At 39.3% G+C, this 70,619-nt stretch overlaps 5 protein-coding genes across 9 annotated transcripts in view; all 5 read right to left on the bottom strand.

The window, feature by feature from the left end:
- Nucleotides 1-2,024: 2,024 nt before the first annotated feature.
- On the bottom strand, nucleotides 2,025-12,334 carry tc2n (tandem C2 domains, nuclear; the record flags this gene model as incomplete). The annotated part of the gene is made up of 12 exons (XM_079261659.1): nucleotides 12,321-12,334; nucleotides 10,945-11,018; nucleotides 10,667-10,870; nucleotides 9,593-9,763; nucleotides 9,140-9,219; nucleotides 7,906-7,975; nucleotides 7,169-7,269; nucleotides 6,509-6,622; nucleotides 6,187-6,378; nucleotides 3,401-3,515; nucleotides 3,097-3,296; nucleotides 2,025-2,135 (listed from the first exon to the last, which is right to left on the bottom strand). The coding sequence occupies exons 2-12, from the start codon at nucleotides 11,009-11,011 to the stop codon at nucleotides 2,025-2,027; spliced, it is 1,425 nt and encodes a 474-aa protein (XP_079117785.1). The 5' UTR covers nucleotides 11,012-11,018; nucleotides 12,321-12,334.
- Nucleotides 12,335-16,359: 4,025 nt separating this feature from the next.
- fbln5 (fibulin 5) lies at nucleotides 16,360-30,737 on the bottom strand. 5 transcript variants are annotated; one of them, XM_079262480.1, is made up of 11 exons: nucleotides 30,440-30,737; nucleotides 29,583-29,637; nucleotides 29,335-29,383; nucleotides 28,906-29,187; nucleotides 22,210-22,332; nucleotides 21,530-21,646; nucleotides 21,293-21,409; nucleotides 19,767-19,889; nucleotides 19,402-19,528; nucleotides 19,094-19,289; nucleotides 16,360-17,010 (listed from the first exon to the last, which is right to left on the bottom strand). In XM_079262480.1, exons 2-11 carry the CDS (start codon nucleotides 29,634-29,636, stop codon nucleotides 16,849-16,851), a joined length of 1,350 nt encoding a protein of 449 aa, XP_079118606.1. In that variant the 5' UTR covers nucleotide 29,637; nucleotides 30,440-30,737; the 3' UTR covers nucleotides 16,360-16,848. The 5 variants fall into 5 exon arrangements, with proteins under 5 accessions (XP_079118606.1, XP_079118603.1, XP_079118605.1 ...); XM_079262477.1 differs by lacking the exon at nucleotides 30,440-30,737 and adding an exon at nucleotides 29,795-30,249 and having other exon boundaries at nucleotides 29,583-29,719; XM_079262479.1 differs by lacking the exon at nucleotides 30,440-30,737 and adding an exon at nucleotides 29,795-30,249.
- Nucleotides 30,738-30,922: 185 nt separating this feature from the next.
- Nucleotides 30,923-51,940, bottom strand: trip11 (thyroid hormone receptor interactor 11). The gene is made up of 21 exons (XM_079261748.1): nucleotides 51,368-51,940; nucleotides 47,079-47,155; nucleotides 45,720-45,830; nucleotides 45,188-45,490; nucleotides 44,663-44,731; nucleotides 44,373-44,538; nucleotides 43,857-44,183; nucleotides 43,640-43,680; nucleotides 43,080-43,178; nucleotides 42,697-42,900; nucleotides 39,537-42,575; nucleotides 38,844-38,984; nucleotides 37,784-37,977; nucleotides 37,499-37,662; nucleotides 37,259-37,362; nucleotides 37,078-37,177; nucleotides 36,251-36,332; nucleotides 35,631-35,745; nucleotides 32,560-32,682; nucleotides 32,220-32,361; nucleotides 30,923-32,069 (listed from the first exon to the last, which is right to left on the bottom strand). The coding sequence occupies exons 1-21, from the start codon at nucleotides 51,504-51,506 to the stop codon at nucleotides 31,855-31,857; spliced, it is 5,955 nt and encodes a 1,984-aa protein (XP_079117874.1). The 5' UTR covers nucleotides 51,507-51,940; the 3' UTR covers nucleotides 30,923-31,854.
- Nucleotides 51,941-54,740: 2,800 nt separating this feature from the next.
- Nucleotides 54,741-64,267, bottom strand: golga5 (golgin A5). The gene is made up of 13 exons (XM_079261866.1): nucleotides 64,148-64,267; nucleotides 61,313-61,963; nucleotides 59,534-59,734; nucleotides 59,222-59,441; nucleotides 59,011-59,134; nucleotides 58,720-58,923; nucleotides 58,452-58,622; nucleotides 58,081-58,209; nucleotides 57,887-57,985; nucleotides 57,562-57,784; nucleotides 57,347-57,446; nucleotides 55,153-55,216; nucleotides 54,741-55,076 (listed from the first exon to the last, which is right to left on the bottom strand). The coding sequence occupies exons 2-13, from the start codon at nucleotides 61,953-61,955 to the stop codon at nucleotides 54,999-55,001; spliced, it is 2,256 nt and encodes a 751-aa protein (XP_079117992.1). The 5' UTR covers nucleotides 61,956-61,963; nucleotides 64,148-64,267; the 3' UTR covers nucleotides 54,741-54,998.
- Nucleotides 64,268-65,188: 921 nt separating this feature from the next.
- The window catches only part of rtf1 (RTF1 homolog, Paf1/RNA polymerase II complex component), a 12,736-nt gene continuing 7,305 nt past the window's right edge, over nucleotides 65,189-70,619 (bottom strand). The window contains exons 14-18 of the mRNA XM_079262145.1: nucleotides 68,812-68,869; nucleotides 67,398-67,475; nucleotides 66,414-66,518; nucleotides 66,175-66,289; nucleotides 65,189-65,728 (exon numbers count right to left, since the gene is read on the bottom strand). Coding sequence (XP_079118271.1) covers nucleotides 65,622-65,728; nucleotides 66,175-66,289; nucleotides 66,414-66,518; nucleotides 67,398-67,475; nucleotides 68,812-68,869 — 463 coding nt within the window. The 3' untranslated portion in view covers nucleotides 65,189-65,621. The remainder of the gene's footprint in view (nucleotides 65,729-66,174; nucleotides 66,290-66,413; nucleotides 66,519-67,397; nucleotides 67,476-68,811; nucleotides 68,870-70,619) is intronic.

Genomic DNA, 70,619 nt, shown 5'->3' with positions numbered 1-70,619 from the left:
CCGCACTCTGTTGTCTTGGTCCACAGACTTATTGTTTGCTGGGTGTGTGTTTGCATGTCCACATCCACAGCTGGTTACACAGAACACGTCAGTCAATCTAATGGTTTATTAGACTGAAATGGAGAGAGCGTTCCCATTTCAGAAGATAACAGCGGGGTGCTTTATTCACACAAATTCATCTGTTAAAAATGTTCAATTACATGAAGAGCAAAGGGTTCGATCTTGAGGATACTTAGTTTCTTAGTTTGGATTTTTCTTCTTTGAGTAATTGAAATGAAACTCTACCTCCAGAGATGGGAAATTAGTTTCTCTACAGACCAAAAAAAAGTAATTTTCTGCAGAAACTCTTCAAATCAAGCGGATGAGATTGGCTGTGTACTGTAGTGACATTAAATTGCCTCGTAATAAATTGTGAAATGGGGGAAAAAAGAAGATTTTCAGACAGCAGGAGAAACACTGTAAAATTCAGTTTTCAGTCAATTTCAGGCTTCTGAATCAGCCGCTTGTTCAACACAAAATGACTCCACAGGTTATGAAGGATGACCTGTTTCACAATTTCAGCTGAGCTGAACAAAGTTTGAGTTTTCTGTTCTCGCCACGCCACTTTCCCACATAACAAAATACTCATGCGTCTTTATTTTTGCACTTCAATTTGAGCCATGTCTCACATCTAATTGGTTGTTCTTCTGGATTATCCTCTGTCCCTCCTTTAATTCTCCAATAAACACACTTCACAACCAAATGACAACTACTTTTTATTATGGTACCATTTTAAAATCAAAATATTAAATAAGAGAGAAAGTAAAGTGCTTGATTTACAAAATGTACAACTTAGCTTTGAGTTGTGTGCTGCTGTTCGTTTAGTAACATGACTTTCCATAATATTAAACAAGGGATCAGGGAGAAATCCTGTATTGCCCTTTTATCATTGAGTAGTTTTCTGTTTTTCTGCTCCAAGAATAAAAAAGTAACAATGAGCTAACAAGCAGTATCTGTGTGACTGAACCTGGTCTTGCCTCCTCCTGCTGCAATAAGACCCACTTTCAAGCTGTGTATGACATCTTTCTACATTTTTTTTTTTTCAAAAAAGAATAAATGTCTGTTAAAAGCTACAAATGTCCAGCTCTTTAAGAAGTTTTGTTGATAGTAAGACAAATGTGGAAAATCTCCAGGTGTGTTCTGTAAGGTGAACATTATCTACAGACCAACACAGTTTGTCTTAGTGTCAACTTTTCCTACTTTTAAACTTACAGGTATGAAAAAAAAGAAGACACTAGTATTCATATGAATAATAATCTTTCTAAAAAGCCAAATAAACAAATATTTAAGACGTCAGCTGGGGCTTGTATCGTCTGAGGTTTGTCTCTAGGGTGATTTTTGAGCGTTGCACTGAGGGGTGAACTTGCAGAGACATCCACTCCAGGAAAGATCAGCAGCTGTTATGAATGTTTGACTTTACAAAGAGTTTAAAAATTTTCCCAAAACCCTTCCAGACTGATGGACGGCAAATATTGCTACTGTAAGATCACAGCTGATGCTTTTCCTCCTTAACGTTTGTTAACACACCTGAATGATCAAGACCAGCAAACTGGCTAAAACCTGGTAAGGCCTGAAAAGGGACATCATTTCTTTTTTTGTATATTAGCAACTGAAAAGAAAGACAGTTTTCCCCAAAGGCAGTGATCCACACAAGGTCTGTAACTTACAAAGTAAATTACATAACTATATGATATGTTGTTAAATTGTTACAGAAATAAATGCTCTAAGGTTTTCAGCATTTTCTATTCAGTCTAGAGCACCTACACTTTGTTCAACACCCCTATTTACAGTCAAATAATGAACACATGAACTGTCTTCCCGGACATGCAGAGCACGTTCAGCACTTTACAGTCCGATCCTCAAGCATGGACTCAGTCAGCATACACGACTTTGGTAAGCCGACTGGAAAAGTAAGCAGGTACTGTTGGGCCTGCTGCACAAGGGCATGATGTCAGCAGTGTCTTCAAACACTGCAAAGAAGAGCGTTAGGGAGGGCTTAGCCTGTGCCATGCTTTCACCACTTTCTCTGGGTGAGACATTGTGTCCTTCCACTGCTCCACAGCCTCTGGTAGAGTGCTGTCAACCCCCAGATGAACCTGGCATGAACCAAGAAAAACAAGTTGTTGGTTTGTTAATCACATAATGCAGCCACACGATCAGCTGATAGGCGAAAAGATATACAGTTGTGCTCATATGCATTCATCCCCTTTCATTAAAGAAAAGGCTGAAATTACAACAGTCACTCAAATAACTGGAGACTTAAAAAGGAAACAATAACTAAAGATTTGCAAAAAAAAAAAAATTTAGTAATATAAGACGCTGTTTTTTTCATTTAATTGAGTTGAAGAAAGAAAAAAAAACAACAAATTGGTCCTGGACAAATTATAGCAATTTTCTGTTGAACAGTGGGACAAAATATCTGTCAACAGGTGCAGAAGTCTGACTGAGAGGAACAGAAAACACCTGACTGTAGCGGAAACATTAAAGGATTGTTCAACAAAATATTAGTTTATGAGTGATGTAATACGTAATAAATTATCTTTTTTGTTTGCTTTTTAAAAAAATATTTCTATTCAACCAGAATTAGAAAATAATGTCATGATTTTCATAAAATTTTTATTTATTACTTTAGTCAATTTCAGCTTATTTTACAGGCAGCTGTTTTTTCTTTATTTAATGAAAGGGTATGAATAAATATGAGCACAACTGTATGCAAATGATCTTTTTGTAATGTAAAAGTTCTGCAAGGAAATTTTGGGTCCTGGTATTTGTGTAGGATTACTTTGACACTTACTGCTGACTAAAAAGTTATTGCAGACCCAATAAACCCTCCTAATTCTACAGATCTGAAATGGCTCAAGTATTTGCATGACAGCACCAGAACGAGAGCAACCATAAAAAGTTCCACCTCTAAACAAAGCTGCCAGCAACCAATAACCAGGCAAAAAGTAGATTTTACTCCGTTTTAAGAGGCAGAATAAGAATTCTTTCTGCAGTGATTTGTTTTGTTGTCTGAGAGCAAAAAAGTTATCATAAATGCCCACAATCTGGACTCACCTGTCCAAGACACTGTTTCCGTCTGACAGAGCTGCAGCTGTAGAGCCTGACCGACAGCGAGCAGGCGTGCTCTAAGGAGGCCAGGATGAAGTGGAAAGTCTCTGCCCACTGACACCGACCCTTCGACGGTTTCAGCGCACGAGTCTTTTTCTTTATCACCTCCTGTCCCAACTGGTGCAGCTCCATTTTGATGAAAAATGCTTCACAGGAAGGACGGAGGTAAAATGAACAACAGTGATTTGTCACAAAAACTGACCAGTTACTCATCTTCACTTATAAATATTCACAGTACAGACATGCTTACATTGGGACAGAGGTGAGCAGGATGGAGGGAGGTTTTGGGCAGCAAGAATCTGGACCTGGATGCGTCCATTTACTGGCTGAAAGCAGGTGCTGAGGTGCAGCTCAGAGTGGCAAACCTATACGACAACATACAATTATTTCAACATAATCAGGTTTTTTCTTTTGCATTTTATGTCATGTATAAGCCAAGAATGTTTTAAGTTTTATTACTCATACATAAGATGCTGATTAATTTTACTGCCATCAAGTGAATATATTTTGTAATGAGGCAGAACTTTGCAGATACAGCCTTGCAAACATTTTTACATTTAGTTTCACCTGAACTGTCAGAGTCAGAAAACTGATAAACAGCAGGAAAAGCTCAAGTTCGGTCAAGGAAACATTTCCTCTGTCTCGCAGTGTCAATACTAAAGTTCTGAATCACTCTGGTAATGAAGGAAGTAACTTTTTTATCACTTATATTTCATCAGTTTTAACTTCTGGGAAGTTTCATTGAAGAACTAACCAGTTTTATATTCTGTTGGTCTACTTTTTGTTGGATCAGGAGTAACATTGACGCAGTTCGTGAATGCTAAATACATATTCATCATCCACAGAGGATGAAATGTAATTTCTATCTTTTCCCCTTAAATTTGTGGCCTGGACTAAAACACCTCGAAAGCTAATGAATGAGTCCTCCAGGTCCAACAACACTCAGTTATGATTGGTAATGACCAAATATCTATTACATCGCTAACAAACATGTCTTCAGCTTCAGAAATTCTGTCAGTTCTCTTTAACCTTAAAAAGCAAAGGCATCGTTTACATTATAATTTAAATGCCTAATTGTTCCCCCACAGAACTGCTGCTGTGGTATTATTTTCCCCTCCAGCCATCCTGTTTGGTTTTTTTCCCCAAAATGCTGTCTCTTTTCTTTGTTTTGTTTTTCTTTCAAGACTCCCTCAGATTAAGCCGTCTCAACACCTAAAAGCTTCCACTGATTGACAGTTATTTGGACAATTTGGGTCTTTTGTGTCCAGCAGATGGGTACTCGCTGACTGAATAAATTGTCCCTCTGAAAACCTGATGATGAGTCACTGTCTGATCCTCTAAGTACAGACTCAGTTCAGATTTTACAGTTACTGGCCAGACATACATCCATTTAGCAGCAAAACCACTCTCTGCTGGTAAAATAGTTTGAGGTTTGACCTATTTTTTCCATCTTTTTCATTTAGAGATACTGCACTCAGGTTGTGTCTGTCAAATAACGTCTGAGTCCTTATTTCCCTCATAAGTGACTCAACATTCAGTTTTGTCTGTAATTGTGCAAAAAACACTGTCTGTTTGGGCCAAGACTCAAGAGTACGGTACATGCCAGGCAGTAAGAATACAGCATGAGGACAGTTTTATGAGGCACAGCTAGTACCTTGTCCTTATGGCTGTACTAATGCAAAAAGGTGGTAAAATACAGGAGCACACAGAGGAAATCATGAACAATAAGTAGTAAAACGGACATTTCAAGACTGTTATTGCACTCAGGGAACAGAAAACACCGGTAGCTGACTGCACAAGTAAAAAAACAATTAGCTAAACTTGTCAAGGACACGCAGACTGTGAGCTAGTTAGCGTCAGCTATTTACCCTTTGACATTTAAAATCAGGTCACAAATATAAGTAAAAGGTAAAACATTTTAAATGTTTTTTTGTTTTTTGTTCTTTTTTACAAAATACAATATAGTATTTTGTGCAGTTTTTATAACTGAACTACAAAAATTGTCAATCCTTATGGTGATGGACAACATTAGCACAGTGTGCTAGGTATAGCAACAGCAGCTAGCATAGCTGTTCAGACTATTACAGCCTGAAATGTCCTGTATTTATTAAACTATCAAGATTTTTCAGCATCATGTTGTTTAAAAAGCACCATAGTCTCATTAAGGACTGTGGAACTCGGAGCTTTGGTCCTGCAATCAGTGACTTTAAGTTAGTTTGATTCCAGACTCCTGAATACCTGCATCTCAAATTTCTCATTGGGTATTATTCATAGCATTTCACGTCTTGATCACCAGTATAGGCTCTTTATTTCCTGACATCATATGTAGAAGCTGGATAGAAATAAATGGCACAAATTGTCCTAAAATAGGTCAATTTATTATACTATATTACCTAAATATAGGTCATTTATATCTATGGACAAAAAAGATCATTATATATACATAAATATATTCAAAGAATGTGTAACCTCTAATGGTCATGAGAACAACTGCATTTGATGTGTCAGAATCTTGTTCATTAACGTAACAGTGGCATAAAACTATGCATATTTTGTTTAATCCCAACTAAGTCAAGAAAGGGTTTTAGTATAGGGTTGTCACCTTGACTGAATAGAACTCTGAACTGAGAAAAAAACTGTGTTTTCTGTCCTATGGTTGGAAGCGCCATTTGAAATAGGCTTTGCAAAGTATTAATAAATGACAGTGATATTTCCACTGATGTGGACATGCTCACACTTAAGTCAAACTTAAGGGTATTATTACACTACATGTTTGGTCGCATAATTGGAAGACTTGTTGGTGACATTTGTAGAAATATTAATCTTTTGAAAATAACCACCTAAAAGTTTAAACAGAAGGACATCAGGAAAAAGATTGATGTCATTTTGCAACTTGTAAATCAATGTGATGATACATATGGTAACCTCTTACCTCGAAATTTTTCAGTAAATACTCTTAAAGCGTGCTACCATTTAATACACCAGCAACAAGACAACGCAGTGGAAGCAAAACTGGACCCAAAAAAACATACTTACAGAGGATTTAGATGGAGGGTTGAGTTCCAACCAGTGATCTGATTCCTGAGGACCGAGCTCTCTCAGGGAAAGCACACTTTCAGCCAATGTACGTTTCTTGGGGTTGTGTGTCTGCAGGCGCAGCACCAAGGCACTGCAGCGCAACTGCTGGAGACGCAGAGCAAATACAAAGGTCTCCATGAAGGATATATCCTAAAAGCAGAAAAAGTATTAGTAAGAATATTAAGTTCATCTAAAAAAATACATGCAGTTAATTCATGGTGTCTGTGTATGAAGGTTAAGTAATTAATCAAGCATGTATGAAGTTATATGTCACAAACACCTGACTGTATTCTTTGACTGTGCTCTTGAACTGTATGGGCTTCGGAGTGGTGATGATTGCTTTGAAACAAATTTGTTGTCCCGCTCCATCTGGATGAAGGTTGAGATCTGAACACTGGTCACAAAAAGGGTAAAGAGTCAAACATTAATGATCTTTAGGAAAATAACTCACAAAGTTATGATCTACAAAGTATTTGTGAAACCTTATTGGCTGGAAAATTCATCTAAATGTCCCAGTACATGACTCATGTACTGCACTGACATGAACTCAGGGACGAAAAAAAACACCTCGTCCAGTCCACTTACAAAATCTCAAGTGGAGCAGAGGTGCCCCCTTATTAGTTTTAGCCCCCTGCTCCTCAGGGAATATGCGCATACCTCAACATTAAACCTTGCAAACTGTAAACATGCATATTTCACACACAAGAGAACTGTAGCCCTGTAACTCCACACTCATTTCCTCTGTTTAACATCAATCAAGACAGTTTCACTCCTTAAAAAAACAAACCTTTTCCTTCTGAGTGTCGGAGCCAAAGTTAGTAGAGCATTGAGGAGAGCTAACAGAGACCTCTATTCTGGACGCACAGGGCTTCCTTTGAGAAACCCTACAACAGAGCCTTTTGTCCTGTGGCCCCCACCTCCTTACTGTATGTAACCTTACCTGAACCAGGGTGATCCACACCTGCTCCAGGGCCTCCTGATAGTTAAGCCGGACACACACTTTCCCCAGCTCATGCTCATCCCCAGACAAGGTAATGGAGTCTGAAAACAAAAGGACAAAGAAATAGTGTTTTTATATGAATGTTAGCTGGTGCAAAAGCATGATGCTGATAGATGTTTAAAAAAAATACTTGGGAATTTTCCAGATGCATTTACAGCAAATCTTTTCTCTTATCTGGAATTCAGTTCCGCAATTCCCTTGAAGTGGTTACGTAACCAGCCTATTCATCACTCTTAAAGCCCTACAGCTATGGAGAATATCTCCGATGGGGATGTCCAGAATCTTTATGTCATCGTTCTGGAAATAAAACCACGCTGAGAGCTCAAGTTTCATTTACTTCTACAGGATGAGCCCAGGCTGGCTCATCCAGTCGCAATGTTCATCTAAAAAGGTGTGGATTTAACACAATAGGAGTAAATGCATAACATGTCTTTGCTCTGAATAATCATGGCCTACGGGCATTTTCATCTTTAACATTTGAGAACATCTGAACAGAAACTAAAAATGACTTAAGACTAATTTGAGCTTGTGCATTTAGCTGATAGTACCAAGTCTAATAAAAACATTTTAAACTTTTCATTATTGCAATGAACTCATCCCTTTGAAGGGTTGGCAGCTCAAGAGGGTCTTTCTTTGGACAGAAAAGTAATAGAGAGTTTGATCTGAAACATAGTTACCCAGACTGCTGTCTATGGAGCCTATTGCAGACGATGTGCTGCTTAAGGTGCTGGACATGGAATCAATGCGCTGCAGGTGGAAAAAAAACACAGCCATGACTCCATTTTACACATCTGAGTCTTCAACCATCTTAATGTTAAATTAAATATGATAAAGACAAAAAATACCATAATCACTTTTTTCTCTTATTTATCTTCTTTTACTGTAGATTATAGCTGAACAAAAAGTAAGAACATTGTGCTTCATGTACATCATTATTTAGAAAGATGAAATGTTTACAGAGGTGTTACGTCAATCTTTGGATTGGCTGCTTGTAACAAAGCTGCATTCATGTAAAGTAACAAGTAGCTGGTGGAAGCATACATTATTAAACAAGGAGTTACACCCCATCTCGTCTTTTGCTTTCTGTTTAATATTACTGATTAAATATTGCATTATGTTACCATTCACAGGCTTGTTCAGTCACTGAAGGTGGAGCTGAATCAGAGGTGGCAAGTTCAGATTAGATTCACAGATAGCTTCTAAAATAATAAATTAATTGCAGAAGGGAACTATGGCTGGGATCCAGCTCACAATTTCACAAGCAAATATAGATTGGCCGCTGTTATTTATCTTCAAATAGACATGTAAAGTGTCAGGTATGAAAACCACGCTCGCATGTTCCAGTAAAACAGAGATGTAATCCAGACTCAATGTGAGGCTCTGCTGCTGTTTTGCAGCTTTTGTTCTGTTTTGTTGCAGGCGTTGGCTCTTTTAAACGCTGTATAAACTCTGCTAGGCTTCAACCAAGTTGGAGAATCAAATGATGCAAATACCATCCGAAATTTTCAGTTCATTTTTTTGTATGTCTTTTTTTAATTTGCTAATATTTTCGTGTATATTTAACCATGTCGACATTCGTTATTTTTTTTCTAAATTTTCATTTTGCTGTTTTTGCTACATTTATGACAATATATTTATTTCTACAAATTTGTGCCATATTTCTCTATGTAAAATGAACATTTAGAATGAGAAGCAACAACTTTTCAGGTGTCTATTTGGATCTGTTTTGACTCTTCAGCATAAAATGACCTTCTTACTCTGCTCTTTAGAAAAATGAAAGTGGCTTTTTCCCAATGTTATGCAATGCTGCTGACAAACAGTGGAAACTATCCAACTATATTTAGTTTTAGTTGACACAGCTTTTTAGAAAATCAAATAGTGTGAAAACCGATTAGATAAAAATGGTCTCACCTGTTTTTGGCTCTGAATGTTGGACAGATCAAACATGGAGCTGCTTAGTCGCCCATGGTAGTCCGGCTTTAGAGTCCAGCCTGAATGACAACATCATAAAATACTCAGGCGCTTTCTTATGTGCTAAGAGTTCATTTATATTCATTTATCAAGCTGAAAGAATCTCTTCTGAGTTGAAGTACAGACAAGGTATTTCCTTGCAAGTGCAAATGAATAAATTCACATTAGTTTTTCTTACGTAACATGCAACCTCTGTTACAGAAGGGCAACAACACTTTATAAAAGTTCGGTTTTTGAAAAGTAAGAAAATCCTATAATGACACATGTAATGTGCCTGTGACTAACTGAGTCAATGTATTAAACATAGTAATATTTGCAGATATGCATTTTCTTTCTTTGGCCATTTTGACTTGTTATCTGAAAGGTGCAGACAGAGTTTAAGGTGTACAGTACCTGGGCTTAGAGGACTGGAGTTCCTGTTCCTCCCTGTGTCTCGGCGGATCAAACCAGGCGAGATGTGAGCTGACAAGTGGCTCTGATGAAAGTATGATTCTGGGTTGTAGGCAAACGAACCAGTGCCCAACAGGTCTGCCTTCCTCTCTACATAGGTGGACCTGGCTGAACCTGCAAAGATGTTTCAGGATTTCATTTGCACCAAGATTCATATAAGAATCACTTAAACTAAGCCTGAGGATTATAGATACTAGAATGCAGAAATGCAGCCACAGTTAGAGGAGATGAAACAGAGGTTTGCTGGTCAAGCAGCAGATGCCTCTGTATTGCTTGTTAGATGACAGCAAAGTGAGAAGCGGCTTTACTTTCTATTGTCCCTCTTAATATGTTTCCCTTAACACGGGCGAATGTTACTGTCTCAAGTTTTCTAAGAAAGTTTTATCATTTCTGACCTTTTCTTACTAAGCTTTAGAGGACATGTTTGCCACTGCGCTTTAAGTTGACCAAACCATTCTCCTCAGTCATTTAACCAAAACGTCTCACCTTTTCATTTAGAAACAGGATATCCTGGTGCATTCCCTCTGTGCAATCATGTCACGGTAACTTCCAAGCTGACTTTTACTTAAATTTGTAAGGCAGTGGCGATCAGAGACTTGAATGCTGGCTAGAACTTAGAAGGGTGTGATTGCTTTAATCTCACTATAACCAAGCTATGTGCTGGGCCAAGATTAAATGTTATACAACCCCCACTTATCTGTCCTTCACTCTCTGCACCATTGACATTTTTGCTGTAACTTATAATTCCTGCTGTTTGAAATACAGGAGTAAGCAGTAAACCCAAACTTCAGATACGTCTTTGTCTATGCAAGGTATATAACTTGTTTTATCCAGTTTAATTAGAATTATTTAACTTATTTTCATGATCTTCACCTGCAGTTCCGTGAAGTCTAAATCAAACAGTCTGCATATGTTTACTGGATGAGCAAATCCTGACTTCACAGCTGACATGCAAACACTGTAAGCAACCTGGCAGAACCAAGGTGAAGAGGATGGTGAAAATAAAGCGGTACATACTCTGTAGACCGGGCTGCAAATTGGGGAACTGTGGACCTGTGGGTTGGACAAAGGACGCCTTGAAGGTAGGCAGGATGAATGGCACCTCTTTGCCGTCTGGTGGCAACTTGGAGAGGAGGTAATCTTCTGTAAAGCCCTTCCTCCCTTCATTTAGCTTGTCTCCTGATTCGGCTTCCTTGTTAGGAGGCATCTTCAGTGTGATCACTTTAAAGTAAAGAAATTATTCAGTAAGACACAAAAACAATCTGTCAGACCTGATGAGCAGGACATCGCCTTACCTTGGGTCTCCTGTTCCTTCTCTTTCTTCATCAGGAAGTTCTTGCAGCAGTTTTTGAGGCACTCCATGATGTAACTGGAAAACAGTGTGTGGAAGCAGATGTTTACATGGCAAACAGTGACAACACCAGGACTAGAATTCAGTCTTTCTAAGGTCCTAATCAGGAGATGATAAGTTTTCACCAAATATCCCACACATGTGAAGTTATTTATCATCTGTAAATCTATTACAAGGCCAATTTTAGTCTTCGGCTCCCGTGAAATGTGTTGCATAAACAATCTTGACAAAGAGTTTTGAAGTTATGAATGCTTTGTAGGCTACAGAGTACCAGAACTAGTTTCAGTTCAACTGAATGTTTTCCACACATAGCATTTCTTTTAATCAATATGTTTGTAGTTGCTAACATGTTTCGCTTTGTTAAAGCGCTCCCTATGTTTTAAGTTTCCCTAAAATCTAAACTTAGGATCACAACAGTGATACCAGCAAGACTGGAAAAAGGCTTTCAAGGTATACATCATCAGTGGGGGACAACACTCCAGACACTAACTCTAGTATAATAATAATAAAAAAAAGCTTGTTTAAAATGGCACACCAATGGTACTTTATCCCTAATAAGGTTATTAGGCATTTTGCAATCATATTATAATTGGTCTCAAATGGTATACTGCTCCGTGATGATGAGATGAGATGTGATGAGATGAGATGAGATGAGATGAGATGAGATGAGATGAGATGAGATGAGATGAGATGAGATGAGATGAGATGAGATGAGATGAGATGAGATGAGATAAGATGCTCCAGAAATTTATGGTAAACGATCCAAGATATTTGTCAACAGCTTGATCTTGTTTTTTTTTTTAAATTTTGTTTTGTTGTTGTTTTTGTATGTAGTGGGGTTGTTGCTAAAGTTCCAAAAGTGTGAAGATGTGACCAATATTATTTCACATCACTGCATTTATCAACTCTGATTTGGTGTATGTTTTTTCTTTTTAAATAGAAAATACAATCTGCTGTGTTACTACAACTGGCTAAATATTTACTAAATTGGCTTTAGAGGCCCAAAATGAACTGTTTTCTCTTAAATTTGGTTTGGTTCAGCAACACAACTGTTAGATTTGATATAGCCCATCTCGTTTTCTTTTTCACATAATCTAAACTAGAATAAGGAAAGGAAGAGATGAAAATGGATCCATTAGATTTTTGGCAGAATAAAACCAACAAAAAAAAAAGCTTCTTAACCGATTCAGCATAAAGGCGAGGATGTTCTGACACACTCCAGCATGGAGGAATTCATTGGTGCAAACTTGTCACACACATTATAGAAAATAATTAACCACAAATTCAACCTGGAACTAATAATCTGGGATGTTTACTCACCCACGCGGCGTGTTTCGTTGATAAAGGAGCAACTTGTGTGAACATCAGCGCTGTGCTGTCTTGCCTGCTGAGAAATGCATCAGATCTGACTACTTCAGTCTCAAGTCTCCTCCCTCCTCCTCCTCCTCCTCCTCCTCCTCCTCCTCCATCTCTCTGTGGGAGTTGCTGATTCCCGGACTGACAGCTGATATTTGCGCTTCCTTCCGCGAACAGCAGCACTTTCTGTTTTGACTTCTTTCAGTGCTCACCACTTAGCATCTGTTTTTCTCACTGTCAATGTCTTTTCCTCTTCCTCGATACACATCTCTATTTACCTCAGCCAAGCAGAAACTTGGCCACCACACTGCATCGATTTACCGACACAGCCGCTCCTCCAAGTCAGACAACAATGGTGCCAAAAAAAAAAAGACAAACAAAAGGAGCTGCACATTGTTGCTGCTGCTGTTTACAAGCCTCGTGTTTCGGACAGGTTTGCATTTTTTGTGGAAATGAGTAGCATGATCACAAATTAAGCATTATGGGGGAAAAAAAAGAAAAAAAAAGAAAAGTTTTGTATTTAATTTCAGGCTTTGCATTGATTCTCCCCACTGGCCAGAAGCTGGTCCAGTTCCACCAAATGTAATATCAACCCAAACTTTTGATATAATTTCCAAATTTGCACTGAAGTACTGCCTCAATTCCCCAAAAGTTTGGAGTTGTGGAAAATACATAAAAACTTTTTGCAATGCAACCTTTTTATTCCCAGCAGAATAAACTGAGACGTTTCACATGTCATGTAAAATATTAGCTCTTAATTTAATGTCAGCAGCAGATCTAAAAACTTCTAAACAGGGAGTTGTTTATCTTTGTATCTTCTCTTTACAACTGTCTGTAAACATCTTGGAAGTGACGAGGCCAGGGATGTTGTTCCGTTCCTGTCTGATCTCATTTCCAAATGTTTTCTATTGGTTAAAGGTCTGAACTGAAGGCACGGCAGTTCAGCTGAGACCATCTTCTGTGCAGTGTGTTGTTTGGCATTGTCCTGCTGAAATGTGCCAAACTTTCCCTGAGAGAGACGTTGTCTGGATGTTGATGTGAAACACTGATCAGCAACTCCGGTCTTTGAAGGCCAATGTCCTGCAGGCTTTAAATGTGCTCCTACTCCAACACACTTGATTCAGATAAATAGATAATTAACAAACTTGTGGAGAAGTTCACCAAATGCTGTTAGAGAACCATCTCACTTGAATTAAATATGTTGCAGCAGGGAAACATCTAAAATATTAAGAAAAGCCGTCCTCGAGGACGGGAGCTGTCTATCTCTGCTCTACTTTTCCAGCATTGATGGAGCCTTCACAGATGTGGAAGTTCCTTACAACATAGGTAGACATGCAACCACATACCACGTATCAGAGCTGCACTTTTGTTTTGTTTTTTTTGTTTTTTTACTGAGAACAAGCTGGATGTTCCTTCTCCTCAGTCCACCAATATTTACGTCCAAGAAGATCTCTGAACTGTTCACTTTGTACCTGGTCATGTTGTTGTCTTCTGGTCATATATTGTGCTTAGCTTTCATTTGCTACAAGGCTAACCAAATGAAAGTTTACCATGATATATGACTGAATTGTTACATTTTCAGTTCAGGGTCACAGGAGCCTATCCCCGCAATTAATTCAATTCAACTTTATTTGTATTGCGCCACTTCACAACAATGTTGTCACAGGGCACTTTACATACACGAATAAACATACACATCATTTCGAGCCAATTCATACCTATCCTATAATAGAAACTAACTGATTGCGTCAAATCAAGACTTCAATCCAATCCCCCATCCTGAGCATGCACTCGGCGACAGTGGGAAGGAAAAAACTCCCCTTTAACAGGAAGAAAACCTCCGGCAGAACCTGGCTCAGGGAGGGCAGCCATCTGCCTCGACTGGTTGGGGTGGAGACGACAGAAAAGACAGAACAACATGTACAACTACACTTAATCACAAAGACCTGCGGAAAAAAGGAGAAATAAGTTAGAGACGGCAATATTGGCATATATTTATACTTTAACATATTAGAGAAATAGAGCGAGGTACTTCTCAGTGCATCAGGTAACATCCCCATTGCTACATAAGTAATGGTTGGCTAGACTACCCATAACTATTAGAGCAATGAGCATAATCTGGACAGTTGGGTCCCGTACATGCAGACTCCAACTCAGGAGATGCTCATATCCTAACTATAAGAATCATAGAAAAGGAAGGTTTTCAGCTCCATCTTAAAGGTGTGGAGGGAGTCTGCCTCCCGAACCCACGGTGGGAGCTGGTTCCATAAGAGAGGAGCCTGATAGTTAAAGGCCCTTCCTCCCATAGTACTCTTTGAGACTCTGGGAACCACCAGTAAACCTGCAGTCTGAGAGTGAAGTGCTCTATTTGGAATATATGGAACTATAAGATCTTTTATGTACAATGGAGCCTGGTCATGGAGAGCTTTATATGTGAGGAGAAGAATTTTAAACTTTATCCTGGATTTAACAGGGAGCCAGTGTAGAGAGGCTAAAACTGGTGGAATATGATCTCTCCTGCTAGTCCTCATCAGAACCCTCACTGCAGCATTTTGGATCAGCTGGAGACTTTTCAGGGCATATATGGGACAACCCATGAATAATGAATAGCAGGAAACCAGTCTGGAAGTATAAAGGCATGGACTAATATTTTAACAGGCCAGAGGTAGGGTACACTCAGGACAGACCACCAGTCCGTCACAGAGAGACAAAAAAAAACATTTATAGTCACATTCAAGAGAATCTGGAACAGGGGTGTCCAGCTCCACTCCTTAAGGGCCACAATCCTGCAGGTTTTCCAGGAATCCCAGCTCCAGCAGACCTGATTTACATGACTGAGTCACTGAACCTCAAAAGCTTTTGGATCAATTTAATGTGAGTCAGATGTAAAAGAAGATGAACATAAAAAACCAGAAGGATGGAGGCCTTCCAGGAACGACTTTGGACACCCCTGATCTGGAGTGATGATGATTCAGCATGTGGTTAAAAATTGTGCAACTATATTTGTCATGAGACAGGCAACCCGTAGATGAAGAGTGTATATTAGTTTAGCTTAACTAGGCTGTTAAAAACTTAAACCTGAAAAGAAAATGTAGATTTCATTAAGTCCAAAGTATGATAAAAAAAAAAAAGAAAAAAAAAAGCAGAGAATCTGCTCAAAGACATCTCCTGAATCTGAAACTGTTTGTGGTGTTCAGTGCTGTACTGCCTGAAAAACAGCCATGATCCTGCATTGGAAATCTTTGCATTACCTCAGGAAGACTTTAAAAACCATTCAGTGAATTAAAAAATGATAGAATGAAGAAGAATATGTACCTTGTGGGTCCACAAACATGGCTGACATGAGATTTTTTAAGACAGGGGTGTCAAACTCCATTCCTAGAGGGCCGGTATCCGGCAGGTTTTTGTTATTTCCTTCTACCAACACAGTTGATTCAAATCAAATGAATCCAGCAGCTTCTTCTCAGCATATTTATGGATTTCAGTCAGGTGTGTTGGAGCATGAAGACAACAAAAACCTGCAGGATACCGGCCCTCAAGGACTTGAGTTTCACACCCCTGTTTTAAGATGAGCCCTTAGGATATGGAGGATGCTGCATCATCAGGACTACAGAAGGGAGACTGGATTTTTTCCTGCATTAAAGCTGCATAACAACCCATTAAAAGATGTGGTGATAACCCAACCTGTCTCCGGCCCAAACTTGTTACTCACTTGAAACATTATGCTAATTATGAAACAAAGAAATACTACAAAGGAAATCACAAAGTGCAAAATGTTTCACTTTTAAAACTAGATCAACTTGTCTAGCCTCAGTTACACAACACTGTAAAACAAGCAATGGAACAAAGCTAAAAATACGTTCCATCCCAACAATGAAATGTGTTGATGTGGCATGTTTGCATTTTTTTCAATTTGTTTATATCATTTCCAAATCATTCCATCATGTTTATTATTTATATTTGACACAGCGATTCATGCCAGGGACAGCCGTTTCTGTGGTGAAGACATTTATTGGTCTAAAAGAAATTGTGATCAACAATTCAGTTACATAATTACAAATCTGCATAGTTGTGCATCTGCAAATACACGACTATGATCATGACGGCACGAAAGATGCTTTCACAGCTTAAATGTGAAGGGATGAAGATTCACAGAAAACTTGGGAAACTCATGCATGTACACCGAAACTCAGTGAATACTGTGTCAATCATTCTATATGAGGAGAGGATGTCAGAAATTGTACACCATAAATATCTCTCTGAGTCCACATTGTAGCCATAAAAGCGCAGCGTCTGGTAAATCAGGGTGGGGATTCAAACACAGGAATGCCTTCCCATCATCTGATCTTGGCAAAGTCCTTATCGGATGTGTCTTTACTGAAGATGACATAATGATAAGGGGGGAGAGAGGAAGAATAGGGCTTCATCAAATAAAACTACATCAGCTGCATCAGGCTTAAAATCTGGTGTGATGAGGTTCGTGTTTTGAAGTTTAGAACGGGTGCTCTGATACAAATATCGTCAGCCGTATGATGGAGCTGCCTCGGAAGTTGATGACATTGTTGACTGTGACCATCTCCAAGTCAAGCACCACCTCCTTTGGCCCTTTGATTGGCCGCGACAAGACGAGCGTGGCGCTCACATTGCTGGTTTGCTGTAAGAGGAAAAGAACACAGACAAAGAGGAGGAATGTGAGGAATGAAGAGCACGAAGTGGTGAAGTCAGTCATGCTGGAAGTAAATCAGCTCACGGCCTTCTTTATATTACGTATAGCAAGGGAACAAAAGCCCAGATTTTTTTTAAAGCAGTCAGCTTCACTCATATCTGGTTCATGGAGTTCAACAGCATGTAAATAAATAATTGTTTTCGTCAAGCAAATGAGGATTCATACCGTACAATATGTAAGTCGCTTTGGTCTTCTAAATGACTGTACAATAGAATAAAATCCTCTTGTGCATTTTCTGATAAATCATTTAGAGAAGAATTAAAACCAGAAACAATGCATTGATATTGCTCCATCTACTGGCTGCAAATTGAAATAAATAGTCCCACCCTTTGCGTGGGAAAGCGCTGATGTTACTGCTACTCATGTCACATGATTCAGCTGTTGATCACTTAACTGCAAACACCATGTTCTTCCTGCTCAACCCGAGATAAATACTGAATACTGATATCGAAGTTGGAAAAAAAAGGCAAATATTAAAAGCATGTTCACTGTTTCTTTTAAGTTAAAGGAGTGTGTCCCTATCCAGGTCCTCAGGAACCCCTGAGACATGTTCCTCCTCCAAAACACCGGATCTTCCATTTTTGATCTTCCTCATCAAGTTCTTTACAGCCTGTAAATGAGCCCTTTGTTTCATTCAGGTGTGTTAAAGTAGGGTTACCAATAAAACATGCACTGCAGGGGGTCCTGAGGACCTGGATTAAGAAACAAGGATTTAAGTAAATGTAGTATTCATACATTTGACAATGTAAACTTTTGCATTTGCCAATTTTCTTCTAAAGCTTTATCTCCTGCACCTGCTACACGTCATTTCATGCGCCTAATATTCCAGCTGCTGATCAGCAGAATTAAGCAGGAATAGCAGATTCATTAGACAACTTACTTCCAGTAACTACCTCAGTGAATTTTTTTTAAAATACAGTAAACATCTTTACTTTTTCTCGGAATTTCATTCATTTTTCCTGTCATGTTGGGTTTTTTGGAGGGACTTTTGGATCCCAGCTGGCTTGCAGCAGAGGTTGAAACAAATGTTTTTAATTAAGAAAACAGTAGCAAAGTTAACAGGTCTTTGATGCAAAAGATACATCCTTTATATTATTAGATTTAGGCTCTGCATTGCTTTGGATTGCCAAATGTTCCTTTCTATTGTTCTGTTATTATTTGTTGGTTTAACTTTCCTGAGAGTTTTCCTGCCTGGTAATTCCTACCTGAGAGCGTTCTGACTGCTGTCTGCAGCCACGAGCTGAGCGACAGGCTGCTTATAGGAACCTAAAACAAGCAGACTTAAAAAAAACTAACAATGAATTACCAGAATAATGTAAATCTCATTACAGTAAAATGTCTTTTCACATTATTTTGTCAATCTTGAAAAACTTGTGAACATCAGCATTTTAATATCGTAACTGATCAGCGTTGTCAAGTTTTCCTTTGAGATTAATGTGGACTAAAAAAAAATCTCTTTTGAATTAGTTTGAAATTGAAAAGTAAACTACATATTTAACTTATCAGTGAAATTTAGTTGTTTGCTTTCCTCCACTTGTCAAGATTGTTTTGACAGTTGAATATATATTATATTTATAGAGTGATTCTCACACATCATACTCACTGTTCACCACATTAATAAGCATGTAGATCATATAAAACAAATCCAAGACTAATGATGGCACCGCCTTTGGTAACTAAAGTGCTCCAGCTGTGGCGTTTCGGCAGCGCGTCCCATATAAATCTTTTAACAAGCAAATATTATCGCTTTTTCCTTGCCAGCTTTCAGTTCATATTTACTTTTGTTCTTTATTGACAATGTTTCTAAAAGTGGCACTGTTTGCTTCTCACTTTTTAAAGTTCATCCATGTTGAACGCACAGTTCTTCCTGTCTTTGTTGCATTTTTTTCTGCTTTTTTCTTCACAGAAGCACGTTTTCAGTGAAAATTTTACCTGCTTATTTATTTTATGTGGCCTCTACACATGTCAAAGGTTTTGTTAATATTATTAATTGATCGGTGGTAGATCCTACCCTCATGTAAAACTCTCGCCCTTCGTTGCCCGACTTTATCTGGAAGATGTAGAAAGCACCGGGGTAACGCGTAGTGGCCTGCATCTGGAAGATATCTGCAGGCACACTGTGCCCCGATGACAGGTCCATGTGTCGGTACAGAATGGTGAAGGGCCTGTCCCTGCAGGTAGGGTTCTCAGCTGAGCACATACACTGGCTGAGGAGCAGACAACAGGTTTAGCTTCAGTGTAGGTTTGAGAGCAAAATGTCAGAAAGAGAAGCTGTTGAAAATGCATTGAATGTGCTGGAGAGCAAGTTGGAAAACTCACTTGTCACTAACTGCAATGTAAGGCGGTTGACACAGTAAGGGATCCAGGCATGTATAGCCTCCCTGGAAATTGAAACATACTTGTTCTGTTGTACAGGTGTTGTTACCAGTGTCACATTCATTGATATCTTTAAAATCAAACACACAACAATCAAAGTCAGTTAAAGCATCCACATCAACAGGAAGACAACAACAAGTCATCAGCAAGAAAGACGTGACACTTTTTAAGTAAATATTAGGAAAAACAGTCATTGCTCAAGATTTATGAGTTGACATTAAATTATTAAATGACAAACTAACAGATGCAAACAACATTTATTTTTTTATGCATATGGAAATATTGATGTCTACAGCAGGGAACTGTACCTTCACAACTCCTGCCGTCCTCATATACATAATATCCAGGTGGACAGATGCAGGAGAAGGAGCCGGGGGTGTTTATACATCTGTACTGGCACAGAAACTCAGAGAAACTGCACTCATCTAAGTCTAAATGGAATAAAAAGATATGCAATTAATACTCATGGTAAAATTATATTGATGCCAAGAGAAAGCACATTTATTCAATTCAATCTAAATGAAAACACTTATTGTTTCCCAGGGAAACATATGTTAAAGCATTGTATGACAAACAGAAACACTCAATTCTTCAGTAGTTTGTAAAAACATTTTCAGCAGCAATAACTTTAATCATTCATTCATTCATTCATTTTCCAAACCGCTTATTCCAATTCAGGGTCGCGGGGAAGCTGGAGCCTATCCCAGCCGGCCTTGGGCGACAGGCAGGGTACACCCTGGACAGCTCGCCAGTCCATCGCAGTAACTTTAATCATTTAATACAGAAATCTTTCACATTATTGTGGAGGAATTTTGGTCCACTCTTAATAAAGTCATTTCAGTTCCTTGGGGTTTGCAAGCATTTGTTTACGTACAGTTTTCCTAATGTCTCACCACAGAATCTCAATCAGACTGAGGTCTGAATTTTAAGTGGATCATTTCAACATTCTGTTGCTTTTTTTTTTTTACCACCAAGCTGTTGATTTGCAGCAGTGCTTCGGACCATTGTTTCATTGCATTACCCAATTCTAGCCAAGCTTTGGTTTTAGGACACATGGCCTCGCATGTGACTTCAGATTGCATTGTTATAGAGAAGAGTTCATTTTTGACTGAATGATGCTCTGTTCAATTTGTACTCGGAAGTCGGATTTTCTGAGTTCCCAGTCAAAAAAATAACTTGGATGCCCTCTGAAGTCAGAAATCCAACCAGGAGACCCGCCTACCCCAAGTTTACCAGTAAAGATGGCTGCCCAACAAAACAAAGTTGAACAAAACAAATGATAAACATATATTCACGTATAAATATACTTGTTTAACTGTACATAAATTAGAGTTAAAGGTAGTGCTTTATAACTTCTACACAGAGGTTAAGTTTACAAAACGTTTGCATGTCCAGAACACTATGTGTTGAATGTCGTCTCTCTGCTAACATTAGGAACTGTTGCTAACATGTTAGCATCTGAAGTCTCAAGCAAAACAAAGGAGATCCCGGCAGCATCCATGTTTTCTGACTTTGTCATTCCCATTTCTGGCTTCCGACCTCTGAGTCAAGTGGAACACAGCAAGGTGCAAGATGTCCAGGTCCTGTGACTCCTGAACAAGCCTAAATCATCACACTTCCACCACCGTGCTTTACAGTTGGCATGAGGCGTTTTGTGCTGGCCTGCAGTCATGCAACAACTTTTAGGAAAGGTCTCTGCTCCATGTGAGCATGTGCAGTATGAATGATAACGGAACATGCCCAGATGAAAATGTAATGAATCTAATCAGGTTATATCTTTAGAAAAATGAGGATTGTGTGACATTTCATGAAGAAATTATTGTGGTTTACTCACCAATGCAAGTCGTTCCGTCTGACGCCAGCTCGAATCCTTCGTTGCAGTTGCACATAAAAGAACCGTAGGTGTTGAAGCAACCATGACTGCACGGTTCCTCTTCACACTCATCCACATCTAGCCAAACCGTAAATCAACAAAGCGTTGTTGCAGTGAATGAATGGAATGGTGTGGCACACCTGCACAGGTATTCATGCAAGACGTTTGCCGTGCCTCTGTAGTTCTGTTTGTGCTTACCTTGGCAGGTACGGCCGTCTGGATTGAGTAAGAAGCCAGAGTTACAGGAGCAAGAGTAGGAGCCGGGGACATTTGCACAAAGCTGTTGGCAGTAACCGTAACGACACTCATCGATATCTGGTTTGAAAGGCGAGACAAACTAGTTATGAGAAATATGTAGACCACACGTCCTGCTGCTTTACTCCACACAACATGAAGAGGGCGCTGTTCTCACAAAAGTAGCTGCAAGAGCCAGCATTTTCTTTTCTGTTTTATTCAAACAGCACTTATTCCAACAACTTTGACCTGTAATGATTTTACATCCAACTTCATTTTATTAGCCGTTGACATTTGTAATTTTTAAAACTAATGAATATTTTTGAGGCTTTGCTTTGTGTAGCTCACATGTTCAATTCACTCAAGTACCTGATCAATATTCTGCAAGGCTACAGTTATGTTTATTACTTTTGTACTTTTTCACAGTTTTGTTTTACATTTGTTTTCTAGATTTCTTTTTACAAACAAAAGCAAAGAGACGATGCATCTGTGGACAAAAGATTAATGTAAGGGCTTTGATAAATGCACAGCAGTCTAAGAGGTTTTTAAGGGCAATAAAACCACTTCAATATTCATTTGATAAACTAAATATGCTAAAAAAAAAAAAAAAAAAATTTAAAAAAAAAGAAGAAGCCAAAGCTCACCCTGACACTGTCCACCAAGCAGCCAGTAACCTTCAGTGCAGGAGCAGGTGTAGCCACCGGCTGTGTTGATGCACAGCTGAGTCGGGTTACAGTGATGAGAGTTTGTCTCGCATTCATCAATGTCTGCAACAGAATGGAGGGTACATAGAAATATTGATTAAAGAGTGTAACTAACAGATAGCCTGACACATGAAGAAGAGATAGAGGACAAATAAGCAATAATACCATGAATAAGGAATTCTTTCATATAATAAAAACTTCGAGTTTTTTGCATTAACAACATTACATTCAGATTATGTAAAGCTTTTCAATTGTATTGCATCACCTTTATTTGAGTTCCAAATCATAACAGAGCATTATTATAATTACTTTTAAAGTTATTGAATTGCCTGTAATACAGGATTCATTTTCTAAATTTGTAAATAAATCTATTAAAACTGTAAAAGTTGTAAAAACTGTTTGATGGATCTCACAGCGGTGTGTAGGTGATGTTTAGACCAAAACAGATCAGTTCCAAACACTTAAACATCTTGATTTCATGAAGACTTTAGCACCACTGACAGATGATGTGAATAGTACTGATGAGGTTTTTAAAATCCAGTTCTGCTGGAAAACTCAGTTTCTAGCATCCAGGTGGATTTCCATGAGACTGATGGACACTTGGATGCTAGGCAGCCGCTGCCACGGGTCTGGGTCAGTGCTCATGGTCACTAATGTAGGTTCATACTGCTCCACTTGTGTTTGTACTTACAGATGGAATAAGTGGACATGTTTTATTAATCTTTTTCAGCTTTACTTCACCTCCTAATGTATGCTGGAGGTCAAATACATTGCCAGTGCTATTCCTGCATGTGGATGGCCCATTCCAAGAAGGACACTATCTATGTCCAATCATGCTGAAAATGTTTCAAGACCATAAAAAAAAAAAAAAAAAATCCAGTGGTCTCAGGTGCACTAAAAACCAGGCTACAGGTGACTACTTTATTATTGAGTACATGAGTAATGTCTTCTTCTATGGTCCTTTTAAGGTGTTACTTATCACAAAAAGGGCGGTACCACCTATCAAAGCTAATACTGCACTTTTAAAGCTTTCCAAGCTTTTAAAGCTTTCCAAGCTTTAAAAGTCGATAGAAATGGTTCGTTATAAGGTAATAAAACCATATCAGTTATTTTATTAAAGTGTTAGAAACCAGTAAAACAACTTTCAATGATATATTGCATTTTTCTGTTGTTGACACTCTGCGCCTTTAACAGACATTGAACATATTTCTTTCTTTAAAAGAAAGAAATATGTTAGTCTCTGTATTTTAGTTAGCTTTTCTACTCTTCCCTTCCTTAAGGAACTCCACCACAGCATTTTATGGATTTTTTTCCAGCTTAGTTTAAAGCAGGTCCATTAGACTTTGATTTTTTTTCCAAAGGAAAGCGATTATATCAGCCATCTTCTATTCAAAAGTCTTCCACTCTGGTTTTCACCACCCTGTGTTCAAAAAACCTCTTAAAACAACAGCTGACTTTCAACAGCATAACGTCACAATTGTTTTTGCAATAGATTGGTGATATCTCTAATTACCATCCGAATTCCACAGTCGCCCCTGGAGCACCTTGCGGACTACATCCAAAGAACCACACTTCCTTATGTGGATGTGACAAATGAAAAAGTACCACCTCTGGTTGCGGTTCTCAGACTGTGAAGTCAGCATTCTCTGGAAAAGCAGTGAGGGAAGTGGGTGGGAGCCTTTTCTTTTCTTTTTTCCCACTGTTTGGACAGGCAGCTATGTTAAGCGATAACGTCTGTGAGACTGTTGCCCTTTGTGCCAGTTTGGGCCACTGGTCCTTCACAGGGGTGGTAAAGGTGCAGAAAGTTCGACCACCAGCCAAAATCTACACAACTGCAGCACCTGCTTGCATTAACTGTGGAGAACATTTTTAAAAGGTTCTCATCTGCACACCATATGTAACTTCACTACAGATCTCCAACATACAAATATAGACCTCTGTAGGAGATGATAAATAAATAGGTGTTGACACCCATAAATGTCCCAATGCAGGTCTTACTGGTTTAAAAAAAACTGTGTTTGTTTGAGTTTTTATTAAAACAGATGAACAATATTCAAGCTTCTCCTAAGTAACAGCTTTGCGATGGGTTTGTTTCACATATAAATCTATTTATTTAAGAGAAGTCACTGCTGAATATAGGAGCCCACAATGTTGGAACATTTTCTGAAGCATCTAAATTAATCTAAAAATCTCCAAAAATGACATTATGAGTCATAATGAACATTGAACCCAAATACATTTGAAAAGAAACACACTGAGGTCCTCAAGATTAACTATGCTTCATTTCAATTCAGTTCACTGTAGTCAAATTACAAGTCAATTAAAACAAATCTGTTGCTTTTATAATATAAACAATTCAGAAAAATAATTACCTAGCTTAGGAAGCCAATGGATTGCATCAAAATCTAATCTTTGACACAATTCCCATCCTAAGCATGCACATGGCAGCAGGTAAAAGCAGAATGGTAAAACTATTTTTTAACAGGAAGGAAAAGTCAGTAAGACCAGACTCAGGAAGGGCGACAATTTGTTTCAATTGGCTGAGGGAAAACAAGTGGAAACCAGGTGAACTTGGGAAGTTTTATGACCATATGTATGCTAACAAACACAAAATAACACTGATATTGAAAGAGGTGTTTAAAATGCAAACTGGATTATAACTTAATATTAATCATTCTTATTGGAATTACACCTCCCTGACTTGTTCAAAGCACAGAGGCAGACAGATATTGAGGTTTTGTGGAAGGCCCACAAAGTCAAGGTAAACATTTTTGACAATTTGGGGAAATATTACATTAATTTATTCATTTTCCTAACCGCTTCATCCAAATAAGGATCGGTGGTAAGCTGGAGCGTACCCCGGCTATGATTTGGCATGAGGCACGGTACACCCTGGTCGCCAATCCATTACAAAACATATTACAATTGTGAAGTATTTTTGGAAGGATATATCAAGTCTCTGGCACAGCATTTGGCTAATTCCTCTTAGCCGAGACTAAATGGATAAGATCTACTTGCTACCTTTTTTCAAAGTGTGACTCCCAGACTAAACAAAAAAATATATATATTATTTGTGAACTTTATAAGTCAAGTCTACTATATAAGTTTCCATGTGTTTCTATTTTTTTCATTGATAAGCTAAGCTAGCAAAATGATGACTTTAGCTTCATTTTCATACAGTAATAGCCGCATTCAGCTAATTAGCAATGCTAGCCTAACACATTTTCTTGTCTGTGGTAAACTAAGCTAAGCTAACTACTTGGTAGCTTTGTTTTTACAATGCAAATAGTGACAATTCTTCTGCAAGAAAACAAATTATTACATTTCTCGAAATATGTACACACAAACGACTACAGAAAGCCAAGTCTACAAGAAATGATTGAGCCCTGACTAAAACCTTTTGGGTGAACTCCAACAATTTGAGTTAGCTGAGCCACATCATCTGTGGCCAACTTTACTACTGCTGTGATGGCTAAATAAACTAAATCTCTCCAGTAAGGCTTTACACTCCTGTGAAGCTGAATCTCAAGGGGACCGCTAAAGGATAAGACTAAGGCTTGTGGTTTTGGTACAGACATGTTCAACGATCGAGTGTCCAAACATTTGGCCAAATAGTGCAGCTTGCATGGGCATAAACAACTATGGCGACATCTAAAAAACAAATTTACCTGCTGTTTTTGTAAAACCATGACTAAGAGAGGGATAGGACTGTGTCTGTGTGTTGTTAGCTAAACAAGCCCAGAAATCAAGGCATACCAGAGCGCTAATCAGTTCCTTTTCCCCCCACAGACTGGTGCCATTAAAGAAAGTGGCAGAATATTGTGGCACTAACTAAAAAACAAAGCCATGTTTGTTACAGACTCATACAGGAAGTCACAGTCAGTGTAGTTTCTGCCCCAAGCAAACATCAGTCAGCAACTGCTTACATGACTGCACACACACACACACGGCAGCCTCCAAAAGTGTGTGGACTTGTAACAAGTGGCCCCCACAGAGACATGCCTGTTCGAGGATCAGATTTGGTAACACATGACCTCAATTTTTGGCACTCTGGTATTGTAGTTTACCCAAACAAGGCACTGAGTCGATTCCCCGGCAGGCTCTCTCCCCTGCAAAGAAAAACCGGTCCATATTTGTGCATGAGCTCAACTCTAGTGCTCTCTCTAGAGAAAGGAAACTACTATACGAATAAAATCCCACTTCAGTACAGGTTTACCACTGATTTATCACAAATGACAGAAAAACAGAATGAATTTACTTTAAAGTGGCAATTTTAATAACATTCACCAAGTGAACCCAGTGGGGTAATTATGCAAAGATGGACTCAATAAATCTTACATGTTGTTTTTAATCTCACAGCTTGGGGTGTTTTACGGTTTATGCAATGCATCAGACTCAATTAGCATGAAGGAAGATGTATTTACTGTGAGGAGATGAAGGTGCCTGTGCAGGCAGGCTGCTGCATTGAGCCTAAAATAAAACATGTCACTATGATCTAACAGAGTCATGCATTCCTTTTAAAGTTTGACCACAATCCTTTGTAACTTAAACCAATTTTTTGGCCTTCATCCATCTTCCTTTGTGTCACCACATCCCTCTCGTTTAACTCTAACATCTAATAAACAGAAGGAGGCGGCAGATGTCTGGACTGTCACTACCAAGCTTAGCCAGTGAGGACAAATATCTACTTTACTTCTAAAACACAGTTGCGTGGTAATAAGCTTTTAAGGTTTTCGTGTGAGAACCAAGAAAATTAGTAATCAAGATCAAATTACTCTTGAGGCTATGTTTTAAAAAGTAAGGTCAGAGCACCACAAAAAGATTTTGTGATTAATCCAAAGATGGGAGGTAAAAGAAAAATCTCCCACATATGCAAGAGGTTACTTTTCCACGATTAGCTACAGAAAACTGCAAACTGACTCCAGACTCATTACCGAGCATTCCCTGCCTGTGATGGCTGGGTGTAAATGCTGACCCACGCCAAAACAGCTCAACGACATTTAAACAAGCATGCTATCAAGTTAAGATAATGAACAGCAATTTTAAAGGTGATGTAAATGTTTAGTTGATAATAACATGATAATAAGTTTGTGAATTACTGTGAATCACCATGATTTCTGAACAGATCAATCAAAGAAATACATCTGATCTTCATTTTAAGTATTCACAAATACAGTCTGGGTAATGAACACAAATAGCTGCATTTTTCATGCCTCTTCTGAATACATTATAAGTCGCTGTGTAGGAAAAAGCTCTTGAGTTCAGTTACTCTTTCTCTCTAGCAGGAACAACCCTCATCACTTGTTTCTGGCAGCTGCTTAAGAAACTTGCACAATCAGGGTCAAGCCTTAACATCACATAAATTCCAAAACATGCATTTTCTTCTTTTTCTAATCAGACAATCGTTGATTCGCTTCTAAACTTACGTCATCCTCTTGTATATTTTTGATTAATTTCCACCTGTTTGCAAAGTTTCCCTGACCTGAGAAAAAGCCCTCTGAATGTAGCTTGACAGGAAATTGATCAGAAAAACAGAAAGAGGATGACATGGACTCACAGGTTGGCTTAATCATTGTGATTTCCTCCAGGAGTATTTTCCATTTAATTTAATCAGAGTGCTTCAGCTTCTGTATGTTGCACCCACTCAGTCATTTTTTATTCATATTAACTAACGTTTGCCAGTAACCCCAGTCTCATCATTTTAAGAAAAGCATCACTTCCAGTCTTGATAATAATTTTTTTCCTGTCTGTTCAATGCAAACGTGAAAAGTACAGCTGTTTGTATCTGTTGTTAGTTCAGTTAAAGTGTGTTTGGTGTCGTCATGTAAAATATTAACGCTGAAATTCTGTTCATTCCAAAGGATTCATACCATTTCATAGGAGAATCTGAGAGATGCTGATTAGGGTGGTACACTAACACAGTTTGTTGTTCATAAATGAAATGAGCCGCACGAACTAGCAAAAACAAATTCATTCATTCATTATCCTAACCGCTTAGCCCAATGAAGGGTTGCGGCGAAGCTGGAGTCTATCCCAGCAGTTTGTGGGGGAAAGGCGAGGTACACCCTGGACAGCTCGCAGGGCAGCAAAAACAAATGAAGACCACAAAGAATAAATTTCTTTAAACAATATATTTTAGATTCTAATGTTCATGTTGAGTTGCTTGGCCAGACCTGGGCCTTTAATTTGGGGACCACTAAACTGAACATAGTGAAAGGGTTTAACCCTTTAGAACCCGGCATAACAAATATATAATACATACAGTTTCAGAGGCACCGCTTTATGCTGTGGAACACAATCTGATTTTTGTCTTCTGCTCCTTAATGGACAGCAGAAAGCAGAAAGTTATTCTATAAAAACTTTGACATATCACATGGTAATAAATGGTAACTATCTCTAAAAAAAATGTTGGTACTTTTTTATTTTACATTTTCTGAACGGGACAAATAAAGACCCCGTGTTAAAAAATTCTGGCATTTTTAATGGGTTGGGTCTTCATGGGTTAAAGCAAGCAATAAAATTATGCCTGTTCTTGGTTATCATTATTTTGACAAATATATTATTAATTTGTTTCTAAAGAAGAATTTTATTGTAGTGATTTTCTTCATCTATTAAGAGACATTTATACAAACTCACCGTTACACGTGCCATCTGCTGCAGGAGCATATCCCAGGGTGCAAAGAACAGGGGGTCTCACTCTAGGATAGCTTGGCTCCACCGGTCTCTGAGCAGCAGGGAGGAAGGTGTCTGGACCTCCATCAGAGGTGTCTGGGTAACTTGGCTCCTGCTGGATGGGGCCACTCGGTCTGTACGACCGATCATACAAACCAGTCGGGATGCAACTATAACCCCCAACCCGGTTGACGCACTCCATCTCTCCTTGGCACGGATATTGCAGGATAATGCATTCATTCACATCTGGAATACAGAGCAGAGCACAGATAAAGCTTCTCCTGCATCCAAATCATCTGTGTGACCAGATTCCACCCTGTTTAGGACTAGCCTATATTGTGTAACTTTAGGTGGGTATATTCATTTGGCTGAAAAGGTGAACTTGTTCCTTACCTGAGCATTGTCTTAAGCCCCTGTCATATGCAAAACCGTTTGTGCAGGTCTGAGGAGAGAGGGGCCGTTTCAGTGTTATGCAAACATGGATTTGTTGACAGTCTGATGATTTTCTACAAGACCTGACTTGATCGTTTAATCCGAGTCAAACATCTCTTTATGAATCAAGTATTTGTTCTACTTTTGTTCAAGCTTTCTCTTACAGAAACATCAGTCACATGGTGACGTGAAGCAATGTGAGGGGTTACCTGTCCATGCCCAGACTGGATACAAAGCAGAATAAATACCAGAGCAGCCAACATCCTGCAAAGAGGGAATTTCAGGAACAGCTGGTTGAAGAAACCGGAGCTCCACATAAGCATCTTGTTATTATTCAAACACGTATCTAAAGCAAAGCCAAATGAAACGTAGTCCGTTACGCAAAAAAAATCCGGATTATGGAAAGAAGTGGAGTACTGACCTTGAAGAGGAGTAAAACCTGAGACCACGCATTTCAGAAAGCATGGCTTAATGGTTTCTAGTGAGCTCCCTTTCAAAGGAAACTTAGACGACCCGTGAATTTGAATCCCAGCGGGGCACTCACCAACACCCCCCCACACACACACCTCAACTATGCGCCTTTACGCGAAAGTCGACACCAGGCTTTCATTAACCGCTGCGTGATCGAGCTGAAGCTTCGGTACATTGACCAAAATGTTGCAGGAGTGCCTTAAAAAAAAAAAAAAAAAAAAAAAAAAAAAGGACCCTTCCGTTTCTGCCCAGATCCGTCGTGCTGTGCGGGTTATTTAGCCATGCAAATTGACGGGCCCCCTCCGAGCACTTTCACAACAGCTGGATTCAATCAGGAGATCCAGCCCCCTCCAGTCAGAGCGCACAGAGGCAGCGGCCCCACTGCAGCGCACTCGCTCCGACAAGCGGCCACTGCGGCGGGTTTTGGGGGGCGCAGACAGACTCTTTCCAGAAGTTACAAACACCCCCCTCCTCCTCCTCCCTAAGCTGAATGACACGGCGCATTTTAGCGCCTACATCTGCATCCCATCCACGCGCTTTGGAAAGAAGATGAAGAAAAAAAACAAAAAACAAAACAAGAGACGCAAATGCTCACCAGTATAAAAAGGGGGTTTGCCAGTAGGTACCTTTATTTCATTTCAACTTCCAGTTAGGATGACACAAGTACCATGCCTCAGCTGAAGTTCATCCAAGTTCAAGGCGAGATCTTCTCCTTTGCTCCACCTCAAAGAGTTTCTGACTTTACATCCGATTAAATTCTTTTACAGGGAGAATTTACAGTTGATTCATTTCGTCAATACACCTGGACAAATCCTCCAACATTCCTCCGGCTGAGGCTGAGTGATGTCTAGACAAATGTGGAGCAGCACAATCACATGCTGGTCTGCTCTGATCAGGTAAAACCTCTTCAATGTGCAGTTTATTTTATTTAGTTTTTTACATCTTGTGAACATATATACATATATATATATATATATATATATATATATATATATATATATATATATATATATATATATATATATATTAACCATTTACAGTCCAGATTATAAACCGTCTAACTGGCAAAAATGCAGGCACTTTATTTCCATGACTGACTTGGTGCCTATAAATAGAAAAAAATAACAACCATTTACATACATACAATATATGTATATAACTATATAATAGTGCTGTGCTTAATCATAAGAGCAGTCTCAATCCTCTCATCAACCACAGTCAGCAGCCATAATTATGCTTATTGCATATCACAGTCAAGCTCTCAGGAAAAGATCTTGCAAAAAAGAAAAAAGAAAAAAACCAAAAATCCTTATGGTTTTAACAGATGTACTGAACCACATAAATCTCTGCAGGGCTGCTGCTGCTGCCAGAGGTTTTAGGCAGCTCCTGGATCAGAGAAAACTCACTGAATTGTTTAAAAAAAAAAAAAGGGAAAAAAAGAAAAAAGAAGCACTCAGAGGCAAGAAATGACATGCTGTTTAACGTGAGCTGAGGGATGAAAGCTAAAAGACGTGTTGACTCTTGCAAACAGAAGTGATCAGACTCAACCCACGTGTTGTACTGCACACAGCGAGTTTCCAAGGTCATTTGTGTTCAGAACTGGTGTGATCAACATATATTGAAACTTACCAGTGATCAAGTGGAGAGTTGTGCTGAACCACACTCACAAATGTTCACTTCCTGCTTTCTTTTGGCATCTGGAGGAACTACATTTATTGATATATATTTCATGGGTCCAATTAATATTGTTAAACATGTTTAGTGATGTGTGAAGGGAAAGTGTGTTGCATAGAACTGTATTTGCAAGTAAAACAGAACCTAAAACAACTCTTTAGTTGTTAACTTCTCCAAAAAGGGTCATGTTCAGCTTCTGTATATTCTCTGAGAATTTATTCTTGCAGGAAATGAAAAACAGCAGAAAAAAAGACGCTGCAGAGTTGCTCAACTGTTCCAGTCTTTGTAGTGTTCATCTCATGTTATATGAATTAAGACATCTGTGTGGCTTCCTCATCACTGCATTAATAAGTCTTTGAGCACAGCTCCCGCGCTGGCTTCGGCTGAGACGGGCACAGGCGTGAAGGTGGGCAGAGCGTTGGAGATGGGCTTCATCAGCAGGTGGGCTCCTGAGCCACCGGAGCTGGAACCAGCCAGCAGCGGCACCGCTGCAGAACGAGGTGCCAAGAAAGGGTTGGACTCGCCGGCTCGCCGGCTCGCTGCTAGGGCTCCTGCAACGAGGGAGGCTTCAGTTTAAAGCAAGTTTGACATTTTGGGTGAAGTCAGAAAAAAAGAAAAAAAACCCGAAGTATTTTCTGTCTGATGTTATTAAGCAGAAAAAAAACACGGTGGTATTTTATTTATCTGTTGGGATTATTTACCTGCAGCAGCGGAAGCAGAAGTGCTGTTTCTTCCTGGAGGCGGGGCGCTCAGAGGTTTGAGGTCATGAAATGGAAGCTTTGGCGCTGGCAGTGAAGGGGTCGACTCCATCTCCAAGAACTTCACAAACATCTCAGAGAAGGACTGAAAGAGCAACAAGTTGACAGTGTTTTTTTAAAAATTATTTTTAATACATTTTATTGATGCAAACAAGGACTTTTCTTAGCTGGAAAACTGGCATGTGTTCGACTCGGTGTCCTGCTCTGTGTTCTGCTGGTCAAGTTGCACGATAAACATCGACAGCAGGGGGGCCTGGATTACAACAACTTGTTTTTGTCTTACCGAATTCAGATCTTGGCCACTGCTGGGCCTCTGTGGAGTGTTTGGGACACTTTGTGCTCCTCTGCTTCCCAGCCAACTCGACACCCACCCAGTTACACCCGGCCGCCTGTCCTCCTCCAACATCTGCAGATGGGAGGTGAGGAAGTTCAGAGAAATCAGCTGGATTCTTAAGAGGAACATTTCACTTTCAACACTTCATGTTTCATGATCAAATACAAGTAAAGAAATCCTTCACTTTTTCACTCGGCTATTTTTAAAAACTTGATTTTTTTTTTTTTTTGTTTCCTGTTTCAAGGTCGGATTATTTTGGCCCATTTTAATGCTCTCGGCTTCTTTTCATGGTTTACCACCACTTTCTGGAAAATGATTTTGCGGACCCAGTCTCTCATTAAACTGATGTGCAGCCAGTCTAACTCTCCGCAGACAGTCGATACTTTTATAAGAAGTTTTTATCCTTCACACACTCTCTGTCGCAGTCGTTTCCCTGGCAGTTGACACCGAGCGTATGGATCACAGCACGACACTTTAAAGGCAGTAGAAGGTTAATTGCTGTACCACCGAAACAGATTCTGTAAAGTCGGCGGATTTTGTGGGACACTTGGCTGCCATAAAGTGGAAAACTTGAAATAGCATTAACAGGATAGTGAGGGAAGCATGACAAAAAAGGCTGAACTCTTGAGAATTAATAAGAAATTAGATCTTTTAAAGAGTTGTAATTTCATTAGCCTCTCACTCCGTATCTGTTTTCCTTTAGGAGTGTTGGGTAATAAGCTCTGGAATTGTTGGAAGGAGTCTCGCAGGGCTCCGGCCATAAAATCTGGATAAGAAAATGCTTTCTTTTGCAGCGCTCAGCTCCAAGAAGATTTTCAGTGGCTGCTGGAATTATTTAAAAAAAAAGTGCTGGATGATGACCTTTCTTTTTTTGTTTTAAGATGGCTGAACCGTCTCCAAAGAACAAGATTACATCATTTATTATTTGAAAAACAGACAAAAAAATGTCTTTTGTCTCCAGGTCAGAGTGGCCTGGAATGGTGCACTGTCAGACTTTGATGGATAAACTTTAACATTTATTTTTAACCAGAATCATCCAGTGAGATACACTGTCCTGTGGTGATATGCAGTGGTCCCATTACTGTTGTTCCTGTGCAGAAGTGTGTTTTATGCCTTGTTAAATGAATCTGGTCTTAGTGCTGGTAGTAGTGGATTATCCCCAGTACACAAAGAGCTGCTCCAATAAGGAGTACTTACTCCCAGCAGTGGAGTCTGTAACTACGACAACATGAAAGGATGCAGGACGTGATGGACCATAATGAATGATGAAGACGACTTTGTAAACTAATTTGATTGATTAAATGTTCTTGTTTGGACAGGAGATGTCGGCCCCACACAGGACAACTGAGAACCGGCTGCCAGCTGTTCCACAGATGACAGAAGAAATCCTACAGTGTGTCTCTTTTTGTCCGCGTGTGTCGCCATCAGTTCCATGTGAAACATTACAGTTGATAAAAGTGTTTCTGTAAAGAAAGCATGAGCAGAGCGTACTTTTACAGCAACAAATCCTCCGTGTACAACAGTCATCTGACGAGGGACTGAATGCTAATCAAACATTTGCAGCTTCGTTGTTCTTAAAAGCCAGATGTTTGCAGTTTTTAGTTGCTTTATTTTGAGCCGTGTAAAAAGCCCTTTAGGACAAAGTCTGTTGAGCAGTTTGCAGCTTTTTCAAGACCTTATTCTAAAATTAGCGAACAGTTGCCTGGCTTGAATTTCCCATCGGGCAGCCACAAGTTTTTACTGATCCTCTTTCCTTGGAGAGAAAAGTGGTGAAAGCCTGGACTCTCTGAACAGCTGATTTAAGAAACAACAAGACTTTAAATCTGAACCTTTGGCTCAGTAGAGATGCCTGCACACCTCAAATATACTTAAAGCCCTTAATACCAACACTGGTTTTATTTAAATTAGCATCTACTGTCTGATTTTAATGGTCATCTTTCAGAAACTTAATGCAACATTTAAACGGCAGATGTGTTTGAAACCCTTATCATACAATTAGTCAGTGCTGGGGAAACAACTTGGGAGTTTTAATTAGACTAAATTAACACACAGGCGTTCATGTTTACAACATATATGTGCATGTCATTACAGAAACACCTCTATAGCAGGGGCGGACTTACCATTAGGCAAAACTAGGCGGTTGCCTAGGACCCCCAGTTTTTTAGGGCCCCATAAAACTTGTCACACACTTATGTTTATTTATTACCTAGTTACTTCTTACTAACAAAAATGATGTTTTCGATTAAAATGCATTCGCTAAACTGTCAGCAGAATGATTATTATATAATGTGTCTCAGGGCCCCCCCTTCTGGTATTCATGGCCACACACAAATACCTAATGTGATCTGTGTGTGTGATGCGGTCAGTGAGTTGATATGTAACTTAAAGAATGACTTGTCACAATAAATTATTAGTTCGTACCATCGAGTGAAGCGCCCCTTCTCTGTCATTATACACGGTCTTTTCAGTCAGCAAAGAGACTTTTACACAGGCTGTTTGTTAGCAACGCAAATAATATACAGTAGTGGAGTAGAAAGTGCAATATTTACCATAGGGCCCCATGCCTGCCTTTGCCTGGGGCCCCAAATCTCTTAAATCCGCCACTGCTCTATAGTACCCGTTCTGTCCATCAACAATCTTATATCAGTTGTAAAATGTTCTGGACAAATATTGATGGTCCTTATGGATGATTGGACTGTATTGGACGCTCAGACCCTTCTATAAACTGATGCAATCCTTAAATCATATGGTGATTTCCACAGGCAGAGTTTGACATATTTAAATGACTCCTGTATGTGTTTTACTGTCGAAATTGAGATTAGAAAGGAAGCATAAAACATGTTCAAACTTCAGACACTGGGATTTTTCTTCTATCAGTCCAGCTATTTGTCTTGCATTTATTTCACATATGGTCAAATGATGGGAATGTCGTTTCTATGGAAATGAGTACCAGCTGCCTAAAACATAATGATGTGACTGCCTAAGCAAATGGTTTGCATGTGAGCTAAGACGTCCCTCACCTTGTCAATGTCGTCCCGGCTCAGTCCCAGCACACTTCCCATGAGCCTCAGCACATCGGAACGTTTGGTTTTAGGTGTGTGGAAATATCCCAGAAACAGGTTACGCATCAGAACCCTGCAAGCAGATCGGCATGAGCAACATGATCCATGATGACAATATTCAAGCTTTTCCAAGAGATGAAGTTTGTCTTTTTTCATGCAGCTGCGCTGTTTTAAATGCTGACTTTTAATCAGGCAAATAGCAGCAAACTCACAGCAATTAAAACAATAAACCTGATTGATTGATACATCTTGTCCACTATAACTCCTATTCTTTGAAATTCTTACATCCCAAATTTTAGAGCAATTTTAAGGAATCATACGTTTTGTTTATCCAGAAATGTAGTATTTTCTGAAGCCTGCAGGTATCCTTAATCTGTCATTTTATGTAAATGAGAAAACAAAAATATTAAAGATCAAAAGGTCATAAGCTGACAGTGACACACTTAGGATAGCTGCTTCACTCACAAGCTTTGAGAAATAACAACATCATATCTTTGTGAAAAATTTCCTTTTAGAGATTGAGAAAATCTCAAACATGAGCCGATTTAATCATAATCTAATTAAACTGAGTGGCTTACTTGTCTATCTTTCCCTCTGTACTGTTCAGAAGATTCATCAGTTTCCTCTGTGCCTCCTCCAACATCTCCTGCCTCACATCCACTGCAACACAAGCACAAACAACATGTTTTTCATGACATTAAAGATCTCCTACAAAAACTGAACTCCCATAGCAGGAATGCAAACTGCAATAACTTCTCTTCTAAAAGACCCTTTTTTTTAATCATTAGTTTTCTTCTCACAGCACTTTGTTAAAAGCTGCTCATGTGTGTCACAAGATATCTACCAATGTTTACAAACTAGAGCTGAGATCCCCCAGACATACATAAGTTTAATTAATGTGACTGTAGATATTCTGACAATTAATGAGCTATTGATAGACATGATATGTTTTTTCCTCTAGATGACTGACATTAAAAATGAGGGAGAAAAAAAGGTAAAGGCTAATTTCAGGGGTGGACAAATACAGCCTGAACATCCACAGAACTGGTGACAAAAATAAACAGTCTGGGAATTTGCTGTGACGTAACATTCATACGTGATAAGAACAATATCTGCTCAGTGTGACAGAAAACAGACAAACAAATTAAAAAGGAAACAAAGTGAGGTTAAGTTTCCCACATTTTCATGGGTAAATCAGTCGATAAGGACATACGTCTGCTCAAAGCTTGCCAAGATGAAACAAGCCAGATGCCTTCTATAACATTTTTTTACAGTCTCATGAAGGCCTTTACTTGCTTCTAAAACGGTTCTCACCGTCATCCCGGATCAATATTTATAGCTGGAAAGAAAACTTCAAGATGAAGTGTAGCTGTTGGCAAGTGGAAACACTCAGCTGCAACCTCACCTTGGTTTTTCAGCTCCTCTATTTGCTCCTCCTTCAGATCGAGCTGATCCGTGAGACGAGATGCTGAATCCAGAGCAGCGTTGGCTTCGTCCAAGTTTATCTGAAACAGAAAACCAGCGAGTGCAGAAATAAGAAAAGACATGACAAGAGATGTGTCCACCTCTGTAAATGACTGATCTACCTGCAGAGCTGATGCTTTGTCTTCAAGCAGGAGAGCTTTTCTTCTCCACTCTTCTTTCTCTTTCTTGTGCTTGTCAAGCTCTGCTGAGTACATCGCTTTCTCCTCTGAAATGAAAAGAAAATATATATATATCATACTAATAATATTTCTTAAAGTAGATGCTGTTGGGGAAACACAAGGAAAAAGGTTACATAGCTGCACAGAAACAGCTGGGACACAGTCCTGTTGCTGCCAACTTGCCTTGCTGGAACTGCTCTAGCACCATCTGCAGGTTGGAGAGCGACACTGCATACTGGGTGACCTGCTCCTGAGAGGTTCTGAGCTGGATGAGTGCATCGTCCCTCTGCTTCACCACCCCATTTAGCTGCTCCTGCAGGGACTCCACCTGCATGCTGGCCTGCTGGCTGCAGAGAGCAGAGCATCCAAGCAGAAGCACGTAAGAGATTACCTTAAATTACTTTTCTTCTTAAATTACCCTCACCATGGCTGTCTTCGTACGAGGAAATTTTTTGGTTTATGACTAACCTGGATTTTTCCACCGCGTTGGAGGACGTGGCCAGCTTCTCATCCAGCAGCGCCACCCGCCTGCGTAGTTCAGTCTCCCTATCCTCAGCAGCGAGGGCTTCTCTTGTGTAGGAATCTTCGATCTCCAGCAGGTGGTTACGCAGCCTTTCCAGCTCCAGGTTGAGGCGCTGTTCTTTATCCTTCACATGTTGTAGCTGAAAACAGAAACACCATCACATGTAGAGATCTATGAAGAGCTGAGAATCTTCTACAGAATGAGAAGTGTCCGCTGTATTATATGCAGGGCCGGATTAAAACTGCAGAGGTCTCTGGGCCCAGAGTTCCAGGGGCCCCCTTTCCCACCGCAACATTGTGAATGATACACTGGGAAAAACATTTCTAACATCTTTCCGCCAGTCGTACCAATAGCAAGACACTGGACACTGTGGTGTAACTATCTGGCTTTTACATACATTTTGTTTTATGTCCAAACTGCTGGTGTTTCCCTACATGGGCCCCAAGTGGGCGTGGGCCCATAATGCCCATTGGATAGCCAGGCCTTGATTATATGTTTGTGGGAAAACACAAAGACTCTGTGACAAAACAATGGTTTAAATCTAATAAAGTGCCATTTACAAAACATTGAAAATTCTGGGAAAATGATCACCGAGCTTGTTTTTGGAAGTAGATACAGCTGATTTAACACAAATATGTGCAATTCTATTTATATTTTTTAAAATATTAACCAAAAAAATCTGCTTAAAAACAGTTTAAAATGGATGTTTAATTAATTTATTATTAGCCATTAAAATTTAATTTCCACAATGTTCTATGTTTTTAGAATAAACCATCTAAAGAGCAAAGTTGGGAACAAATTCTCTGCTATAAGCTAAAACGCTGCAGCTTAAAGATAATTCTTGGAAAAATGGCAGGACCAGTAACTGCAGCTGGTTGACGCCTGCTTTTTAACCTGCTGCTGTGTTTTGCCTCAGTAAGCGCTGTTTCTACTGGAAACAACAAGATGCATCAGGAAAAAGTGGGACACAGATACTTTACAACAAATTAAATCTCCTTTTCTTACTTCAGTTTGTACAGCAGTGGTCTCCATTTGCTTCTGTTTGAGTGCCATCATCATCTGATCCCTCTCCAGCTGGAACATCACAGCCTTCTCCTGCATCGACTTCAGCTCGTTCAGAAGCTGGTTCAGCTCCCCAGATTTACCCTGCGTCACACGACCACAGCAAATCATCATGACACTGACAGATGAGAGAAATACGGCGGAGTATTCGGGCCACAATGAGAAAAAAAAAAAGTGTCGGATTATTATTTTTTCCTCTGCTTTACTAAAGAATAAAGTCGACATACAGTTTCGAGATTCAAGTCAAAATGTCGAGAACAAAGTCGAAATGAGAATAAAGTAAAGATAAATTTTTTTTAAAAAAGACAGTGACCGCATGCCGTGTAGGCTACGTGTGTGAATGCAACTTCTTGATGTAAAAGTGACTAGGTTACACACAAGGCATTGTGTTTTAAAAATGATCAAAATTATATTGAAAACTGGACTTTAATATTAGTGTTTCAGCTTTATTCTCGTCATTTCGACTTTATGTTCTTGTGAAGGAGAGGAAAAAAAATAAGAATCCGACACTATTTTTTTTCCTCATTGTGGCCCTAATACTCCGTCATAGAGAAAAGCATCCATCTGAATTAGAAAAGATGATCTGCGGGAACAACTCCAGCGAGTGAAACGAAGACGCGATTGCAGCCATCTGACCTGCTCTTTGTCTTTCAGCATCCTCTCCATGGTGGCGGCCTTCTCGCTCATAGCGCTCAGCTCAAACTCCTTTTCCCGCAGCAGGAGCGACACCTGCATGTTTGTTTCTTGCAGCGCTCTGAACTCCGACTCTTTTTCTCTGGAGCGTGCAGCCACCAGCTCGTTCTCCTCCTTCAGCTTCTTCACATCGAGCTCCAGGATGAGAGCCCGTTCTTTCAGGTTGGTCACGGCCTGTTTCAGCACCTCGTTGTCGTTCTCGCGGTTGCGCAGAGTCTCGCTCACTTGAACGAGTTGGTCTCCTTTGGTTTTGATGAGCAAGTCTTTCTCTCTGAGCGACCTCTGCAGAGACTCCATCCTCTCTCGGACCTGCCGGACCTCCTCAGCCTGACTTCGGTGTTCGCTCTCTGAGGCTGATGCCGAGTTGGAGAGTCTGTGGTTGTTCTCCTGAAGAGTCCTGACCATGTTTTCTTTCTCAGTTAATTGCATTCGCAGCCGTTCAAGTTCCTCCAGGAGTTTGTCGTTATTTACCGGAGGGGCGCTCTGGTGTGTCGGAGCATCAGCTCTGAGAGGAGGACCACTTGACTGAGTGGCTCCAACTTCTGGAGTCTGCGTTACATTGTCTAATTTACCCAGAAGAACATCCTTAGTGGTGCTTAGTTGTGTGATAGTCTGCTGCACCTGAGCAAGTTCGAGGCTGAGACTTCCCAGCCTCTTCTCCTTCTGCTCGTAGCTCTGGATGAGTCGAGCGTAGTCGACGGACAGCTTGGAGCTACAGTCGCTGTCGGCCGAGACTTGACTTTGCAGCTTGACAAGTTCCTCGTGCAGCTGAGCCGACTCGTGCTGCATGTTCTTCACCGTCGTGATCACTTGCTGCTTCCACTCCTCCATCTTCTTCACTTGCTGCTTCAACATGTCCCTCTCCTGCAGCAGCTCCTCAAACTGGTTGCTGCTGACGCCTCCAGAGCCAGGACCAGACTCTCCTCCTGTGGACTGCAGGACGGTCACCAGGGTTTGGCACTTCTGAGTCAACGCGTCAATCTCAATATCCTTCTCCCTGATAATTCGAGACAGGTTCTGGATGGTCTCCTTGAACATCTCTTGGCTTCCTGAAGGGTCGCTCATGTTGGAGAGGCGCTGATTCTCCTGCTGAAGCTTCACTAAGGCAGCTTCCTTTCCTGCCATGATGTCCATGAGACGGTGATAGTCAGACCGAAGCTGGCTGTTCTCTCTCGTCTTCTCGTTAAGGACAGCTAACATCTGCTCTCTCTCCACGGCGTAGGCCTGCAGCTGCTGCTGTAAATACAAGACATCCTGGCTGTGTCCTCCAACCATGGACACTCTGGCATGAAGCGCCTGGATTTCCAGATCTTTCTGCAAGATCATCTGAGAGAGTTTGTGCACTTCGTCTCGAGACACCACCAGCTGATCCAGCTGCCTGGTCAGCGAGATGTTCTTCTCGTTCAGCTGACTGATCTCGGTCTCTTTCTCCTTGATGCCCTTCACCAGTCGCTCTATTTCGACCTTGGACAGGTCGTGCTTCTCGTTACCATTCTCCTGATTCAGAGACTCCGTCTTGTCATCCTGCAGGATGACCTCTCCCTGGACAGGCGGAAAGTCGGCACGGCCCTGGATCTCGCTGAAGCGATCGACTGCTTGCTGGAGACGAGTTATCTCTTCATCTCTGGCGTGGACGAGCCTGTCGTAGCTGAGGGTGGTCTGTTGATGGAGAGCGTGGGCCTGGTCAAGCTCACTTTGCTGAGCCTGCAGAGACTGCTGGGACAAAAGGAGAGAAGCTTGCTGCTCCTCCGTTGTTCTTCTCAGAGTCTGCACCTCCTCTTCCAAGCGATTCCTGGAAGACTTAAGCTGAGCGATCTCCGTCTCCAGCTCGGTGATTATGTCCAGAGTCTTGGGCTCGGCCAGAGGTTGAGGTCTGCTCTGCTGATCCCTGATGCGATCGATCTCTTCCTTCAAATGGCTGTTCTCCTCTTTCATGCCTCCAAGCTGTTTATCTTTTTCTTCCAGAGCCTGTTTGAGATTTTCCGCCTCCTTGGTCATGACAACAATGCTGCTCTCCACCTCCGCCTGGAAATCTGCTGAATTTTGCTTTAAAGTCTCCACGAAGGCGTCCTTCTCTTGGAGCAAATCCGTCAGCTGCTTCTGCCCCGCGACTGTGATTGAAAGCATCTCGTTGGTGTCTCTGTGGTCAGATGCCAGCTGCTCCATGTCTCTTTTCAGCTTAGCGATCTCCAAGTCTTTCCTTTGGTTCAGCTGGATTGCAGATTCGTGTTCGGTCTGCAGAGCCGAGGCATCCATCGACCGAGCTCGAGTCAGCTCCTCGATGGTCTGCTGGTACTGCTTGACCTGTTCTGCCAGCGTCCTTTCAGTCTGCATCAGTTCACCTTCAAGTTGATTTTTCTCCAGCTTTAACGCTTCGATGCGAGTATCCTTCTCCCTTACAGTCCTGTTCAAAACAGTCTGACTCTCCTGCAGCTGATTGGTTAGATCCTCTAATTTCCCCAAAGCATCCTCACTCTCCTCCCTCAACTTCCTGTTCTCCATTTTCATCTCATACTCCTCAGACATCATCCTCTCATAAGAGCTCTTCATCTCATCCAGTTCTCTCCTTAGGTCTGACAACTCCCTCTGCTTCCCCGCCAGCTGCTCTGTTGCTCTCTGCACCTCTGTTCCTTTCTCCCCGCTGAGATCAAGCTCTGCTTTAGCAGCACGTAGATGCTCCTCCTTCTCCTGCAGGGTCTTCTTCAGCTCTGCAACTTCTCTACAAGCATCCCGGCTCTGCTCGTGTGCATGTCCCAGTTTGTCTTTCAGCTCCTTCACTGTTCGTTCTAGCTGCTGCTTGCACATGTGCAGCTCATTCAGGCTGAAAGTGCTCTGGCTGATTTGCTCCTTTTGAGTCTCAAGCTCTTGCTCTAGAGTTCTTTTCTGGTCCTTGGTAGCACTGAGCTCTGAAGTTACTTTTGTCAGTTCTGCCTGAGCCTCCTTTAACTGTCCCGACAGCTGCTCCTTCACAGAGATCACATGCTAGGAGAAAAAAAAAAAAAAAAGGATGATAGCTTTACACAGAACTACAATATCATTCACAGAACAAGCATTAAGGTTGCAGTGAAAACAAAATAAATAAGTAATGATGAGATTGAAAAACCTGTGTTGCTTGCTGGTTTTGTCGGTCCAGCTCCTCCAGCTCAGACATCAGGGTGTCCCGCTCCTCCTCCGTGGCTCTCAGGACCTTTTCTCTCTTCTCCAGCTCAGCCTTCAGAACTTCCAGCAACTCTGCATCATCGGACTCCGCTCCTTTCCTACAAACCATTTGATCTTCTACCATTTTCAGCTTTTCTTGCAGATTAAACTGTGAACAAAAAAACATCTGTCAGTTGTTCAGTCTGTTGCTTTCACATCTCATTTCTAACACAGCCAGTGAGGGTTATTCTTTAATATGTAAAGCAAATATTTTACTAATATTCAGCAAGCTTTCGCAGATATTTAAAACCAATATGATCTTTTCCTTTTTGCATCAGCTAAACAAACCTTTTCTTGTTCAAGAATTTCCTTTTCTTGTCTCAATGTTCCAATAATGGTGTTCAGTTCTAAGATGTCTGCATGCTCGACTTCTTCCTTTGGTTCTGCCTGTAAGTTCACATTAGAGAGTTTATTTAAAAAACAGCAAATGAAAATGGAAAATTAGAGAATGTTACATAATAAGGACCGTGTTTCCATCAGAAGAATATTTTTTGTGGTTGTAAGAACCATGAGAGCAGCAGCATCTCTAAGCCTCGTCGCTTCCAGCAACAACTCTTCTCCAAACACCTCCACCACTTTAGATTTAAACTGATGGAACAATTGGCTGCATTGCATCTTGAATGTTGTTGCTAAATAACTAAACTCCAATTTCACACATGGCAATGTCTGCGTCCAACTGGACTTGCAGCAGTCAGACTAGTATTTGTCTATGATGTCCTCCATTGTTTGATTTCTTGCTTGTATTGCTCTCACTCTTAAGATTTAAGTTGCTCTGGAAAAAAGTGTCAGATAAATTACTGTAGAATAGAATAGAATAGAGAATAAGGCTTTAATAAACATAAACTTACCTCAGCCCGGCTTTGCAGTCTCTCATTTTCTCTTTCTGCAGCTACAAAGTTAAAAGTTTGATTAATATACTATTTTTATCCGACAAGGTGAAGACAATGTTCTTTTCCTTCTGAGTTTACGACGATATGGAAATCGTTATACATCTGTTATCAATAAAACAGCTTTAAACACTCGCCCTGATACAAGTAAAAGTATTCAAACATGAGCAAAACATACCTGCGAGGTTGCTTCTCAACATTTTGATCTCATGCTCTAGCTGGGCTTTCTGCAGAGCCTTCTCCTGCTGTTCCTGCACTCGTGTCTGGAGTTCATCCACAGAGGCCTGCAGGCGAGAGTAGTTCAGCAGCAGTCCTGCGTTTTCCTCCTGGGCATCGTCCCTTTCCAGCTGCAGCGAGGCCTGTTTACTGCGTGCATACTCCAGATTTGCAGACAGTTCAGCAAGCTGCTTCTCCTGCTGCTCTGCAGCTTCCTGCAGCGACTGGATGGTTTTCTGGAGGTCTATTAGCTTGGGGGCATCTGATGAGGAGCTGGCTTGACTGCCTCCTATAGAGGATGATTTGGAGAAGAAATACATTTGTGTCTCACTTGATTTGTCTGCACTATTAAAAAGATTACCTTAATAATAAAATATATTTGTGAAAAGTGCTTTGATGCAGTTTACATTGTAAAATCTCTCTTTCTTCTCTTTTTATGGAGAATAATTTTGCCAAGAAATGCCTAAATGAAGCTCACCACCATGAATCTGCTCCTCCAGCTCCTCTATCCTCTCTTCATACTCTGCTAACTCCTCTCTGTGGCGCCGGGTGATGTCAGCCATCTTTTGTCTCTGTGCATCCTGCAGAGCTGTCAGTTCATGCTGGTGTTCATCTACCTCACGACTCATCTCGTCTCGCAGCTCCTGATGCGACAAAACAAAGTCAGCGTCTCTGTGTCATTGCTGTCTAATAATGTTATGAAAAACATTCTTTTTTTTCTACAAAATGTAGTGAATGGCAGCAACAATAAGCGGATACTAAAGTCACCTTAATAGTCCTTTGAAGTTTGAGAATCTCTCCCTGATCACCATTACCAGCCCCCGTCACTGTCGATGCCTAAAACAGAGATTATATAAACCTGAAGGAACAGTGTGCAGCATTTAGTTTTTTTAGTGTTTGAAAGTAAAATCTGTTTTTGCCTGTCAGGAAGTGTGAAGTATATAAATAACATGTTGAAATTACACTGAAATGGCAGCAAACATCTAACAAAAATTTAATCTTTATGTTAAAAGACAGCAAATCAAATCTATGAACCAGCTTTAAAAGTAATTCAAACATTTTAGCTTTAGTGTTAAAGATATTTTTACACTGATTGTCTCATTTTGTAGTCATGTTCTGGGCACTAAAATAAAAAAGAAATAAAATAAACCTGTTTAAGCCAAACCCAGTGATCACAAGGCGATGAGGAAATAAATATGTCTGGAATATTTTCACAGAAAATTTTCTTTAAATGCAAGACTCGGGTTTAACTCTTTAGCTCTGCTATATCAACACATTCTCCTGTCCATCTACCTGAGATATTCTCCTCCAGTGCGCCACCTCTCCCTCCAGACGCATGATTTCTGTGGACAGCCTGTTGATTTCCTGCTGCGACCAAAGAACGTCACTTATGTCGATTTCATCGCTGTGGAAGCCCGGGTGAGACCCCGAGGGACGTGTCAGGAAGTTGGACGCAGACGAGGAGGTTGTGGTGGAGGAGGTTGTGGTAATGGGCAACACAGCAGGGCTGATAGAGGAAGACTGGGCGGACTGCTGCAACTTCTGAACTTCTTCTTGGAGGCCACTCTGCCGAGCTTTCAGGTGGCTGATCTCCACCTGAGTGGACATAAAAATGTCCACTGTTAGCAAGAGCTTTGCATAATCTCTGAGTCATTACAACACATCTGAGTAATCATATGTTTCTGAACACAAAAGGCTGTTCTGATTATAAAACAAACCATTAGGATGCAGGATATGCTTAAATGTGCTTGTTTGCTACGAAATGACAAGACAGTCTGACATGCAAATCAAACATGACTACATTTATAAAACTACATGAACATACGTCTTTCTGTTGCAGAAGCGTCCTGTATCCTGCAGACTGCTGTTTAATCTGGATCTCTGATGCCTCCAACTTCTCCTCAAGCTCTGCATGAAGCTTCCTCAATCTGTCGTACTGGAACACAGGAAGAGTGAAGAGACACGGGTCGATTAACTACACAAAGACATGCAGGAAATAGCTTCAGGGATACTCATACAGTGAACAAATGCAATGGAAAATCTTAAACCACAAATGTTTCAGTTCAACTGAGCCCATTTTTCTCTTGCTGAAGCTAAAAACCACTAAAAACATGTAGATGGTTTGGTATAGAGCTTCATTTTTAAATTCCTTTGTAATATTAGTTAACAGCTCATCACTGAAGTTTTAAGCAGCTGTTAAAAAAATAGAAAAAAAGAGCGAGGGGGACACTGTGTCACATTTGTTGTAGGGTATTTTCAGATACAGACTGCAGCACATTTACTACACCAGCAGGTATTCTCAGCACGTGGATGGAGAAGGTGACTAGAAACCGTAAACGAAGCATATTTATGGGTAAATTTATTAAGGTGTTTCCTGTTGTTTGATTTCACTTAGCAGCAGGAAAAATAAAGCCTTGGTAAAGTTTGGTAGTTAGTCTATTGTAGATTAATAACAACATTTTTTTTTACTGATATAATTAGCAGAAATGTATTAGAATAATGTAAATGTTTGTTTGTTCAGATTGAGAGCTTTAAAGACACATGCAACTTTCTGACCTTAAAACTCTGCATTCTGGACTTGTTTGATGACAGTGACATCTATCATGTGCATTTTTGGAGCCGCTGTTGCCCAGCAGCATCCCAAGGGTTAAAAACCGCATGATACAACGCTTTCATCTCATCTCTGCACAACGCTGCAGCCGAGTTTTGCTTCACACGATTTTAAACGGATATTAACACACTGGCATCGTTGCTGATTCAGAAACAAAATGCAAGAAGATTAAAAGATAGAAAGGGACAAAACTAGAGTCATCCTAAGATTGTCTTTAGCTGGCTGGAGAGTTAACAGGTCAGGTAGGATGCAAAATGCCGAATCAGCCGTCGATAGGTGGTGCCTGATGGCAAAAATGTCAAAAGTTTTCCAATGTCTCTAAAGTTTTTCCATGATTCTGATTATATATAAAAAAAATTGCTTTGCTGTGCTCAGGGACAACTTGATCTGGACCACAGCATTAAAAGGTTCCAGTTTATAAGCCTTTCTACTAATATCATAACCAGTGGCAGTTGACAGCGCAGACATTTCAACAGCATAAAGTTATTTTTATCATCTCAGTTGCACTCACACTGTGAAAAGTCAACGTGTCCGGAGGGAAAGTGGACAGAGAAAGGGAGTGGGAAATCTAACCTCAGATTTCTGAGAGGCAAACGCAGTCTCGACTTCAGCCAACTTGGAATTGGACACCTGCAGCTCTGTAGCAGCATCTGTTGTTGAAGGAAAAGATTTAATCTCAGACACGTGCATTAACACAAAGACAGTATTGTTCACCTTTTAACAACCTAAAATGAACTGAAAAACCATGAAGCCAATCTAAAATTAAATAATAATAATAATAATAATAATAATAAGCATGAGTTGTTTCCTTTACTACAGAAACACAATAAAATAAAGTAAAAGAAGTCTAACTAATAATTTCAATATTCTTCTTTGTCTACATGAGAAACTTTCCTACTCCATCCTCCCAGGAACACGACACAAACACCTCCCTTTTTTTTTTCTTTAAGTTTTCTATCATTCACACAGATCTGTCACATGATGCACTTGACCAAGCAGACAAACTTCTTCTGTTTATGTTCAACATTTTTAAAGATGACATGAACCTCCTCCCTGCAATGATAAGAATGAATACTTTTGGTTTTTGATTGGTGAGTTGGAGTTCTGGCCAAAGTTCTCCTTCTGACGAAGGTTTATCTGTTTGTGTTAGACTGATGATACATCTGGGTTTACTAAGGCAGACGGGACGAAGCTCTTCAGACAGGAGCGGAGCAGACATTGTGTTGTAACACACTGACAAGCTCAGGCTTCCGCGTAGACTTGACAGCAGGAGCAATAAATGAGACTTGCTGTACCGTCAAGGTCTAGCCTAGAGTTTACATGACAATTTATGTAGGGAAACTCAAAAGTGTCAAAAACCACCAAACTATGCGACTAATTTGTGTAAATGTGCACAACAAAACATGTGATTTAGAAAAGTGTATATAACTATAAAAGTAAAGTAGTTGGCTCAAAGTATGTCAAAACAAAACAACACAAAACCATAAAAACCCACACCACAGACAGATACATTTGTAGCATCATAACCAGAAGCAGAAAGTCTTTCATGTATTTATTTTCTAAATGGCTCAATCCGAATGAGGGTTGTGGGAAAGCTGGAGCCTATCCCAGCAACTAGCAGGTGAGAAGCAGGATACATCCTGGACCGGTCGCCAGTCCATCACAGAGATACAGAAAGTGATGCAAATAATTAAAGGAACAGCTAAAGAACAGCTGATCTGGCATTTTACCCAGTTTGAGACTCTGCTTTTCTATTCTCTCTTATGTACTGCTTTATTTTTTTTGTTTTAATGTTTTCATTTCCTTTACTTTTGATTGCTTTTGTTGTTTTATCTTTTATTCCCTTAACTTCTATTGTTATAATCTCACTGCATGCCTTTACTGTTCAGCACTTTGTTTCAGCTGGTGTTGTGTGAAAGTGCTATATAAATAAAGTTGAGTTGAGTTTTTGACAATCTTTTAAAAACACTGTAAAACTGCTGATCAAAGCAGCATGTGCTCAAGTTCCGCTTTTATCCACTGATAGCATGATGTAAAGTTCAGAGCAAAAGCAGAGTTCAGTGCACATATACATGTTAAATGCCAGCACATTTGACCTTTTTAACAGCTTGTACCATACAAACAATAATGTAAAGGTGAAATAGAAAATGTAGCCATTAGCCAAAAGTTTTCACTTGTTCACATTCTGGACTAAAGCGAACATGTCATCAATACAACGTAACACTTTAAATACATTAATTATACAATTTAAATACACTTTGAATAATATTCATTAGATAAAGGAGCCATTCAGGTTTCCATGACAGCTGCAAACAATCATACATTCATGACAGTTCTGTCAAAACGTTTTGCCAGTTTCATGATTTCTTACTATTTTGTACATTTGCCACACTTAAATGTATCAGATCACAAATATTCTAATATTACACAAACATAACCTGAGTAAACACCAACATAACAAATGCAGCTTTTAAATTATTTGATTTATCAAGGGGAAAAAAAAGCTCTCCAAGCCTTAATGATCCTATGTGAGAAAGTATTTGGCCCCTGAACATGATGACTATTATTCCACCTGCAGCAGCAATAAGTGCAACCAAGCGATTGTGTTAACTTTCAAGGATTCTTTCCATTCGCTGTGGAGGAATTCCACTCTTCACAGGGTTGTTTTAACTCAGCCCCACTGGAAGGTTTTCCAGCATTAACTGGACCACAGCATTTAAGCTGCATTCATGTCTGGACTTTGACTCAGCCCCTTAAATTCTTTTTTTTTTTTTTTTAAAGCCATTTAGAAGTGGACTAGCTGGTGTGTTTTGGTTTGTTGCATAACCCGAGTCCGCTTGAGGTCACAAACTGATAGCTGAACATTGTTCTTCAAGATTTTCCGGTAGACAGGAGAACGAATTCATGGTTCAATCAATCATGGTTCAAACAAACAACAGGAAGTCCGGCAGGTCCTGAAGCAACCAAGAAGCCCCAGACCATTACACTACCACCATGTTTGACTGATGGTACGAGGCTCTTTTTTATCAAATGTTTTGTTTTTATGGCAGATGTAACGGGATGCACACCTTCCAAAAAGTTCAACATTCCTTATCTGGTGCACATCTGGTACAAATGTACCTGGCCATTCATCTTCTTTTAACTGTTATAGGGGCCAATAGGGGATGGGTGAGGGTTGTTGTGGGTAGGTGAAAGTGGAATATGGTTGTATGTGTGTGTGTCTAATTTGATGTAAATTGTTTTATTATGCAAAGCACTTTGTATTGTTTTTAAGCACAAAAAGTGCTATCCAAATAAAGTTTGATTTGATTCTCTGCAGTTCCTTAGATGCTGTTCTGGGTTCTTTTGTGACCTCCTGGATGAGTTGTAGTTATGCTCCTGGAGTAATTTTGGAAGACCATCCATTCCTAATAAGGTTTGCCACTGTTCCCAGTTTTCTCCATTTCTGGATAACAGCTCTGACTGTAGTTTGCTGGAGGCCTAAAGCCTTATAAATGCCTTTGTAACCCATTTAAGTGTGATAAATTTGAAAAATAATAAGAAATCAGGAAGGGGGAAAATACTTTTTCACAGCAATGTAAATCTGCTATTAAAGAGTTGCCGGTTCATCTTGATGGTTAGTTTAGAAGATGCCGATTGTGCTGCCATCTTTATACACTGGAAATATTAGGCAACGCATCACTGCTTTTTCTTACAGGAGCCTGATCTGTTGAATAGCTGCACGTCTCAACTAATGGAGATGTTTAGCAAGGATCTAATATATTTTAAAAAACATAAATTTAATGTATGTAAACATCAAAATGTCTGTTCAATTGTATTTTGTACATGCTTTGTATCAAAACAGCAGAGCAAACAAAGCTTCTGCAAACATAATTCAATTAGATTTACTTCATTCTCATTTCATGTTGCACTGATTTTTTAGTAGACATCAGTGAACTAATGGTGTAAAATGGTCTGCCTGAATTTAGGAGATAATAGGGAGTTTTATATACACTCTGCTTGAGTAATTACTAAAGTGAATACCTGTTTTTTTGTGTGAGCAACCCAATATTCACCTGATAAGATTGTTGTGTGTGTACAAGGTGAAGTTAGTGATCTGAGTATGTGCACACTTTTCTTTGATTGATTTTCTTAACAACACCATACATACAGTATGTTTTACATTTATCAACATACACTCATTGTCATACAAATCCTTTTGTATACATAAGAGAAAACACAAACGAATCATAACACTACACCTGCACAGACACGTACATAAAAAATACAAATACAGGAGGGGGGCATCTGTCACAATTTATTATTAAAGTGGTCTATAAAGGGTTGCCAAATTGAGTAGAACAGATCTATGTTATCTCTTAAGGAAAATTTGATTTTTTCTGTAACTGTAAGTGGTGCATTACATCCCTTAGTAGGGCAGAATGAGTTGCATTTTTATAGATTAAATCAACTACAACACTCAGACACAGACGCATTGATGTTGTGTTTTAATACATATTGGAATAGGTACTTTATACTTAGATTTCACAAGAAGATACTTTGGTAGATCTTATGTATCTGGATGGAAATGTGTCATGACAGCGTTAATGCTATAATAACATTCAGTGCAGTATGTTTTTTTTTTTATTGACATGTCATTCAGAGCCAAAAACTGCAGAAGTAGGTATACTAAAATCCCACGTCTTAGTATCTTATAGTATTTCTCGAGGTCATTTTGTGTTTTAAAGACTGATTAACTATATTTTTTACACTTAAACCACAAATAAATGCCTTGCAAGTATCAACATACATGTCCTGTGTGCCAGGTGTGCATTTAAAGAGTCCAGGGTGTAAATGACTGATCATAGAAAAGTCAAACTTACCCCCAACTTCTTCCATCCCTTCCAATAACATATCTTTGGTAAAGGTTGATATTTGCCCGGTAAATGATGACAGGCTACCGCCGACCTGTCCCAGGGACTGGCCGAGGCCAGAGCCGAGTCCACCCAGCCACGATGACATGATCAGAGGGTAGAAATACAAACAAAAACAAAGCAAGGCCGAAGAGGACAGCAGACCTAAACTCGCTTTAAAGCTGAAAAGTAATCACGTAAACTCGGTCATTAAGCTCAGGTGTGGATTTAATACTAAACAAATGTAGTTAACTTGAAAATCCACTTTTAATGTCGATCCTAAAGTGTCTTTGCAGGCTGACAGACGCTCATTTAGCAACACGAGAACCGGCTAACAACAGCTGGTGCTCCGACTGACGGAATCCGTCCAGACAACCGAGTTACGCCACACCATGTTCAAGTCACAAAGCCGTAACTTGAGATTTTTACTTTTAGCTGGAGTTGGTCATGTCTGCGGAAAGTTATAGTTATATATCGAGCAGGTTAAGTCCAGTCTAAAGCCCTGAAAGTGCCACCTCAACTGCAGCCATTATCAGCTTGGCTCTGCTGTCAGCTTTGACGTGGACGGGGAGCGTCGCAGCGGTGCATTGTGGGATACTGGAGGACCAACAAAGTTGAGACGCGTTCAAGAACAGTCAGGCGCTGAGCTTTATGCTTTCGCCAGACTTTTTAGTGTTATTTCTTTCACATAAGTTACTTTAAAGGTGGAGTATGTAAGGTTTTTAATATTTTCCAAATAAATTAACTAATAAAATAACTACAATCATGCGTTATTAAATTACAAGTCTAATTAATGACAAATGACAAAAAGCACTTTTTTCTTTTTTACTGGTAGGCAAACTTTTAAGAAGGGTCTTTGTCATTAATTAAACTTGTAATTTAATAACGCATCAAATATGGACAGTCTGGAACATACATGTTTAAAAAAAACTATCTAATTATGATTGTAGTTATTTTTTTAGTTAATTTATTTTGAAAATACTGAAAATCTTACATACTCCACCTTTAAGTAAACTATTTTAAATGTTATTTCTTACACATGAGCTACTTTAAGTGAACTATTTTAAATGTTATTTCTTACAAAAGTTACTTTAAGTAAACTATTTTGAATGTTATTTCTTACACATGAGTTACTTTAAGTAAACTATCTTGAAAAGGACTAAATGTGAAAATGACTAAATGACTAATAATGACTAAATGTAAACAATTTCTAAACCTTTTGTCTTGTTCATTTCAGATAAATGAAAACATTCTTATTAAAGCTAAAAGTCTGATTTAGACTCATGCTTTTTAAATGACTGACGTGAATGTGTTCATAAAAATTTCTTAAAATATATCATAACAAGATAACAAGATCATTAAAACAAGCAATACCTGTGTCACGAAAGCCACAATTTTATTAACAGTAATAATAATAATAATAATAAAGATCCAATATCTACAACTCTATCTAATAAAAGCAGGAGACAATTTAATTAATCTTATTATTGCCGGTCCTCTCTCTTTCTCTCTCACTCTCAAAATAAGTAAAAGCAAATTATTTAAAATGTCCAGGCTGCCGCCTTTATAGTGCCATTTGCTGGTGAAAGAAAGGCACTTGCAAATGAAGTGTAGTTCAAAGGCAAAGGGCCAGGGGTCCTGCAGGTTTTAGATATTTTCCTGGCGTAACACACCTGATTATATTTAAATGGATCTCTAACAGCTTGATGGCGAGCTCTGTGCATGCCTGTCAGTGTGTGCAGCAGAAAAATACCCAGGGACCAGACCAGGAATTTGGGATTCCTGTCTGTCTGACTTGTGCTTCTTTCAGATTGTGTTGTCCACCCACACTGCTGAAATAATTCGTATTCCTGACATTGTTTGTCACTGACCCAAGGAAGACCAAAGAAAATGACTTAAGAGCTTGAACTGCAATATTTAATTATAATTTGACTGTCTCTTGCTCTTATCACATTAAGTTCCAATTATTGAATCAAATTTATCTTTTCAGATATTACTTTATTTCATTTTAGAAGGTTGTGGCAATTAATATATTTGTTAACATTAATCCTGAGAAGATCATAAAGTTCCTGCACTTTTGTGAATTTTTACAACTTTAGTCACTTATAGAAGCATATTCATTAAAAATATAAACATTTTAACATATAGTATAATATATACACGCTGTAGCGTAACAATGAAGCTTAGTTTGGTAGTACTATTATGATAATAATAAAGTAACTTCTTGAAAATTATTTATTGAAATGAAACATACTTATTAATCTTGTGAGGGAAGGCTATAAGTACATCTGTTTGTCTCTTGCAATTTACTACAAATGTAACTCTTTGTTAATCATCTACTACAGCTGGGTGAGTTAAAAATACGTCCCCACTTTGTCAAGAAAGAGAGACTTTGATAGATCCCAATTCATTAAATAAAACTCACTGATTGTTTCTCTAAATTAACTCATTGTTGAAGCTATGACCCGACAATGATTTGCAGTGGTTTACTTTTAATTTTTGGACATATTGAAGTAGCGGAAAGTCGGATCCAATTTAAGAACAGAAATAACAATGAACTTTTTTAGAGTTCATAATGCCAAATACAGTGTGGAATTATATGATTTATGTCATTAGGAGCACAAGTGAGAGGAGTTTAGAAATACCATTTACTGTCCATCTGCATGAATCATATTTTGTGATAACTAGATAATGACAGAAAGGGCTGATTCCATAATGCCATTTTAGAAAGAAAAATGTCTCTTGGAAATGGCACAACGCTTAGGGAATGAAGAGATGACCAGTTTATTACTTCTCCAACACCAAACCTTTAGCTGTATTAATTTAAAAAGGTTAGCTGGTTTAGGAAAGCACCCTCAAGAAAGATGCTGGTGTGGACACAGAAACTGTTAAGCAAGCTGTTCTGCTTGCATACCACCCAAAAAAAAGGTCATTTTTGAGTTTTTTTGTTTTTTAGCAAAGCCTCAATCTTGGATCCATTCTGAAGGAAGATTCAATGAAAGAAACAAAACCAAATACTACTGAATTTCCAGCACGGTACTGACAGTCTGTACTGAACAAGCAGCGACACATCATCCCTGCAGACAACTTTTTACCACTTAAATGAATTTATTCAAAACAATCAAATTACCAGGACTAATTAATTTAACTGGAAAACTCATAACATCTAACAGACTCTCTCCATCCAGTAAACGCCAGCATCTTCCTTTGTGCCAGTTTGCCACACAGACTGATTGGTCTCAAAACCCCGTATCTACTAGAAATTTGCCAACCCGTTCTCTCGTCAGACTTGTTTATTAAAAGATTTTTTACTTGTACATAGTGTTAAATACAATCTCTCGTGAAAACAGAGGACTGAAATTATATGACGAGAAGATGATTTATGTCCTTTCAGACCTGCCGACACATAATCACTCTGTTATTCTAAAACCCAACGCAGCCGTCAGCTGTCATCCTTCAGTTCAAAATAAAGGGAAAAAACTTTTTTTTTCTTCAGTTTATAGCATTTCTGTGCAAAATAGGGAAAGTCTGGTCCCAGAGCCTATATTCCAGCAGCTTCTTCACACTGGAGGCCATAGAGAAAGATCGAATTTACAGCCTTCTATCTTCCACTGGGACGGCCATGCATTTCAGGTGTGTAAGTCAGAAGAACAATCATGACCCACAGATGCAGCACCGCCTGGAGAAAAATAAAAAGATTTATGAGTTAAAAGTTTTATTTACCAACTAATGTAACATATCAGAACAAAACTCACCATGTAGAGGATAACAAAGATTCTGGCCATGGGATAGCGCCTCAGGAATATTCCCAGTCTTATGCTGTCATATAAAAAAAAGAAAGGACTGGTCGGTGTGGAAGTGTTTTTCTTTTTATTGGAAAAACATTTTAACCTCTTCTTGACAAGATGAGATTCATGCAGTTCTGACGATTACAATCACATGATGGGAAGCACCTATCCTAACGCACAGCACACCAAAATCCCTAAAAGACTATCAACTATCGCCATGTGAACAATTCCAACCCCAAGCAATTACGCTACTCACAAAAAGTTAGATACTCAGCTTTCAGATGGAAAAATAAAAAAAATGTAAACAGTTTCATGCTTCGCTGATTTTACATCATGAATGTGGGACATTTAAGTAGAATAATGTTCACGTAATTCATTCATTTCAAACAAACAAACAGTAGCCGTGATGGGTACACCAGAAAATAAAAATGTCAACGTCTCAACAACTTGTCATGAGTTAGATGTCGTCTTGGTCCGATGATGTCTAAATGTCAACAGAATGATGAAGAGGACTGTACGGTCTATGGTTAAGATACAAGATGTAGTTTAATCAGAACATTTAGTGGTCGATTCATGTTTCAGATTAATTTATTATTTGGAGTAAATGACCTTCTCAGAGATCCGTACGCTGTCGTGCAATTTGCACTGAAACGCTGAACAGTTGTACACTTGCATTCAAAATGGTCTAATTAGGTCGACCGTAAAGTTATAGTACGTTCTTACATTTTAGGTTAATTCTGACATTAAGCCATCCCTGACTTGGGTGGCTGCAGCTCAGGAGGCAGAGCAGCTGAAATCTGAAAGGTGGTTTGGTGGTTCGACTCCAGGCTTGCCCTGACTACATGCCAAAGTGAATAATTGTGTTAAATAATCAAGATCTCCATTTTAGTCAAAATAATCATTAGGGCTGTGATGATATGATTTCTGCCGATTCTATTTAAATTGCAATTCTCACAATTCTTTGATATTGCTGACTGTTGTAGATAAAAGACAAAAATTTGTATAAAATTTTTTTTTGCTCGTCATTTTTCTTGATTTCAATTAGGAAAAACAACACAGTAGCCAGACCATTCTGATGCTATAATGCCCAAGAAGACAAGGAAAAATATCAATAAAAACAATAAAAAAATGACAAAAATGTTGTAATGGATTTTTATTTATTTGAAAAAAAAAATGTTTTTGTTTAAAAAAAAAAAAAAAAAAAATCGATTTTAAAATTATGAAGCAAAAAAAATCCCAATTTTCAAAATTTTCAATTCGATTTTCCCACCCCTTATAGTCACGATTATTATTCTTTTTTAACCATAATTGAGCAGCCCTAGTAGTGTTTCTGGGAATACAACCATAACATGAGAGCAGCACCATCAACCTTAATTTCTCCACCTGAAGCAAAGCACACAAACAAGCCGGCATATGAAAGCAGAGACTCTGCTGAACACAAAGATGTGTGTGTTGTCACTGCAGGACAAAAACTCTGTTAGCTGGAGGTCAAAACTATGAATCATGTCTTACTTTTTATGTTGTGCGGTCAAAAGTTTTATTCCAAAGAATTACTCTGCTAACATGCCTCCTATAAATCTGACTTCGTTTGAAACTATTCATGAAGGTCTTGCTAGTTTCCATGGTGATAATGAAGCTTTTAGAGTCAAGCACTCACTCTTGCTATGATATACTACATTGTGGTTCACTTCTTTCTGGATTTTTACAATTTTTTTAAAGTGAATTTGGGAGTGATCTGTCAGTTCTCCTGACAGACCATTTATAGAGATGTCAATAGTCAACATCAGCTGATGCGTTCCTGCAGAACCTCGATCAAAACAGCTGCAAAACTGCTCACATTAACTTTTTAAGCCTCTACTTTTACACAGCTCCTCATCAGACATGACTTTACAAATGCCTCAAGCTGCTTTTCTCTGGTTGTTACTGAAAGAAATGCAAGTTTTTTTCTGTGAGAAGATAACCATTTACATTTTCTACTGTGTTTTAGATTGACTTACTATGACACAGTAATACATATCCAAATTGTGATTTACATTTCAGTGTTTATCTTACAAAGATAAACACCGTTTATTCTGGGTATGTCAGATATTGGGCCGAAAAATTTGCCCCCGTCAAGAAGAGGTTAATTATAAGCGTAGTAGCAGGATCAGTGAAAGCTCACCTGAAGCGGTCTATAGTACTGGCTGCCTTTTGAACTTTACCATACACGCCTGGACTTTCCTGGTCACTGAAGAATACCGGTGTGTTTCTCTGACGTGCCCCTGCCAGTCACAGCAATGTCACAACAAGTATTAGGAAAAAATATCAATTCAAAATTCTCCATTTTAACTTCTAATTGAAAAAAAAAAAAAGAAAAGCAATGGCATCATCTGGCACCTGGAGCTTCTAGCCCGCTCATGTTGATGGCTGGCCCTCCGCTTTGTCCTCCCTGGGCGTTCTTCAGCTGCTGCTCCAGACGCTCCAGTTGGAAGACCAGCGAGCTTTTTTCTGTGCCCAGAGCCTCCAACATGGTCTGTTTCTGGATCAGCGTCTCTGTCAGCTGGTGGAGCCGATTCTCCAGCTCTGTTTGGCTGCTGCTACTGAGAGTCTTGTTGGTCAGCTGGAAGAATAAATACACACAAAGACGACGTATTATTAAGAGTGGTTTAAAACTGGTAAACAACTAAAGAAACACAATTAGAGGCGTTTCACTGAAACAAACCTGATTCCTGAGTTTTTGGATTTCATCTTCTCTGTCTTTGATTCGGCTCTGCAGAGTGGTTTTAGCTCTATGCTGCTCATCCTCAAGGTACTGCAGCTCCTATGAAATAATAACAAAAAGCATCCCAAATTACACAAAACAGCTAAAAAAAAATAAGACCATCCTCATTGTTAGATCTCATTGCGATGTCTTACCTGTTTGTAACGCTCCACTTCAGCCTCCAACTCCTGCTTAGCTCGATTCTGTAAGGCCTGTTGCTCCTGTAACTGGACCTGCTGCTCCCGCCACGCTTCAGCCTCCGTCAGGGCCTGAGTCTCTAAATCCTGTGAGAAAGATGATACCTCTTCTTTTAAAATGAGTTTGCCACATCTCAGTGGCGCCTGAGTGAAATTTCAGAGGGCTAACATGGGGAGCGTTCCAATTAATCAGACAAAAACATTTGTTTCTGCAAGGCAAGGGCCTGACATTGAACAAAACGGCACATTTATTTCCCTGAAACAGAACAGAATTAACTATACTTGATATTGTGGCATAAATATTTCTTTCTTCTAACTGAAACATCTACCTGTATCTCTGTCCGTAGCACGCTCACTTGGCCCTGCAGTTTTTGGATCTCCTCCCTCTGCAGCTCCTTCTCATGGCGCAGTTCCTCCAGCTCCAGAGCCATGGCCCCGCTGCCTTCCACTGCTTCTAGTCCAGCTCCTTCCTTCAGACTGCTGATCAGCTTTTCTTTGGACTTACAAAACATTTCAAGCATGAACAAACTGCACAGCGGCTCCACATGAAAAGGTTTGAGGAAGAAAAGTCTTCTCCGTGAGCGGAACAAGCCTCACCTGTAGGATGCGTGACGCTTTGTGCTTGTAGTCTTGTAGCTCCTGCTTGGCAGACTCCGCTGCAGCTTTGGCACTTCTCAGCTGCTGCTGGAGGTCGTCGACCTTGACCTTCTCATCTGCCGCTCGTCGGTCTGCTGCAGTCACAGTCTCTGCGAGAGTCTGCCTCTCGGCCTCTAATTTGGATAAGCGGGCGGCGTACTCACTCTGCACAAGAACAGAGAACCCATGAATCCCACAGCTTCCAAATTCAAGACTTAAAAATAAAGAAGAAATTGTTTGTGACATGTTGACCTGCATCTGCCGATAGCTGTCCTGTTCTCGCCTGACATTCTGCTCAGCTTCTCGTAGTCTCTCCTGTATCGTTTCAAGGGCTTGGGTCTGCATGCTGCTACCCTCTGTGTGGTCTTGCATAATTCTAATAAGTAAATAAATAAATAAAACTACTGTCTACACCAAATGATTAAAAACTTTATCTGATTGTTAAAAAAGGAGAATAGTGCACCTTGATTTCTCATTTTGAGCCTCCTCCAATGCAGCGCTGCGGGATTTTATAAGCTGATCAGCTTCGTCAAGTCGGATCTTTAGGACTGCGAGTTGACCATCTTTGGCAGAGAGCGCTTCGGTGAGGTCATCAACCTGTGATCGAAGTTCCCGTAAGGTGCGGTTGGTCTGAGACTGCTCTGAGTTCCATCTGTCTGCGCGCAAGCGCGCCTGATTCAGCTCTACAGCCATGAAAACAAAAACAAGCAAAAGCGATTTAACAGACAGAGAGGAGTAGAAAGGTGAAGGTGTGCCATTTTGCCTTCTTTTTCACCATCTTGTAAGTCTTTTGCTCTCTGAATGACTGAAGCCATCTCCTGGTTGAGGGAGGCCACCTCGCTGCGCAGCAGCTGGTTCTCCAGACGCAGACTGGACAGAATCTGGGACTGTGGTGGTTCCTCAGTCGGAGGAGGGGGCTCCTGTCTGCTGGACTCCTGAGGGGCGGCCAAGCCCGAGTCTGAACTCTCAGGTGTGTCTACATTAGTCATGTGGGTGGCAAGAGAAAACACAAAAAAAGATTTAAACACACTTTTTAATACAACACTTGTTACTAGTGTGTGTGACATGCTGTCTAATGGAAGCAGAAAACACACTCCACCCAACGATGCAGCAGATGGTTACTGTGAGAATAAAAACAGTAATGTGTGAGTGGAGGCATAAATTAAGATTGCAAATGCTACATTCAATGGCAACTGGGAATTTAGAATGCATCATCCCCGCCTAGAAAAAAAAACTGAAGAAAGCATCAACAGGGTCAAATTTCATCTAGGCAAGAGGTGTGCAACGTATGCCAGCAAAAGATCCACCTATCCCACCAGCTAATCATCATTGAGACACAAAACGCCTGATTCCTTAAAAAAACAAAAAAAAAAACACTGAATAAACAGAACCTTTCGTATGTTATGAGAAAATATGTTATGATGAAAGAAAATAACATAAGTTCAGACAGCTACACAAAATTCCAATTTCTAATTTTCTGAACTCTTTAACTTTTTTTTTAAGTCAAGATGCTCTGAATTTTAATAAATGATTCATTTGTATTCTTCTTTCTGAACAGCTTTCCAAACCTTACTAAAAACCTGGAGAGTTTCTGGAGTTTAGGATTTGATCTGTTTCTGTAAAGAAAGTTTGCAAAGCACAGACTTCCACAGAAGTTCTGAATATCTCCTCTTGTTACTTTTCAGCAACAATTGTTTGTTCATTTCTCACCAGAAATCAGACATATGCTCAAGTCTGCAAGTGAATCTGTCAAACTAGAATTACAGTCTACTTCGCTCTGCAGCCAGGAGAGACGGGTTGAAGACCAACAGGCTGCAGACACCTGATTGCAGATTTAGATTGTAGGTAAAGCTCTCTCACTTTCATCTTCTGCATGAAATATTGTCAAGCAGCCAAGGCAGTTTATACTTAATCCTGCTTCGCTGTTTTTAAGGCGTTTAGCTGTGCAAAAAAAGACATTTTATTCTTAAATTTCCTTAAATGCATCAATATTGTTGCCATTTCACGACAAAAAAGCACTGTTAATGACCGACTTAGTGCACGCTCATGCACTAAGTCGTTTTTTTTTTTAGCCGACCACTAAATGAAAATAGATCAGATGTGCAGAAAGTCAGGATGACTTTTTGACCTCCTGCTTCATCCGTACAACCAATGGAGCATATGCCACAGAAAAATGGTGGGAGAGCTAAAATATTTTCCAATAAAGATTTTTCTTTTTTAAAAAAAGAAAAACATCTCACAAGGTGCCATAATAACAGAGTTTTAACCATTTTCTGGGTCAAATAATTTATTTACAGGAATAGTTTGTTCTTGTAACAGTTCTACTCAATTACGGTGAATTGACATAGTTCTTTACACTGCTCAAAGAAATCTTTCAGTACATAAAAAAACATCACTTCAGGTTCCATTTTCTAACTTCAAACACTGAGTTCAACAGCTCGAGGTTTAGTTGAACACACTGATCATGACTAGTACAGTATAATATAGTGTGGAAAATAAAATAAGGGATTTACTTATTGTAAGTGCAGCAGCAGTCTGCTAGTTGGACTCATACCTTGACTCTGATCTTTAGCAGAGTTCTCCTCTGATGTTTTGATGCTGTGAGCAGACAGTGAGCTCATGCTCGAGGCCCTGGATACACCGCGGGTAGACGGGGGCGTGGATGGGGCCGAGGGGACAGCGGAAGCGGGGGGTGTTGGGGTTTGAAATTCGGTGACCGGTGCTGCAACTTTCACAAGTTCCCTTCTTGAATCCCTCCTGTTGCTGACTGGAGGCTCAGAGCTGTTCAGAAAGTCAAACAGCACGTCTTCATCCACATCCTGCTCGCTCTTTTTGGGCCTCACAAAGCTAGATGAGGTCTTGGCAGAGTTGTGAACACTGCTGCCAGAAGTGGAAGGGGTACTCGGCACGTTGGCTGTTCCAGCCAGCAGGGTTGCATTAGATCTCTTGATGTTGCTAGCTGCAGCAGAGATGTAACTTGGTGCATCGTGAGAGGATGTGTAGGTATCATGAGCCATAGCTGGGTTCGGCTGAAAGGCTGCCGAGCTGTACTCCATTTCGACATCAGGTTGCCCGTCATAAGACGATGAAAAGGAAGATGTTCTCGCCTGGTTCTTACTGAGGGCTGATGCAGCTCCTTGGTCGACTTTATTTAGGAAGTCTTCGGCTTTACCGGCCAAATCAGAAAACCAAGACATTTTGCGTCCTAGAATTGGAAAGATAACAGAATTAAAAAATTAAATATTTTAAGCTCCATTAAAAGGAGCTGTAGTTTTCTTTTAGTTTTAGGATCTAAACACATTTTTATATGCCCACTTAAAACACAAAAAGCTAAATTTTAGTATCAGTTTATCATATTTTTTAAAAATTGACTCTATATTAATAATTATCTACAGTCAATTATAAACATGAATAATCATAATAAATAAGATTCAAGTTTGGGTATTTCCGGCTTCCTTCTGCAGGCCAGCACAAAACAACGACATGTTATATTTTCATGCACAACCTTCCAAACTTGATTAGGCCACCTAGACCTTAAACTTAAAGGTCATATGATCGATGTTTGTGCATAAATCTGAGCATTTAAAGTGGAAAATTGGACACAAAATTCTCACATTCATTGCTTCTTCAAATCCATAACATGAGAAGAATTGTGGCCTGAATAACAAAGTACAAAGTATAAGAATCACTCTTGTGTCAACTGTTTAATTCTGGGACCTGTTGTTCTCTTTATTATTGAATGGTGGGACAATGCCAAGACCTTACGAACTCCTGAAGGCCTTTCAGGAAAAAAAAGCGAACGTCTCTTGATCCAGAAACAGAATTAAAATCATCTCCTGACTGCTCAAGTGTTAATTAAATTATCTAGTCAGTTATATAAATTTTCTGTCCAGGACAGAACAAATTCAGCAAATACAGTAAAAGTGAGGTGATGTCTGATGCTCAAAAAGGTATCCAAGAACTTTTAAGTCTTTTCTTAGAACCATTCAGGAAACCAGAGCAGCCATTTGAGTAAGGCTGCACGCGACTGTAAAGATTGACCTGTTTGGCTTCAATTAGAAAAATCATGTTCAACACAGAAAATGTATGCTTTCCATAAAATAAGATTAGAATCATAAGCTGAGCTGTTTGTTTGATTCAGGTATAAATAAAACATCATTTTAGTGTTTTTGGTGACTACTTAAGTGCACTAGTTAAATAGCTGAAGTCACACCAACAGGGAACCTTGCAACAAAAACCAGTTTTACACCCAAAGAAATCTGGCGGTAAAAGGTTAAAAAAAAATAAAAAAATAAAAAAAGACATGCAGGACTGCAACCATGCAACCTCCCATAATTAGAGCCAGTTTGAAACATTGGAAATTGTAACATTAAGCAGAAAAACAAAAAGAAAAGAAACAAAAACAAAAACAAAACCCTTTTAAAAATTTGCCTGAATTGTATGCAAGGAGTTTATTTTGGCCAAAGGGGGTTGCTACAAGGCTAAACAGTGTCCTTATTTTACTACGGATTATCATTTACAGTTTAGCATTAACTATGTTAAATGTTCACAAATATTTACATGCATTCACTCGAACAAGATGAAGTTGTTCAATACATCAACAAGAAAAGAAAAACTTTTCTAATAATGCATTTGGCCAGATCACAGGTTGTCCTCTGATTTAAAAATGACATCAACGGAAGTGTGCAACACGTTTCTTTAAATATAGCTGCATCTTCAAATATTAATTCGACTTCAACAATTAAATTTTCCTTGTTTTTTTTTTTTTTGCAAATATTTGACACATCTGTGGATCAGGAAGCACACACTACTGTAAAATGACTATCTGTACATGGCATGACATGACATACATACCTACTGTGCAACAAACAATTTCCCATTAATATCCTTTAAATTAACATAATCTATATTGTAGGCATCTATTTATAATTTCAAAAGATTGACACTTTTGTGCCATTTTAAGAGCATATAAATCAAATAGGATAAAAAAGGTTGCTCATTTCAGATACAGTACAATTTTGGGAGTGTTACCCTATAAAGCATTATGAAAACGACATTACATAGCATATATTAAAGACAAAAAAATACTTCTGAAAAATAGCTTCAAGTAAGATTACAACCAAAATATTCTGTATTAAAAGGAGTTTCTGCCCAGATGAAATGCTAACACGGTTATAGCTGACTATCAAGTTAGCATCCCTTATACGAAACCACATTCTTCTGACAAAAATACTTATTAAACACATAATTATTAAAAACAAAAAAGTCTCATAGGTTATCAGCAGTTGTGTCAAAAACCACCAAAACCAGTCCTTAGTTTTCTGGATAAACTCTACAGTAGCTAAAGCTAACAGGCTAGCTGGCTGCTACAGAAAATCTCCCAACGTACCGTTTAAAACAGCTTGTAAGTGCCTGAATGCCTCCTGTCACCCGGCTATCTCCGCGGTTTGATAACTAAATATGAAAGAGCAAGACCGTAAGGATAAACATGATGAAATGTCATTATTCGTCAAACAGGATATCGATAAGCTTCTCTCAATACGTGGACCAGGAAGCGCTTCAAGCAAGGACCCCACAACAGAGCGCCGTCGGACATGCCTGCTTGGAAATTAGCCAATCAGAAGCCTCCTACTTGTCAGCAGAAAAGGAGTTTATAATAATGAAGATGCAAAAGAAAATCAGGAATTTGATCATTTTGTGAAGGTTTCACTCATCCAGTGTTTTGGGTGGAAACGTTTCATATTCAAGCAACTTAACAGGGAAGTGAAATTTAATCTTCATAATAAAAATTAAGGAACAATGCTTAAAACAAGGTCAGTTCAACTAATTGATCATGCTGCATGTGAAATCTAACACTCATAGCAGTTAAGATCATTACAAAGAAAGCAGAAGTTATGAAACAGTGCTTTTTTTTTTTATTTGTTCCGCACTCACCCAAAAATGCATATTTACATGGCATGCCACATCAATACAAGACCTATGGACACAATTAATAACATGAAGAATCTGTTCTGGGATTTCCGGACAAAGGAGTTTATTCCGTGAACACCCATGAAAAGAGACAACTGAAATGAAGCAAAACATTTAGAACCAGCCAACTCTAGAAAAGAGTTCCTCTTAAAGTGGATCATTTCAAAGACCCTAAAAAGTGACAAATGTCCAGGTGATGTGTACTGAACTTTTCAGATTTGTCACACAGAGTCATGTCATGAGCAAAGTCACAGATGACATTCATCTAGACTCTGCAAAAAAGGAAAAAACGCACGAGGCTGTTTAGTTTCAGGATGGAGTGTATGGGCAGATGATCGCACATTTAAAAGGGGATAAAAGATTTACAACACCAATTCACTGTTGGTTGGTTGGGAGAAGCTGGTCCGCCCCATCAGATGTCCGGTCCAAATGCATCAACAACCTATGTCTTCTAATATAGTGTCCTTGTCCAAGGTGATAATCCACAAGCGCTGTGTCCTTTAAAGGAAGGGGGGAAAGGCAAAAAAAAAAAGAGTAAACTCTAAAAGAGTGGGAGGGAGGATAAATCTGGGGAGAAAAAATAAAAACAAAAACAAAAAAAACCTCAGCACAAGAGTGTGTCTGTGATGATGCAAAAATACACAACAGACATCTGGACAAGCTTTTTCCGAAAGAGATCCTTGGAGAAAATCTGAGCCTTTGTTCCATCAGTGTTTCCTCCGTTTGGATGAACAGTTTCTAACATTAACATTCAAACGCACATCTTCATTCATTCATGCACACACGCTCACTTTCTCTCAGCTTAATACTCATACTCACACCCACACACACACTCTCTCTCTCTCTCCCTCCAGCACATGCAGTATGGTGTCTGAATGAGGATCTGCTTCATCTCATATCAGGCCTCTCCTCTTCTTATAGTCCTCCAGGTTAAGGGACCTGCGGGGCGCGCCGTCTTTCACCGGCAGCGCATTTGAGCTGACGGACAGAGATTTTGCCTCTGCAGAATGAGAATAAAATTTTACATCATTGCAGTATTGCCATGAAACAAACAGACAGTCATCAGTTCATCTACACCATTTAAGCTAGTGTTTTTCAACCTTTTTTGAGCCAAGGCACATTTTATTTTTCATAAAAAATAAATAGAAAAAATTGCAAGGCACACCAGGAACCAAAATGTTTTTTGGTTTTTTTTTAAAGTCCATATTATTAATATAAAGTCCATCTTGTCAAAGCCTCTTAAATAGAGATCAGATAAACACAGGAAGAAGGAAATTTATCATCATTCACTGGGGCCTGTTTGGATGAAAACAGAGCTGCTTTTTAGACCAATTAGGTGAAATTGGGTCATTTCTTAGGGCACACCCGATAATCTCTCACGGCACAGTGGTTGAAAAACAGTGGTCTAAGCTGCACAACAAAGCATAAAAGTGAAACCATTCTCACCTGCATTGGGAACCTGTAGGTCAATCTTTACATCAAAATCATGAACTTTAAACAGGTCTTCTGAGAGGTCAGTGGTTGGTTTGGGGACATCTTTATCTTTTGGGTTTGTTTGATCCTATAAAAAAGAAGAAAACAAACACAAGACGTTGGAATGAAGGCCTCAGATAAGTGTTGGTAAGACATCTCCTTCAAGCTCTCTAAATATCTTAACATGAGAATTTGGGGAGTGATCCACTCACCAGTTTGTTCTTCTCTGCATTAGCTTGCTCTGCTGCTGCTGACCCAGAACCATATTTCTGGTTTAGGTGAGCAAGAATAGCTGCATGGACTGATGGATCTCTGGCCTGAAGAACAAATAAGAATCAGATTACCTTAATCTATTTAGGTGTAATAAATATATTATAACAGTTAAAATATTGCAATGACATCCTATGCTAGCATCAAATCTTCTCTGAACATAACTCAAAGGATCAGAATCAGCTGTGTGAGACATATGACATGTGCGATAGATTCTCTGACAGGGAGTCATGCCATAAATTTTCTGCTGATGCAATGTGTTCATTACCACGTATCATTCTGCTACTCTGATCCTGACATACAAGAGGCCTGGGCCTTTCTGAAGTCCCAACAGCTCTATCAGATTTACAGATTTTCTTTTTAAACTAAACTTTTTAGGATCGATATTCACCAAATAAAATTTTTATTTTATTTATTTATTCTTTATTTATCTCAAACAGTACAAGAACAAAAAATCACATGTCCGTAACAATGTACCTTGTTTGAGAAGGAGCAGTAGTAAGCCCAAGGCTTATTTTGATACTACTCCTTATTTACAGTCTTTTATTTAACACATTTATATAGCAAACCTTTACATACTGAATCCTCAGTCAAAGGACAAAATTAAAACAAATTAAATTATGAATTGTTTCCTTTTTTATATTTATCCAATAACAATTCCTTATAATTTTTTTTTTTTTTTTTTTTTAAAGGGAAAATATTCCTACATGATTTTAAATGGTCACTTTGTCCATTCCACAAGTTTACTCCATAAATGGATATACATCTGCTTTTTAGGGTGCTGCGTACATATGGCTTCTGTAACGTGACTTCACCTCGCAGACTGTACACAGATACTCTGTCTTTAAACATCTTTTGTATATCATACAACATCTTAAATAATATAAAATACAACAGCTGTTATAAAATGACTATTGAAAACTTACGTTCGACACCATGGTTGGTTTGCACTGTCTTCGTGTGAATGGGTCCATTTGCTGGTTTTTGGCATTCTGTCCTTCAGCCTGTCAGACAATGCACAGAAAGATCAAACTAGTTATTTTTTTACATTATATATCCTCCATGTTATAGGGGAGTGGTGGCCTACTGGTTGCGAAGGTGGCCTTGGGTCTGGAGAACCAAGGTCTGAGCCCCCTAATAGAAGTGAACCACTGAGGACCACCTTGATTAAGGCCTTTAACCCCAACCTACTATACCACAGGCAATGAAACATGATGGCCGCCTGCTCTCTAGTGCATTCATAGGCGGGTTAAACGCATAATATACTGTTTGCCTCCGTTTCAACCTGATCTTCTAATGTCATCACCAGTACCTGGAAGTAAGCTTTGTTTGTTTGTTAGGGGTTTTTATTTGTTACAAATATACTACACCAATTGATAATCAGACAAAAATAACCTTAATTTTATTCAGATGTTTGATTGCGTCAAAGTACCTATTAGCTCAAGTCACAAATAATACTGCAACGCTGCACTGTAGACTTGTCTTAGACATTTGACTCTGAAGATTGTGAACTATTACAGAAGCTTCGATCTATGTAACTCTGACAAATGGGTCTGAATTGATTTAGAAAACTCTTTCTGAAAAAACTCAATGTTTTAATACAGAAACTAACTATTGCATAAAATAAATCCAGCCAAAGTCCATTTTTAGAAGGATGTAATGACTTACACACTTTTTGCATTAGGTAATACAATTCTTATAATAAAACTTTTAACTCTAAATGTTGAAACTAAAATTCATTCAAACTGCAAAAAACTAAATTAATTTCTTAACTCTTCCCTACATTCAAGCAGCTGAGGTTGTGTGGATAAAGCTTCTCTGATGTGTGCGCCTTCAAAATAACCTTCAAGTGAACTTTTTAGCTGATAAAGCAGAAGAGTTGTACAATTCCACAGGAACATTTCACGTGCTAATGACACTTCACTGAACAAGTGCTCATTACAGATGTCATTTCAAGTTATTATTATGAGGTATTTCATTACTCTTAAAATTACTTGGTGTCAAAATTTCCATTATCAGAAATTGTTTAATTATGGAAAAAAAATTCACTAGATCTTACTCATTTTGGTACCACGAAGTAATTTAACATTGATTGTTATCACAGCTTGTTAACTGTTAGGGGGGGGAAATGCAAACATGATATCAGGGGAACATCGTCATTCCTGGTAAATATTTAAATGTTGCAGCATTTTCAGAAGGATGTTAAAAAAAATCCCAATACATGTTTTCCCTATTTGTTAAGTAGTAGAAATGTCCAACAAATACATATTCTCCAGCCTTGATATAATAAAAGCATAATAAGCAAGCAACAAGTTGTGTCAGAGGAAGCTGAGCACTCACCACAAGAGCCTTTTCAGATTCAACAATGTTCCAACTTCTGTTCCTCTGGTTAATGTAGCTGAAACAAAAACAGTTCTTGAATAAAGGATAACAGAGGAATAATATAAGTGATAAAGAAATAGTTATTTATAAAAAAGTATTTTGCTATGACAAGTACCTTGCTTTAAATGACATGCATGTTGACATTTAGAGAATTTCAACTGAGATTCTAGTCTCCATAACACACTCAACATGTAATTTTTCTGTTTCACAACAAGGGGAAAAGGAAAACACCACAATGGACTGTACCTATTTTAACTAGTTAAACCATTTATCCATCCATGAACTCAACCTCCTGGTTTAAAATGCCTAGAGTCCTATGCAATTCATTTTATTATTTCCAAAAGTTTTGGTTTTTTTTGTGTTTTTTTTTTTTTAACCCTCTCTGAACAGCGGTGAACCACATAAAAGGTTTCCATGCCAGGACTCACACTTACTCCACCTGCACTGACTTGATGTAGTTTCTGTAGTCCAGCAATCACCAACTCTGGACCTCTTGGGCCAGTGTCCTGCAGGTTTTAGATGCTTCCTGCTGCAACAAGACTTGTGCTGAACATAACAAGCTGTTCAGGCACCATGTAACTCAAGTCAGGTGTGTTACTGAAGGGAAACATCTAAAACCTGATGGACACTGGGACATGAGGTCCAGGGTTGTTGATGGTAATGGTTTGTAGTAGGGCTGCTCGATTATGACAAAAATTATACTACGATTGTTTTGACTGAAATTGAGATCTCGATTATTTAACACAATTATCCAGTATTTTTAAACAACGCTGCACATCGTGGTGTTCTTGACTCCGTGTCGCGCATTATAACCGTCTAATGTACGGTTCAGAGTTGTTTAATCCGCTTTTACCGCTTATATAGGAACTATGTTACGTTGTTTGTGCCAAACAACCGCTGTCAGGCTGCAGCGCGTTTCTCTCATTCACCTGTTAAAAGACGGCTGATCTGAACCAGCTGGTTAACGCGTTGCTATGGTAACGCCACGTAACATTACAGTGACTTCAAACAATGTATACGAAAATAATGCAGCCAGTTCTCACTGACAACGGTATAAACTATGTTGCAGTGAACTTCCACAAACTACTGCAGTTATTCTACAGTGACCTGCAGCCGGAGCCGACAGACTGGCCGCCTGGGAGTGCTTTAGGGCGGGAGAGGATCCCGCTGCCCGTCCGTTACAGTGACTGCAGAACAATATGTGCCTTCAAGTCAGTCGACAAAACACCAGAATAGGCTTTAATAACTCCAGTAAAAGTCGCTAGATTTGTTGGTAGTCGCTTTTAACAAAAAAAGTTCCCAGATTTAGCAAGAAAGTCGCCAAGTTGTCAGCAGTGACTGAATGAAACCAAAGCAGTTGTGGGAGGAGTTTACAGCACAGCGCTGCAACGCCAGAGACGCTCGATTAGCAGCTGAAGACAGCAGGAGAGGAAACTGCAGAGAGAAAAATAATCACACTCTTTTATTTTTATGATGATTGAAAACCCAGATCGTAACTGAGATTAAAATCCGATGAATCGCCCAGCCCTAGTTTTTAGCCTATGTAAACCATATTCTCAACCAGTTGAGCTTAAAAACATAAAAACCTTTAATAATACACAGTAGTCTCCTGCAGTTTTTTTAAGACATGGACCAATATTTTGTTCTTCAGGTCAGCCTAAAAGCTGCTCTCGTTTTCTGACTGTGCTTCTCCTTGTTTGTAATGCTTTACCGAAAACAGAGGCAGCTTTTTCACTTTTTAAAGGCACATTAATGCTCCCTTACTA

This window comes from Telmatherina bonti (assembly GCF_933228915.1).
Source record: "Telmatherina bonti genome assembly, chromosome: 22".
In the NCBI taxonomy this organism is placed as follows: Eukaryota; Metazoa; Chordata; class Actinopteri; order Atheriniformes; family Telmatherinidae; genus Telmatherina; species Telmatherina bonti.
Note: the sequence above shows the minus strand (reverse complement) of the source record. Positions and strands in the feature narration are given on the sequence as shown.

Coding starts and splice junctions, on each gene's coding strand:
- fbln5 (XM_079262478.1), bottom strand. CDS start 29,696: ATGCTTATGTGGAGCTCCGGTTTCTTCAACCAGCTGTTCCTGAAATTC. Junction 29,384..29,582: donor TCCAGTCTGGGCATGGACAG/GTAACCCCTCAC, acceptor CTCTCTCCTCAG/ACCTGCACAAACGGTTTTGC. Junction 17,011..19,093: donor GGCGAGAGTTTTACATGAGG/GTAGGATCTACC, acceptor TTCCTCTTACAG/CAAACCAGCAATGTGAGCGC.
- trip11 (XM_079261748.1), bottom strand. CDS start 51,506: ATGTCATCGTGGCTGGGTGGACTCGGCTCTGGCCTCGGCCAGTCCCTG. Junction 37,363..37,498: donor GCTAGAGCAGTTCCAGCAAG/GCAAGTTGGCAG, acceptor TTTTCATTTCAG/AGGAGAAAGCGATGTACTCA. Junction 37,178..37,258: donor ACAAAGCATCAGCTCTGCAG/GTAGATCAGTCA, acceptor TTTCTGTTTCAG/ATAAACTTGGACGAAGCCAA.
- golga5 (XM_079261866.1), bottom strand. CDS start 61,955: ATGTCTTGGTTTTCTGATTTGGCCGGTAAAGCCGAAGACTTCCTAAAT. Junction 59,135..59,221: donor GCTCAAAATGAGAAATCAAG/GTGCACTATTCT, acceptor TTTACTTATTAG/AATTATGCAAGACCACACAG. Junction 58,623..58,719: donor AAGCGTCACGCATCCTACAG/GTGAGGCTTGTT, acceptor ATGTTTTGTAAG/TCCAAAGAAAAGCTGATCAG.